We start from the raw sequence: 70959 nt of genomic DNA, 5'->3' as shown, positions 1-70959 counted from the left end.
TTGAGTCTTATACTGCTGCCAAGTTCTGATCTTCGTCTCTCATTCATTGGAGATGATGGCAATGTAGAAAGGATGTTTACCCTAACCAAAAAATCTCATTGTGCTGCTGTTGTGATCAATGAAATCCCAGAAGACAGTTCTGGTCGTTCCTTCCTTATAAGAGCTCCAGATGGGAGAACCTTTTACTTCTGGTGCTCAGAGAAATCTAAACTGTTAGGAATTGAATTAATTGGAAAGGTAATTTGGGTTGCACTTTTTCAGTCATGCATTAAATTTTTCCTCTTGGCTCTCTTCATCCGTTTTTTTTTTTTTCCGGGTTGTATCCTTTTTTTCTTTGTTTTTTTTTGGTTAAGAGATTTGGACAAATATTACCACTCTGTCCTGAAACTTTTCCCCCTCAATCTAGTTGAAGGATTTGCTCAAGACGAAACCATCAGTAGCAGACTTGAGTGGGATTAGCAAATCAAGGCTCGATTGTTTTGCTACTCAGCTTCGTGCTTTTCTTGTGGATCATCAGTGGGCAGTATTAATGAAAGTGTGGCTTGTACCTCAACGCTGACTGCTAATTCCGTGGTTCACAATGCTTCTTTGTCCGCATCGAAATATGCCAGATCTCGACACAGTGGCAGTCAAGCAGTGAAGGGAAATGCACTTTACCTTGGCAGTCTTAGTCCAAAATCAAGTTCATTCAAAGAGGGTACCCCTAGAAACTTGTCTTCTTTCAGGATTGCGAGGGAAAAGTTAAAACGTCGCTGTGATAACCAACAGATTGCACTTGATGACTTGTCAAATGATTCGTTGAATACCTCTGATACAACTTCGAGTCATATTGATCATGATAAACTTCCAGAAGTTAACAAAACATTTCCTCCTTTAAGTTTTCTTGGATCATTAGGAAATCTTACTGTCCCATCAAACCTTGGTCAGCAAGGAGAAGTCCCCCCTTTGGCTTCGCCACTTTTTGCCCCGCACTATTGCTGGTGTCCCCCTGGGGTTTCAACTCGCCCATCCCCAGCGGCACCTTCGAAATTTCCTGGCTCATCCATTGAATCACATCCTTCTCCCGTGGATGCCTCCTTGTTCCCTAACGCCATCCCAGGTAGCCTATTGGCACCAACACCGCCACTTAATCTAAGCTCGCCTATGCAGTTCCCCCAATTCCTACCTGATCCGTTGATTAGAATGCCCCTTCCAGCTTCCCAGCAGATTCCCACCTTCACACCTCTAATATGTGATCCAATCGTTCACGTCCCAGTAATTGATGTGTGCTCTTCAGGAGGTCAGGGCTATCTTGTAAGCGCTGGCCCTGCCATATCAACTGCCATTCCTCCGTTGCACCCAAATCTTGTGAAGCCGCTGATTTCTGAATCTGATTCTGTGGTAAAGGGTGCGAGAGAGACGCTACGTCTGCTGATGGGCGGTTCAAGTCAGCCTAACAAACCGGTTATGGATACTTTGCCTGCAGTTTTGACAAATGCGGATGAAAAACCAAGCATAATTGTGACCGGCAGCCGCGGTCTCTATGCCGGATCCCGAGACGTTGATGTTATTGCCAACAGCATTGCAGCCATGGGTTTAGCTTCACTCTCTGGGGCATCCAGGTCAGACAGCGATTCCGATGATTGTGGCCCCTGTGGAATTTCAGAAGAACAAATGGGAGATCACAGTGATGCGACTGGTAGCTAGCGCCTTCTCCGATGTAGTAACGCATTCTCTTTCTTGTAGTGTTGTAGGTTTTCTTCTGTTCCGGTGACATGTAGATATGTTTCTACTCCTTCCCTTTTGAAATGTAACCAACTAGTGCAAGTATTAGTACTCTTGCCTTTTTATATCCCTTGGAGAAATATTTCATTACTTTGGTCTATATGTAGTTCAGAGCTAATATTCGAATGTTGATTTGTGAAACAACACTTTGTCCCTCAACTATTATTCATTGCTTCAGACCACATGTTTAAATATCACCAACCAAATAATGTTGAAGGTTTTTTTTAGGCGTTTTTATTAGGAAGAAAAGTAAGGAGGACGAGACCATTGGTCAAATTAATAAGCCGTATGAAGATCTATTTTGTATGTTTAGACCGGAGTTTTATAATCTGAATGAATCAGTCAGTCAACTGGATGAGCAGGCGGCGGATCAATGTCGTTCAAAATTATAGTTAACCTATACCCATAAAAAGAGCAAAAATATGCATAAAAATATTTTAATAAAAAGCAATAACCCATATAAATAAAATATTCATGCATAAATTACATATCATTTTAACAAAACATACAAGAAGATGAATATTTGAAATCCTGATCTCGAGTTAATAATGAAATCTATTTAATGCGCAGAATATGTAAAATATTGAAATTCCTATTATATACGTATATTTATTTAATGGACGTATGAGTAATTTTATAATGTAGTGTGTGTGTGTATATAACAATATATTTGCTTTCAAAAATAAATAATTTTTGCTTACCACTCGTCAGATTTTGCTCCAATCGTACATGCCCAGCTGCTTGAACCCATTAAGTTGGGTTTATGGCAATGCTTCCTCCTTCTTCTTTTTTTCCCAAACCGCGGGGAAAAATTTGAGGGTTTAAGCAAATATCCAACAATTTCTGTATTGAATCACTTAATTTGAAGCTGGTCATTCTTCTCAACGTCTCTCTTCCCCTTTCACCTTTTTTTTTTTTTTCTTCTTCTTTTCCTTCTCTTCTCTCTTATGATCTCTATAATCTGTAGCTTAGTTATTCTCCTTCACTTTTTATTTAGTCGTCGTCGTCTTCTCCTTTCTTGGCAAGTATCCATCTTCCATCCCTTTCTCTATTCATCATTTATTAAATCCATTTTTCTGCGGCATTTCCCCCTCTCATTTTCTCTCTGACTTCGGTTTTCATTTTTATCTTCATGATTAACTTTCAAAACAAGAAGTGAAAGTTTTTATAAAAGGGAAATACCAACTCATTACTTGGGTTATAACCAAATTATACCAGTTCAGACAGGTCTCCACTGGATTACATTTTTCCTTATTTCGACATTTAATGACACCATACAAGTGGCTGCTTCACCAATTTTCAGTTTGAACAAGCTCGTCCGGTCCAACTGCGATAAGATCAATATCATGTATCATATGTTTAGGGGTATGAATGATATGTGTATATATACGTGTGTGTGGCCAACGATATATATAATATGAATGTTATTATTTAGTTCGGCTAATTGAGATAAAACAAAGGGCTTTAATAAAGGGTTGTTCAGTTAAAGAAATTCTATGGGAATAATGATTGTAATGTTGAATGGAATTAATGAGGCATCATAGGTATCATTGCGCAGTGATATGAACACCAATGATTGTCACACCAAATCTTGCAAACTACTACAGTTACAAGACAACTTCTTCCTCGCTTCGTCTTAATTTTTCTCTTTCAAATTGTTCTATACATGTAAATGAAATATGTTGCCCCTTCTATTTCTTTTTAATTGTTGTTTTGGCAAAAACAAAAAATGTATTTATCTATTATACATTAATTACTAATTCTTTTTTTTGAAAAAAATATACTCTTACTTTCATTCTTTGTATGTTCAAAGAACCGTTAATTACTAAAATAAATTTTAAATATATTGAGAGTTTTAAAATAAATTTTGATATATTAATTACAATTCGTAATTGGTAATTTAAACAATGAAAACCTTGGATTACATATTAGAAAACGGAGGGGATAGATAACTACTTTGAATTTTTATTTGATGAAAGTGCCTTCTGGATGAAATTGGTGGGGGTGTGGTAACTCACTGTGGTTGATGGAGCCATGGAAAGTTGATGGACTGCCATGATGAAGCATTATGATGTTGGAATGAGATTCCATGGAAATTTAAAAAAATATTCAAATTGGCAAATGAGAAAGCTTGGTTATACTGTGTGTTCAGTGAATTTGTGGAATATGACGACACGCACTTTTACTTCTTTAAGACTTTAAAAATAAAAAATAAAAAACTCAACTAATAATGGGACTATTGAAATCTCATTATTCAACCAAGATAATCAGAATTTGGGACGCAGTGACTTGGAATTCTAAAATTGGATTTTAATGTTGTGTCTTGACTCTTAAGCGTTCAAGTTGAGATGGACTCCCCAGGCGGCACACCCAGAAAAGAAATTACTAGCCTGACTTATGATATAATCTTATAATTAAGTCATTTATTTATCTTTCTTGATTTTTCCAAATAAATCAAGTATTGTATTAAGAATGGAAGGTAATAATAAAACACTACCTCTAATTCTCAATATAAGAGCTGATATTATTTAAATTAATTATTTGTTACAAATATATATTGGTATTTCTAAAATATCCTCTTCAATTATGTGCAATAAATGGTTAAAATTATCCCCTAGTGAGAACCCCTTATAATTAATAGTAATGTTTTGAAAAAAGATATGAAACAAACTAGATTATGAGGTACTGTATTTAGCATCAAATTCAATCTTTCACCTAATTCTTGTATTAAGGACTAGGAAATAGTATATTTGACAGACACCCAAAGATCTAGAAGCCAAGTGCTTTTGCAAAATTACACAAATAAAGGTTATTTATGCATACATACCAAGTCATTTATAAGCTTGCATTAAGTACATGATTATACCACTAAATTTGTCATTAAAAGTTTTATCTCCCAACCTAGGCTTCATTAATCAGAAAAATTCCCCTCCATCATAGTATTATCAAAATTTATTCGTATAGTTAAGAAACCCAATAAGGTAATAGGAACAATTATCCATCCTATCCTAAATATAAGAGTTAAATGAGTTGTTGGACTTTGTTATGAACATAAAATCTTAGTTTACTTTGTTTTCATATTTATTATTTTTTCTAAACTAATTTAATTAACTGATAAATTACTACATGATTTGATACTATATAAAGGATATTTTAGGATGATCAATTCACATGTGTTATAATTAACTAGTTTATCTGACTTTCTTAATTTATCTAAATTAATTAGGTAATTCTTATGTGGAGGATCAAAGGCAACCGTAATTTTCATTTGAAATTAATTTAATTTAAAAACAAAGAATGAAAGGGACATAATAGTGACCAGAGTTCAAATTTTTTTCTTATATGTATATAAAACAGTATAGTGTGTTGATGTATTCTGCTGTTTAATGATATAATAATTGATCAAGGTGATAATAATAAGCTTCTAAAAAACACAGAAAAAGAATAAGGGTAAATACTGTTTGTGGTGGAGGCTTGGTGAATGGTGAGCCTTGGTGAATGGCAGTGTAGGTCAAGGTTGATAATGATTTGAGATGAAAGTGCAGGAGAAATGAGACTGGCTCTCCCAACAAACAAAATTTGTGTCAGACAAAACCACTAAATTATTTATTAATTTGCATTCATTTTTGTCAGGAATATTTTGCATGAATTTCTTCTGTAACTTCCCAGTGTTCGCTGACTACAAATGTATTCTTTGCCCATGGAATCTTTTTCCGCTTAGCAGTTCAAATACAAAATAGTAGTAGTAGTAGTAATAATAATAATAATATAACAGACCATTGTCAATCTGGAGCTTCTGCCACCAGCCTTTTTAGGATCCCAAAGTACAGCTGCACATGCTATTTATTTCTCCATTAGTTCTTGTTCTTCATGTATTCTTTCCAGCTTGCAAAACCATCCTAGAATCTAGTTGAAGAATCCAACTCCTTCCACTTTAGATTTTGATTATAAGATGTGTGGATAAAATCAATTCTATAAACTTAATTAATGTTTGTAAAAAAATTAGATGAGATAAGCTAAAATAGAATTAGGAATTTGGGTTAGATGTTCAAAACAAACCAAGTCGAATTTATTTAGGCTACCTTAAATAAGTCCAAATAGGATAAATAACCTTGATAAATAGGGTTTGATTCTAAATATTAGGCTAACGATCCAACTTGAATAGGCCTTAAAAATATTGAGGACAAAAAATATGAAAAAAAAAATTCTAACATCCAAATTAAGTCTAAAAAAAAATACAGGCATGGTTTAAGAGAAAATTCCAAAAACAAAAAATACTCCTCGAATTTTAAAATTTTAAATGAGAAATTTCTATAAAAATGTGTTATCATTTGCTTTTTAAGTATAGTTAATTACTATTAAAGTGTAAGAAGTAAAATTGATTTAGGATTTTAAAATTGAAATAATGTCTTTTTGAGATTTTTTTTCCCTTGGTTTAAACACCATGAATAATTTTGTTGAAAAAAGAGGAAACTGGAAGAAAAGTGATAATATTATTTATTTACTTTGTCTGGCATGATATGGTAGTTAAAAAGTTACTATAGAATAATTAAATTTATGCCATGTAAGAATTTTTTTTCTGTTGAGTAAATTAGCAAAGGTCAGAAAAGGAAGTTTATGAGTATATTTGGGAAGTTAAAAGGTGGAAGGAGAAAGGTTATAAAGTTCAGCGAATAAAGTGAATAATTTACTGTAATTTGAAGGCAACATGAGTCTTTCATGTAATGCCATTGATTTTCTGCAACTCCCCCACCCAGCCAATTCTCATCTCTGTTTTCCAATTTAAATTCAGCTCTTGGAATCAGATTCTGTCTCTGGATACGGATCTATCAGATATGAATCTTCCATCTGAAATCGATTCAATTTGAAAGTAAAAACACAACGAACTATATGTGATAAAGACATAGAAATACATCTAATAAAAAGCAAATATAAATCATTCAGATGTTGATCTGTTAGTCATAAATAGGGAAGAGGAAGGGAGAAGATGGGAAAGCGAAGAAGAGACAATCTCCTCCCTTCTCTGCAGAGTATTCCAACTTGAAAAAGATGTGCTAAATATAAGACTCATTTTGTAGTACAGTTTACACTAGAAAATGAGTCTTATATTTAGGACATGAGGAGTATTTGGTATCAATATGTTATAAGATCTTAACTCCTAATTTATTACTTATATATACTACATGTTAATATAAGAATTATATAACTTTTTATAAAAATTTTAAAAATTAGTTAATTTAATTAATTGTAATAAATTTGTTTAATTATTTCTAAAATGTTCTATAATCATGTGCATTAAAACTACCAATTAATAAAAAATTTTAACATGTGTAAATACTATAGAGGTTACTTGGAGAGAAATATATAAATATTGAAGACAAAATGGATTAATATCTTATATTTGAAATAAAATTGAATATCTAACTAACTTTTATATTAGGGATAATGGATAGTATAAGATCTAACTTGTAATTTAAATTTCAACAAACTAAATTTTATACTAAAAAGAGCAGGTAATATGATGATCGAGGGAGCAGGGTTGAAACATAAAATTGCGGGGCTGACGCGTGAGGACAAGAGAATGGGGCAGCCCACTTTCCTCCTCTACCCAAAACTATACCGTTTTGGATGTAAAAATCGAAGGCTGATCTCTCAGTTTTTTTTCCCTCTCCAAACCAACATCCTTGAATCAGATATTTCTCATCCAGTATGCTAAACTAAGTTTTAGTGGATTCAATATCTTAAAATAATTTTTAGTACACACGGCACTCTAAAATTATTTTTCAATGGTACCCAATATTTAGAAAGTTGCACACTGAATTATTTTTTCAGTAACCCTCAGTATTCATAATTTTAAATGCATCAAGTACTCTATTATTTTCCTAGTGATAATACCCAATATCCTAAAATTAGTTCAGAATACTAAGTGCTACTGAAAAATATTTTAAAGCATTAAACGTAATAAAAACTATTTTATGATACTGAATGCTATTGAAAAAAAAAACTTCAGATGGACATTGATTTGTGGGAGGAAAAAAAAAAGTTCAAACCCATTTTTTACGCCCACCAAAGTGTAGTTTTGGGTGGAAGAGGAGAAGAGAAGGAAGGGTAGAAGAGGAAAGCCGGTTCCCAGAATGGGAAGGGGACAGCATTAAGAACATCCTGAATCTCAAAACAAGGTGACATGGAGGATGGTGTTGTACGGATGGACGAGGAGCAGCAGACAGCCTAACATGAACGAGTTTGAGTCAGAGGCCACAATGAGAAAGCCAGCCCCCTCCCTCCATCCTCCTTTGTTTCCTGTCTTCCATTACATGAGATGGCGTTTCATGTTTCCCCAACGCAAAATCGATGAGGTGTACGACAGAGACTGAGAGAGCGATGAGTGGAGGGACCAGAGCAGGCGATAAGGGTAATAATGAAGGAGGTGGGTGTCCCCACATGCATGGGCCCCCAACTTTGTTGGCCTGACCCGATCCATCGTCGTCATCTTCTGTGCCAACCTCCTCTCTGTACTATATGCATCCCAACATTCATTAAAGCAAGCTACTAATTGATCAAGTCCCTTTCAAACCGTATGCTACACCTGATACTATCTCTTATCTTAATTATAAAAACAACTTAGCTAATTTAAAAAATTAAAAAAATAAGTTAAATTAGTTATTTGTAATAATAAAATATTCTTCCTAATTAAGTTTATTAATTAGAACTACCATTATTAGAGGAACTACCTTAAAAAAATATAAATATGAGAGACAAAATAGATTCGAGTCTTATAATTAAGACAAAAATAAAAGTCAAACGAGATTTATATTAAGGATCAGAGGTAGTATAAGAATTAAATATTTTTCTGGTTCTATTTATAATTCACTTCCAACATGTTTCACATAGATCAAGAAAAACTTTAAACTTTATTAACTCTTGTTTAAAATTCAATAACTTTTCAATTTTATCCCTATTTAATATACATTATACTTCATGTAAACAAAGTCAAAATAATAATAAAGGGTAAAATTGTATAACCATACAAAACATGTATCTCAATGCCCTATAAATAGATCAAAAATATCTTCTCCCTCTATCATATAAATAGGACTAGGAGGGTATAAAAGTCCAATATATTTTATCTCTTAAATTTATAATTTTTTAAAAATATTTATATTAATTATGAGGTATTCTATCAAGAGATAATTCTATAATATATGATTAGAGAGGGTAATATAGAGAAGTCAATGCACCTTCGCTATTAATATATAATCCACTTAACTAATTTTTTAAATTTTTTTAAATTAGTTATCTAGTTTTTATATTGATAATCAAATACAGTGTATATATATTGGTGGGACAGATATTTGACACGAGTTCAAATACGTTATATATTGTTCAATTTCAAAATAACTCTAGAACACTGTTTCAGATCTTTTCTAGCAGTCCAGAAATCATATTTGGCCAAAATTCGAGTGTGAAAAAAAAAAAAACCTTTGACGTTGAAAATGCTTTGAATTTAGACAAAAGCACTCGAAAACCGTTGAGGCAAAACAAAATTCATATAATGTAAGGATATTTAAGTCTTGGCCTAACGTTTCATATCTTTGCTTTTGTTGATTTGGCTTTTTCCCCCCCAATAACATCATAGTCTTGCAAAGGAGTTTTATTAATACAAACAAAACTCAGGAAATCCAACAAACTAGATGAATGAGAAAAACAAAAAGAAAATCGCCTGATCAACTCTACCTGATATAACAAAAGAATTAAGAAAACGAGAAGAAAATTAAAAGAGAAAAAATATGAGGAAAAAATTGTGTGAGAGAAAGAATGGAATGATAAATCAGATACACATATTTAAAAATACTGAATTTAAACTAAAATATCAATAATATAAAAAATACATATGTGAAAGCAATACAGTCCCTGAATTTAATGTGTTCAATTTTTTAATCTTAATATGAAAATGAACAAGTTTTGATTCATAACATTAGATTTGAACTTTTTAAAAAAACTGACTAATTAAACTGAATTAGTTGTGCTATTGCATTTTTGGCCGATGCTTTTAACTTTCGTTTCATCGTTAAAAAAAATAAATAAATAAACGATGATCAAAACGATTTGGAACATAAATGTTATTGTTTCCAATAATAATAGTTTGAAAAAATGGATATTATGTTTAAAAATTCTTATATTAAAAACTAAATTAAAAGGCTTGCATATAATTTCCCCTTCATAATTAAGTTACTTCAAGCCCAGCCTTGAGACTTGAGTTGAGAAAGTGATGCTTTTGAAAAAGTATATGTGACTTATTCTGAATCAAATTGAACCTCCTCCCCTAATTAACCATATTAAATATACAAAATGTATTATAATTAAAGTCACCCATCACCACTTTGCTCTAATGAGGTGGATGGTGATAGGATGGGTTGTATATATAAGAGACTTATTAGATTCACTTAATATATTGCTTCTAGCTAGGTTGATTAAAAAATAAAACTTAAAGAAGATTAGGAAGGAAGCCGAAAGCCATTATCTTTTTGTTAAATAAAAGGTTTTTTTGACAAAATAAAAATAAAAATTTTTGTATTGTAAGGTTTTGAATCACGATTCGGATATATCAAATTATATGGACATGTTGGAAGTTAATGAAATACTATCTCCGGTTCTATTTATAAGACATTGTTTCAGACTATACAAACAAGGTCTTATAATTAGGACCAGAGGTAGTACTTTTTCTTTAAATGTTAGAACATTACGTATAAAAAGAAAGAAGAATCTAACATGTAAATAACAAATTGACCTTTGTGTTTTCATTAAGAAAAAACAAAATATAAATTGATATTATAAAATAAAAAATAAATCAATATTATATAAAGAATATCGTGTTTTATATTATCCTCCCTTCTCCCCTTTTCTTATTATATGCCTCACAATATAGAATTCGCTTCACACAATAATATTAGAAATGAAAAATATATCTTATAACATTAGACAAAAATGACAAAAAATGATAGTTGCCAACAATAATAAGTAAAATAAGTAATATTATACATTCATTCATTTTCATGCAATAAGAAAAAAAATAACTTTGATCTGAAGTATCATATGAGGCCACAAATTGTATAAAAATTCATTTAATCTGAGTACCTTACGCCATGGACATATATAGAAGCAAAATATTGGCCAACCAAGAACCAGAAGAAAAGGCATAAAAACAAAAGCTGGCAGACAGAAAATGAAACAAGTTGCAGTTATTTAATTAATATTAACACACAAGCCCTGGAATATTAATGATAATCTATAATATTTTAATCCTTCCCTGAGGATCTTCCTTCTGAAACTCCTACTCTGTTACACCTACTAGGAAAATAAAAATGACTTTAATACACGTATGATATAGACATATAGTGGGAGTTACTATATGTGATTTGTCAGATATACATATTTATATAGTTGATTATCGGAGGGATGCTTTGTTTAGACAAGAAATATATTCCCCATATTATATCGTATATAAGTTGGCGATTGGACGTGATGGAGTTGGAATCTCTATCGTTTTGTCTAATTAATTAATTAATAATTATTTTAATTAAAAGTGACAATCCCAAAGCTAATGCTGAATTATTCTTTCTTAATGGATGGTTTGATTAAGTGGCAAACAACGTTAATATCCCTTCATTCCCATTATATTGTATCTGTCTATGCATAATATTTTTGCTCTATGTTTGATTTTCAGAATATTTTTCCACCTTAGAATTTATTCATCCCACTACTACGCCTCTTAGAATAGTTCAGAAAAAGAAATTAGGAAAATATTAAAGCCTATAAGATGCTTGTGCACCCAATAATTAAGATTTAATCTTTAGAGTGTTATGGACAAAAAAGGCACTAATAATTGATTGTGTATAATTATTGACCAAGAAAACTTAAGGACATAAATAATATCATTTATAAAAAGCTAATATATTGTGGTTTTCAAATTATGTCATCTTCTAGATGATTGTTTGACAAAAATCGCATTTCGGCGGAATCTTACTGTGTTAACCCTTATTCCCATCCCCACTTTTGGGTTTTAATTTATTAGAAAAATATTTATGTATATGTAATTTTCTTTTCCTCAAAAAATCCACACATAAAATATGATTCGTTTTAAGATGGAATTTTGTTTTTTGGGATGAGAGCTGTAGTAACTATTTTGATGGATTTTAAATATTTTCTCCTTCTAAAATTATTTATCGTGGGTACCAACACTTTGCTTCGGTGTTACATGATTAAAGTAACTCTTTAAATAGAACTATAATTCGTCGAACTTAATTATGCTAATTTTGTTGTTTAAGTAAAAATATCCATAAAGGCACATCATTTTTACATTAAATGGAGTGAAATGGAATAGAAAAAAAATTCGAGTAAACAAATTTGTGGATATATAATATCTTTGGGAAAATTATTCTCAATAACCAAATTCACAACTTTTTATTTTAAAAAATCCCAATAATAAATACTCATAATTTCATAACATTATGCTGCTTAAATAATAGTTAAATATGATTCGTCTTGTGAATTTATGCCATTTTGTGTGAGTTGTGAATTTGAGATTCTTGAAAATAAGTAACTTCTACAATATGATCGCTGGAAATAATTTTCCCAATATCTTTTAAGCCCTTATATTAACTACAAATTGAATAGTTTTGAAAGATTATGGAAGGAAAATTAATGGTTCGTGTATAATACAAAATGTTAGACAAGGTTTGGGAGCTTTTATTCCTTTCACCCCCTCGGAAATCAGTAATTTAAACATCAGATCCTAAAAATATTCAGACATTTAAAACTCACCATGTAAACTAAATTTGCTTATGTTGTGACTTGTAGGCCTAATTTCTTGTCTCTATTTTATTCTAAGCATGACAATTTATTTTTTTTCTATTATTTGGTTGCATACTTTCCGCATTCTTTAACTTTAAACCTTTATATTTATTTTTTTAAATCTTTTTAGCTTTAGTCTCATCTCTTTATCTTTCCTTTACTTATTGTCATGACTATGTCTTAATTATCTGAAAGTTGAAATGTCAAGTTTACGCCCTCCTTTAAGGAAACCTTTTGGTTTGCTGGCTCTTACTTTTAAGTTTAAGCCTCTTACGTTATCAGAGAATTTGATGAAAAAAGGAAACATGCATGTATACTTGGTTTGCTTAAGCATTAAAAATTTATTATTTGATTTATTATCTTTTTTTTCATAAATTATGTACTCATATATTTATAAAAACTCATAACCTCACGTTAAAGAAAGATTTAAGGAGTTTACTGTCATTGGGTTACAGAGTCTTGACGTTTTTTTTTTTAATCTAAAATCAGTAAAACAAAACAAAAAACACAAGTGCTTTTATGTGAGGGACGGAGGGAGTTTCTATCACTTAAAAAGGAATAGGAGCACACACACACACACCCATGTACATAACTATGTTTAGTTACACGTGGAAGCCACATCAGACTATGATTTTAGTGAAAAAGATAAATATAATGGTTTTGATTATTTCTAATATAAAACCAAAAAAAAAAAAACTCTTATTAAATAGTTTCCCATATCGCTAAACCGTTAATGTGTTAGTCAAAAGATGTATAGAGAAGTAAAGCTTAAAATTTGTTCTCAGTGTTTGACTTTGTATTACGGGCTTGACTAGGGATTAATCAAGAACCAATCAAAGAGGATGAACACCAAAAATCTAAGCAATATGTGAGAGTGACAGCTTAAATTAATGATAACCTACCTTTCATTTCATTTTCATACTTCTTAATTTCCATCCATTGAAACATTACTATTAATACAATCAACTTGGCATTTAAGTTTGAGTTAGAGAGAGAGTATTACATCAATCAAATTATATATAATATAGATGGCGGTTTGCAGTGATCAATCACTAACTAGAAGTAGACAATACAATACGTACAATGGGTGGTCTAGCTAGCTAGGGAGGGGACCATAATAGTTAAAAATCTTAATTGATTTTCAAGCATGACTTTTGGTTCATCTACTTTACCAAAAATTATTCACAGTTAAAGGGCATACCAATAAAGCGTCAAGTGTGATGGGGAGGGGCGGGGAAAACAACTTTGTACATGCCAACAATGTGAAATTTAAAGTCTACGAATTAAAATGGTTAAACAAAGGAAAAATGGATTAGGATTAATACAAACATGATGACTTAACCAAATATGACAAGCATGGCCAGGCAACAAAGGTATATAAGGAGTTGTGTCGCGATTCATAAAATTGTAAGTTCTTCAAATCTCATAGTTAACATGAAAATCTAGTTAGTGTGCGATATGTATATATTTCTATAAATGCTTTTAGAATCTAAAAACATGTTCTAATTTTGATAAGCTCTCGAGGTTCAACTTATCTAAATTTTCTCATAGAAAAAAATATTATAAACATATTCTTCAAGAGACAATTTAGTCTCCTACCCCGGCCCATCAATCCATGAAAAGATTTTACGAGAACCGAGAGCAAGTTACATACATAATTGCTTCAAGATAATATTCTATGTGGCTTTAGTCTCTGTCTTTAGACTCATTACTAGCCAGTAGCTAGCATATATGGTTGATCGGTTCGAGCTCGTATAATATATAGACTTTACAAAATCTTCTTTAATTCTGACGAACATCAGCTGATAAACGTTAAATTATTTAGTACGAATGAAGTTCTTGATCTGATGCGATGAGAGAAACATATAAATATATAGCATATAAACTGTATCTCTCGGTTAAAGATTAACCATTTATCTGTTAATTAGAAATCAAAATTTACAACTACAAGGCTTTATATCACAAGCTATAGTAACATGATGTTATGAGTCCCACATTGGGGAATCTCACAAGTGTTGTGGGGTTTATAAGTTCAAGGGGCTCTCCCTCCCAATAGGCTAGTCTTTTGGGATGGGCTCTCCCTTTGAGTTTATGCTCATCACAAGCTATAGTAACATGATTTACGTGGTCTATAACCGACCTATACTTAAGTGTTTGTCGGACCCTTTTTCCCCAATAAAATAACTCATCGTGCTTGAAACTATAAAAGTACATGTGTATAGTTATTAATATATATTACATAATATGGTACTTAAATTAAAGTCACATTCAAAAATTATGAATCATATGCAGCTAAATTTTAGACTCCATTATTGAAAACACAGGGAAGTTAATGTGTGTTAGTTAAAAGAATATATATATATATATATATATATATATATATATAGAGTTGTATTAAGAGCCATAGTTACTGTTCACAACTCACCACTTGCTTGCCATGCCACCACCAGATAAGCTCAAATGTGGCTTAGAATTAAATATTTTGAGTACTTTTTGAAAAGAACAGTATATTGGGAATAAATGGATGCTTCTGTACATTTGACAAAAATCATGACATATAATATTCAAATTATATAGATTTTCAACATTGTGTGCTAGTGTATGTCCAATTGAGAGAGAACTCGTGATGGGAGGGAGAATAAAAATCAAATTAAGAAAAATCATATGATTTTTATAAATTTGTGTTAGCATCCATTTATTATTGTGTAACATGTAATCACAACAGTCATATCATTTATAGGTGGATGTACTTTACCTTTGAATGTCTAAAGAAGGATTTATAAACTTTGCTATAAATTATCACATGATTTTAATTTATAGCTCAGTTAACATAAAACACCTTTATGTATAAAATCTTGAGTAAACCGGTTGGGTTGAAAATTTAGAAAGAGAGAAACTTATAATCTATCACTCTATGTTAATTTACAACTTAACTAGTGTGAAAAAATACTTTCACCTGTAAATCTTAAATAATGGTTGAGTTGTAAATGTTAAGAGGGAGACCTATAAATTCTGGAGAAAAATTTATATGCATTACTACTCATTAATTTATAAGTAATAGATAAGCTCAAGTTTTAAGTTTTGAAGGCATAAATATCAAAAGTTGACTTGTAAATTGTGTGAGAAGTTTTGCGAATAACATTAATATTAAATTTATTAAATATTAAAGTATTAATATTTTGATAAGAAATTATTAAAATAAAATAATTTTTTAATTAATTACCACACGGCTGCCAATAAAACAGTTGGTCACCCCGTAGCTAGTCAAAGTGATTGATTAAAATGTTATTTTAGTCTCTTACATGAATAACAAATAACATAGTGCCATAGAATTTATTTATAATATTTTAGAATTATTTTTTAAATAATTTTATTGATATAATAATAAAAATAACGAATATTTAACGGAAAGGCGATATTGCACTCTTTTGCTTTTGAGAGAATAGTTTTTTTAAGAGTTAAAATGTCCATAAATTCTATAATTAAAACGATAAAATATATAATGTTCCTTTCAAGTTTATAACAGTATGACAAGTTGGTATATAACATGGAGCTAGAGAAAAGTAATAAAGAAGCTATACGGCATTTTTGGTATAAATATATGACCCAATATATTTTTTCTTTAATATTTATATTTTTTTAAGATAGTCCTTATAGTAATGATAATTTTAGCTAATACACTTGATTAACAAGAATATCTTAAAAAAATAATATCTATTTATTACAGTTAACTAACTTTCTTAATTTACTCAAATTAGTCAACTAGTTTTATATTAAGGACTGGAGGTAGTATATGCCTATATTTTGTTTACATCTTCTATTATCTAGAGCCTCTATATATCTGATTTCGTGAGAGAGATCTTCCTTTGTATTCTGTTATTTCTTTAAGAGACTCTCCAATTGGAGATCCTAGAGGATAATCCAATATTAAAAAATCTTGAGGGAACTGTAATTGGGATATCCAAGAAGCATTCAAAGGTGAGGTGACTCTTAGAATGTAATGTGGCTTCATAGTTACGTGATTCAAACTTGTGGGATAGTAAACAATCCCAGAAAGTTCTTGAAAACTAGAGAGAAGCCAAGAAATTGGACTGAACAGAAATAATTTACTTGGGTGCGCTTTTTTTTTTTTTTTGTTGAGTCTAAAATAGTGGTTAATCCCCTTGCACTGCTTGAGGAACTCGGTTAAGTGTCAACTATGCCAGGTCTTGGTTTGTTTTTTCATACTCTTTACCTTCTCTGTTCATTCCTGATTTGATGCTTCTTGTTAATGTTACTGGGTTTGATCATTTTTGGGCGAAAATTTCCCAACACATACATCCCTCTTAGCTGATCAACTATTCTAATAGGAATATCTTAATTAAATAATTACTCTTCGTATGTTCCTAATGCGACTAGGGAGATAAATTAAAGGCACGACTTTTTTTGGCCAAATACAATGGCACCACTTTGCAATAAGTGGAGAGGGAAGAGGCTACATGTTCGATGGCGACTTGGATTTTTACGTTTTGGACCAAGCTACAAGGGATTTACTGGAAAATGACAAAATCCCCCCTGTGGGGGCCTTCACAATTCTCAAAAGACAGAAATTTAGACGCCGTCTTTTCACAATCATGGCGTTTGCTTTTATCACTTCATCTAATCATGCCATGAAGATGCTGATCATTACGCCAAGAAAATGGAAAAACAAAACTTGACGCAAAATTAACTGTAAACTAGAATATAATGCTAATCAGTGCGTTACACAAATATAATTTACATAGCTAATTCTGAATGTTTTTTTTTACCAGTGTGAATATACGGATCTGTATAATTATCAATAGAATAAGCATTTTAAAAAAACTAATGTAAAATATATGCAGCAAGTTGTTTTATTGATCATTTTTACTATTATTTCATAAGTCAAATATTCTTAAATCTGGCGGCACACTTTTTTTTCCCTTAAAGGGAAGTTACAGATTTTTTTTTATTAAGCATAGATATATTTTTATTAGAGGCAATCACAAATTTAAATATGTGCCTCTGTATGTGGGTGTGAGCATTTGGGTATATATGTGAGTGTTTAAATTGCTAAGTTCAAAAAAAAAAATCATACAAGAATTTTGAAGGAAAAACCTGAGTTATTTTATTTATTTTTTCAGGAGAGTTAGAGCAAGTACTAGGATTTGGATGTGAAGCTTTTGCGGCAATGGAAGTTTAGAAGTGTTGGATAGGAAGTCAGAGGAAAAACGAAGAAATTGCAAAGTTTGGCCCCCACACACTCCTCACACAGTCATTCGTAGCCCTCCACGTCCATTCCGTTGGGGCTGGGGAGAAAGCCATGTGATGAAAAATTCTCTCCTTTTCTTTTTTTTTGCTGCCATTTAATGAAAATTCAAAAAGGCTAATTCTAAATTTAATTTTTGGAAAATGACTTAATTGTCCTCATATGACAAAGCTCTCTCCACTAACAGATGGTGACTGCAGGAATGCACTGGCCACCAATCTTCAGAGTCTATTGATTGAAGAAGTTTTGAGTAGAGGATGGTTCAGGTGAGATTTAATTTTACTACCTTTTAATCCACATAAGATTATATGACTATAGAACTACTAATAATTTTTTATAATATGATGCAAAATATTAGTATATCAAATAACTATTAAAATTTGCTGTCTCATCTATTCCTCTTCATATATTTTTCCTACTTAAATTTCTCAACCAAAGCTTCCTTATTTTTATAATAAAGAGTATAAGTGCTTGCCTTCCTCAAGGAACTCTGATTTCTTAGATTTTTTATTTATGTCGTATGTGAATTTTTTTAATAATAAAATTGATTTAATGATTATAACTTCCACCACTGCTCTAGTGCTTTTTATGAAGTTTCAAGCTTAGAAAAATAATACCACCTCTGTCCCTATCTTTAGTACTACCTTCATTTCTTAATATATTTCTTGATATAAAAGCTAATTAAAAATTAAATTTAATCACAAATATAAAATCTCAATCCACTTTGTCCTAAAATTTGTAATTCATTTTCTAAAAAATCTCTATTGATTATACATGTTAAGGAGTTTTTATCCAAAAATAGTCTTAATTAAAAAGAGTATTTTTAAAAAATCAATTCATATTTATTACAAATAATTAATCTAACTAATTTTTTTAATCTTTGTAAATTAGTTAAGTAGTTCTCATATTAAAAACTGAAAATACTGAAAATAGTATAAGATTTGATTTGTGATACAACTTGCGTTATGAATTAGATTTTATATTGAAGTATCAGAGATGATAATATTATGAGAAATTCCTTGAGAATATTCCGATTCCAGAGAATTTCTGTTTTCGTTGAAATTAAAAAAAAAAAGAAAAAAAGCCCCAAGGCCTTAGCTGTGCGTTGGACAAATTGTACAAATATCGCTTTCCCAACGATGACGTTTTTCATCTACTTGGCACGCACAGTGCAGATTTTGTCGTTTAGCGCTTGGTTGATACCACCTTACTCTTTTTGACCTTTGCTAGTTTATTTATTTCTTTATATTCAGAACTTATCCCTGCAATATGGACCAGAAAATTTAAGACAGTAGTAAAATAAATAGCAAGCGTATAATAAATTTACAGTTGTTATGATATATCGTTCTATTATGAATTTATTATCATATATTATTAACATAATTAATACTAGATACTACCTCCGGTCCTAATTATAAGACCCAGTTGACTAATTTGAGAAGATTAAGGAAAAAAGTTAAGTTAGTTATTTATAATAAATAAGTGTTGTCTTTCCTAAAATATCCTTACTAATCAACTATATTGGCTAGAACTACAATTATTAAAAGGACTATCTTGAAAAAAATGTATAAATATGAGAGATAAGGTGAATTGGGATATTATATTTAGAACCAAAATAAAGTCAAACAAGATCTTATATTAAGGATCGGAGGTAGTATTATTTAGATTCCAAGTCTTAAATTCACACGACAAATGGAACCAAAAATGTTTTTCTTTTTGGCCAACAACCAAAAATGTTTTCGAGTTTATATAAATTAGTTTTTTTCCCAACAATAAAAAAGGCCTGTATTACATTCTGATCATCAGAAACTTTGGATCCTATTTTAGATTGAGCAACAGAATGAGATTCTTCTGCCTCTGCCTCAATATTTTAAAATGTCTATTACATCAATAATTTTTTTTTTCTTGTAATTAATTAAGACCACTGAATCAATCAAGTTATACGTATAAAGAGGGATTGATACATACACTATGTATTTTAAAATCTGGAATTGAAATGAAGTGAAGAAAGGGACATCCAAATGCAGCCTGTGATCATTCTCCATCTCTCTCCCTAATCTTCAGTCTTCTCCACTCTGCATCCTCCACCTTCGCCTTTTTGTGTTTGTGGTTTTTGAGGCTCTTATTTTATAAAGACTCCATTAGGGTCTGATCCCCAACCCTCCTTCCCTTCCTCCAAACTGTTTCAACTGTCGCCGTCCGATTCCTGTACTCCCCTCGCAATCTCAGCCGTTCTTCTCTCTCTCTCTCTCTCTCTCTCTCTCTCTAACCATGACTTCACTCCACTCACTAGCTCCCTGCTGCTCCCCCTTTCTTCCATTGGTCGGGTCGCCGATTCGTTCCCGATCCTATTGGCTCGTCTTCCGTGCAAAAGTCGCTGCTTGATTGATTGCTTTCCAGTTTCTTCTCCTCCTCCTTCTCTGCTTTCTCGCTGCTGCCCCCCTGCCATCGTTCTGGCTGTATCTCTTACGTCATCGGTTTTGCGGCGCCAAGCTTGCTGTATGTGCCTTCCATGCTGCTCAATTCCATTCTTGTTTAGTACTTCTGGTCTTGGTTTAATTTTTTGTAATTTTAATTTTGAAGGTTTCGAACCGATCTGCATCAGGGAGTTGAGACATTCGAGTTCGGGCCTGAAATTCTGTGTCTTGAGTTCCGAGCTGTCTAAGTTATTGGCCTTCGAAGGTGTTTGGCTTCATATCACTTTTTAACTTGTCTGAACTTTTCAATGGCTATGGATGATCGAAACGTGAGGAGAATGAGCACCGGCTTAACAGATGTGGTCCTGGAACGTGTTATGGCTTGTATTCACGACCCCAAAGATCGGGATGCGGTTTCTCAAGTTTGCCGGCAGTGGTACGAGATAGACTGCTTGACCCGGAAGCACGTTACGATTGCTCTCTGCTACACGTCCACCCCGGACCGACTCCGGCGAAGATTTCCGCACCTTGAATCGCTGAAGCTGAAAGGGAAACCAAGGGCGGCGATGTTCAATTTGATTCCGGAGGATTGGGGAGGATATGTGGGGCCTTGGGTTAGAGAGATTGAAAGATATTTTGATTGTTTGAAGTCTCTTCATTTCCGTCGTATGATTGTGTGGGATTCCGATCTTGAGCTTCTTGCGCGGTCACGGGGACACGTGCTTCAAGCTCTTAAACTCGACAAGTGTTCTGGTTTTTCGACCGATGGGCTTTACCATATCGGCCGGTCTTGCAGGTAAATACTGGATTATGGTTTTGCCTGCGTTTTCTCTGGAGTCATGGTTGAGGATTTTCTTTCTCGAATTTCGTGATTTGTTCGTGTAGAATCTGAAGGCTTATCATTATTATCTACTGGATTTTCTTTCTTTTGCTTGATTTAATTCAATTTGTTTATTTGAATTGTACATGTGCGATTTTTGGGGGTGTAATACATGCATGAGTTTAATAAAAGTTGTTAGGATAAATTTGAAGGGTCGAGTAACTCAATTTCATTTCGCACTGCAAGTCATGATTGATTTACTTGCACCTGTGTTGTATTTTCTTAACGTATCGTTGAGTATATTTGCCTAAAAATATATCTGTATATCCTGCTAGAGGAAGAAAAGAAGGTATCAGTGTTGCGTCTCTGATTGAGTGAATACACTGAACTCCCACTCAGATGATTGATTGATGAAGTGGTTTTAGAGTTTGAGTTTCGATTCTTTGTAAAGGCATTTCCTTTCATGCTATTGGACGCTGTTTGAAATTCGCCCGAAGTCGGATAGCGTATTGCCTACCTCCATCTTTTGATTCAAACTCTGTGAGATGATATTTTAATTCCCATTTGATGTATTCTCAATGTTTGATTAGCAATGCCAACTCTCCTCGTTCTTTTGCAAATCAAGCCTCTGTTCTGTTACGAGTATGCGGTGGCTCAAATTATGTCTTCGGAATTCAGACGCATTCCCCCCCCCCCCCCCCCGCGGCTCAAAAAAAAAAAAAGAAGAAGAAGAAAAGAAAAGAAAACGTGCTCCTTTCGACCAAATTATCTGCTTTTAGTGAGCACCCTGCTTGTTTTTTAATGCATCCTGTGCCATGCACAATTGGCTTATTTGATACTGCAAGACTTTGCTAAGCGATGGAAGCTACTCCATCAGTCTCCGACAACAGTGCCATATCTATCTACTTAGAAGGATAATCAGTAATTGTGACACCGGTTTGGGCATAATTATGGTTTACGAATGATGGCTTGTTATTGTGGGTTGAACTTTTCAACAATTTGCAGCATGTTCTTTTATGTTGTTAGTATAAGGATTGTCAAATACCTTTTGCCTTTGATTGCGTTGGTCAAAACTTTGGTGTAGTAGAATAAGCCAAGGCAGTGCATTCTTTTCTAGGGGGAGAAAACTTAGCTTGCATTTGGAGTGATGACCATAGTTAGAAAGTCTTCAAGGAAAAGAGACAAGAGACCTGTAGGATTATCAACCAAAAGCAAAATCTGTGTTTAAAGAAGGGAAAAAAGACGTTGCTCATTGTAAATACTCTAGTTTTTATTTGATAAACTGTGGATTTGAATAAATGGGTTTGAAAAATCTGTTCCTATTCTGTATCTGCCATCCCAAACGATAAAATAAAGATATATTCTAATGCTGGAAGCTGTCCTCTAGCGGTCATATTGATCTGCAGACTGCATAATTTAAGTAAATTTCCTCTCTATGTCTTCAAATTCATATATGATCCTTTATCCAAGGCATACGTCGATTCAGTGAGAGATTTTACCCTTTTTTGTTTTTTGTTTTTTTGTTTTTTTTGTTTTTTGGGTGGGGGCACAGAGATTGCAAGGTTAGTACTGGGAATTTTGGGCCTGACATATTTCATATTGGCAATAACAATCAAAGAGGCAAAATGTTTTTCTCTTTATTTAACTTCAGACATGAATCTATCCTTTGGACATAATTGAGTAAATTAATGCTGCACATACTGTAGTTCATTCTCATTTCACTTTTTAAGATTTCACTTTGAGTAAATTAATGACGTTATAGTTCCCCTTTCAAAAAGTAGTACGCAGTTTGCTCGTTATATGTGGGCATCGAATTATTTGAATTTCTATCGATGGTCATATGCTTTTATTATGTTATTGTCGTATTGTGTGCTTTTGTTACGTTACTTTCACATTGTGTTTCTTAATTCTCAGACCTACTGCCAATCAGTTGCTCCTTCATTCCTTATTCTGTGTCCTCTTCCAAGTACAGTTCACTCATAGATGGCTGTTTTCTCTTGTCAGGAATCTAAGAGTCTTGTTTATGGAGGAGAGTCAAATTGTTGAGAACGATGGGGAATGGCTACATGAGCTTGCTTTGAATAATACTGTTCTTGAGGCTCTAAATTTTTACTTGACAGATCTTGTCAGTATCGAAATTGAGGACCTTGAACTTATAGCAAAAAACTGTCGCAACTTAGTTTCCGTGAAAATTACTGATATTGAGATCCTGAAGCTTGTAAATTTCTTTCGTTCTGCATCTGCACTGGAAGAATTTTGTGGAGGCGCCTACAATGAGGAGCCGGAAAAGTACAATGCCGTACCATTTCCCGCAAAGTTATGTCGATTGGGTTTGACCTATATTGGAAAGAATGAACTTCCAATAGTATTTCCTTTCGCATCCCTTCTAAGAAAGTTGGATCTCCTATATTCGATGTTGGATACAGAGGATCATTGTGCATTAATCCAGAAGTGCCCCAACCTGGAAGTCCTTGAGGTAAATTCCTGGAATTTTTCCTCATCAGATTTGCTTGCTTGCAATACTTTCGTTGTGTCCGTGTTGGTCTTCTCTACGCTTGTCTTTTGTTCTCCTTTAATCAAGGTTTACAAATTTTCCCGCCTACCTATCTAATGATATGCTTCCATACGTTTCTCCATAGGCAATAACGTGTTTGAACTTTGAACTACTCTATCTGGACTCTACAAGCGGGAAAACTGTTGGATGTTAGAGTCAGTTATAATGTCATATATTGATGTAGCTTACCCCACATAAGAAATAGCGCATCTCAGGCCGAGGAATCTTTAATCTATTATAAAAATAGGCAACGCAAGACTCCCTAGATTAACGCTTTCTGCAGCTTCATCTCGTATATTTTAACATTATCAGTTGTCTCCTGAGTGATATATGTAACGCAGGAATTCTAGACTAAGGCTTTTGAGATCTTATTATATTTTACATAATCGAATGTCTCACGAGGGACTTTTATCTTCCACGTAATGGATGTTGACATTTTGGATACGCTTGTTCTGATTGCCCTTTGTTGGACCAATTCTCAGTTTTAATATTTTGAATCAACTTACGTGTTTCCTTATCGACAGTCAAGGAATGTAATTGGTGATAGAGGGCTCGAAGTTCTTGCACAAAGCTGTAAGAGACTCAAGAGACTTAGGATTGAGCGAGGAGATGATGAGCAAGGAATGGAGGATGAAGAAGGTGTTGTTTCTCAGAGAGGGTTGATTGCTCTGTCACAGGGCTGTCCTGAACTTGAATATCTGGCTGTTTATGTATCTGACATTACAAATGCATCCCTGGAACATATTGGCACTCACATGAAAAACCTCACTGATTTTCGCCTCGTCTTGCTAGATCGTGAGGCAACCATAACAGATTTACCTCTTGACAATGGGGTGAGATCCTTATTAAGAGGCTGTGATAAGCTTAGAAGATTTGCTCTGTATCTTCGCTCCGGGGGCTTGACTGACGTTGGCCTTGGCTACATTGGGCAATACAGCCAAAATGTGAGATGGATGCTTCTGGGTTATGTAGGGGAATCTGATGCAGGGCTTCTGCAGTTTTCAAGGGGCTGCCCTAGCCTTCAAAAGCTTGAAATGAGAGGTTGTTCCTTCAGTGAGCTTGCTTTAGCCGTTGCCGCTACACGACTGACTTCTCTAAGGTATCTATGGGTGCAAGGGTATAGACAATCCGCATCTGGGCGTGATCTTTTTGCCATGGCAAGACCCTTCTGGAATATTGAGTTGATTCCTTCCAGGAGAGTTCTCGTAACTTATCAAAGTGAAGAATCCGTATGGGTTGAGCATCCAGCACATATTCTTGCATATTACTCTCTTGCAGGACAGAGGTCAGATTTTCCAGATACTGTTGTTCCTTTGGATCCGACACCATATGTTGAAGTTTAGAGGTGTATATACCAGCTTTTTCCCTCCTTTTTCAGCGCCCTTTTTTCCACTTGAAATCTTGTCTGCAAGTCTCTGAGGTATTTTTAGCTAGAGGGTTTCATTTTTCCCTGTTATTTCTAGACATTATCAGTCTTTGTAATAAGCTTGTGTTTTCTCTTGTGATCCGGAAACGCTTCCACTGCCTCGTGCGTGTAGTTTTCTTTTCAGTGAAGATGCTCAATTTTGTGAATAAGAAAATAAGGCGTGCTTTTGTTCTGCCGTGATTTGCTGTCTGGTTTAGAGCTGTTGGTATGTGATAATAATTGTATGGTCTGAACATAAAACCTTTTCATTGACTTATTTCGATAATTTAGTTTGAAAAAAAAAATATTTATATTAGTTGATTATAATCTTTAGGATTAAGGTGTATCCAGCATTTCGAAATATTTTTTCGAGTGAATTGAACACTGTAAAGTATCTTGTGGTTCATTCAGCACCTTATAATATTTTTCTTATGTGTGTCCAATACCCAAAAACATTTTTTTGAAGCATTTAGCAATAAGGCAAAAAAACAAAAAATTCATGGTACTAGGCGCATCATAAAATATTTGAGGGTGTTGGATGTGTTTAAAAAAATATTTCGGGATGTTGAATGCAGTTTAATACTAATTCTTATCACAAGCAATCCTTGGCAGTTGACACCGCTGTGATCCAAATAAGCGAAATTTAGCACATCAAGCCAACTGATTGAGATGGTTATTTCCACTTTGTAGGGCGTGAAATACTGAGTCTGATACAGTATAATATGGTGCCAGCAGAGATGGTAGTCTGAAGGCATTAGTTGGAAGTTTAGAATGCGAAGAAGAAACACATTTTTGACGCGTTCTGTTTCGATCCGATTTCATACCAATGAGGTTGGAATGAAATAAAAGCAATGCTCAAGGCCTCATAAATGTTTTTTTAGTCCTAAATTTACAATTTTTATTTATTCTTTCATTTTCAATTAAAGTGCGAAAATTCTAGTACTCAAGAACAAAATGTAATGTTCTTTGTTTTTGGGAAAAGACAAAAATGACATTCTTTTCATGCTTACATGAATGTCAGGAAATGTTTTGATATTCTAAAGGAGTGTTATTGAGGATGTTGCGCATGTATGATTCAAATTATGAGTATCTTTATCAATATTGTTTTAAACAGATCTTTCTTTGGATTGATGAAGGAATTCATTCTATCAATGGTCAAACAATCAGGGGGTGTTTGGCATTCTCAAAACCACCGTTTCAGAAGCGTTTTTCCGCAAAACGAGATAACCTTCTTTATATATTTACTTCGTAATCTGTAAAAACACTTTTGAAACCATGGTTTGATTTCTATCCAAACACCCCCTCAGTCATAAATTAACTAGTACATATTAGTAAATTTCAATTTTATACATTAAATAACATAGAGGCAAATTAACATTGGTAAACTTTTTTTAAATTTAATATCCAAACTCAGACGAGGTAATATTTATATATAATCTCAAATTGCATTCGAAACAAACAATAAACAATCAATCTTCATAATAGTTATTGAGATTTAATTCATTGACCCCATTCAACTTCATTAGCATCTATAAACACTACCGCCGTCATTAAAATCAAACTTATAATCACCAACACCAAATGAGTTCATACTGAAGGCGGATGGGTCCGCCACACTTATTTTCATCAATCAATTAGATGTTTGATAAAATATGCTGTTAATTAAAAGTTTTTTTCATAAGTACGTGTCTCCTTCTATTAGAGGTATTTTATATTTCTATTCAAACTATTATCAGGCATTAAAATGTTAGCATCCGGCATATGAACATTGATTTGCTATATTACGAGGAATTAACCATTTTTACTAGAGCCAAATATTAGTTTTTTAGATTTTTTTTATATCTTATATAATTAAACACACTCACATACAAACATGTTAATATTAGACTCAAGTCTGGAGCCTTATTAAAACGCGACGGATGGTATTATCACTAAAGCAACTTGCTGCTACTGACATTGAGCCTACCTAAAAAAAGTTGAAGTATTTGTATAAGGATGAAGATGTGGATTTGATGGTGAGCGTGACTGAAAAGTTGAAGCATGTATAAGGATGAGGGGGAGATATTATTGGAATGATCCATCCACTTTTCGTATCTTCAACACAATCATACGGTGCAAACACAATAATACATTATCCGTATAGAGTGGCTCCAAAGTGGATAACATAAATATCATGAATGAAATTGTTGGGCTCAAGAAAATTTATATTTATGAATAAGGATATATTTTCTTGTTGGACAAGTTTCTAGTTTTGATTAAACTTCTTATATACTACCTCTGGTCTTTAATATAAGACTTCGTTTGATTTTTATTTTGATCCTAAATATAAGACCCCAATCCACTTTGTCTATAATATTTGTGTATTTTTTTTCAAAATAGTTCTTCTAATAATGGTAGTTTTAACCAACACACTTGATTGGCAAGGATATTTTAGGAAAGACAACACCTATTTATTACAAATAACCAACTTAACTTATTTTTTTAATTTCCTCAAATTAGTTAACTAACTCTTATAATTAGAACCGGAAGTAGTATTAATCATATTAGACATCGTGGCAGTGCACTTCACAAATTACCATCACAATTATGTTTTTCATTTGTAAATTATTACATCTGATCTTAATAAAAAAAAAACCAATTAAAAGTTGAATTTAATTATAAATATAAAATTTCAGTTTATTTTATCTATTAAAGTTATGTATTTTTAAAACATTTTTATTGATTATACATGTTAAGAAGTTCTTACTAAAATGAAATTTCACTGTAAATAGTTAAAGAGAATGCACACCACATTAATTTTTTTTAATATTTATAAATTAGTTATGTAATTTTTATACGAAGGATGAGAGATAATATTACATTTGGAAGCATTCCAAAGCGCCTACCTTCTAATCTATACACATGCACGCATAGTTTTTACTAACGTGGGATTTATAATTTTGATTAATTAATTAATTATAAGATAAATCTAATATTCTAATTTCTAACTTGTATAAGACATAAAATTAATCAAAATTCTAAAATAAATATGAAAGCCGAATTTAAAATCATCGTTGGTTAAAATAAAACGTGTTAGTAGACTAATAAGCTGTTGTGATGGTAAGTAATCTTATTTCTGTAAAAAAGAAAACACAAATTAAAATCTTAAAAAACACACTTATTAAAAAAGTTTTATTTTAATATTCATGTGAAAGTTTCAAATTGTTAGACAATACTAGTAATTATACAAAAAAAAAAAAACAAAAGGGCGTTAGTGGAGGATTCCTTCGAGAGTAAAGTCCGTCAATTCAGTAGCTCGGAGACTTTATCCTAAAACCTAAACCTTAATCATTGAGGCATTAATCAAAATTGAGGCATTAAAATAGTCCCAGTAAAACGGCACATGTATAGGGTCTAGGCCATAGGAAAATCTAGCTTCCTAGCACGTACAGGTTGGGATAGGATCTTCATTATCTTCGGGGTGGATTTTCCGAAAGTGCCTTTTAAAAATACTGCAAATCAAGATATCGCATGCTTATTTTATATATTTAAAATTATAGGTTGCTTCTCATCCAAACACTCTCTTAATCAATTAGACAGTATATATTACTTTGAAAATATATTGGTAACTTGTCCAATTACTGCTGATATTATTGATTAGATACTCTCATGTACTACCTCATGTTCTTAATATAAGTTATAGTTAATTGATTTGGAGAGATTGTTATTACTTTAAAGTATTTATATTTATTGTTTTTCTCTAAACTAATTTGTCTCATTTATAAATTGATATACAATCTAATGATACACATAAATACTTTAGAGAGCTCATGTAACATATGTTATAATTAAGCAATTTAGTAACTTTCTTAATCTCTCCCAATTAACTGGGTTTTTTTTTTGCTATCTAACTAGGTCTTATATTAAGAATTGAACGTGGTATAGGTATTACCTCCAATTCTTAATATAAAAACTAGTTTAATATTTAAATTAATTCTAAATATAAGACTCAAATCTATTTTGTTTTTCATATTTATCAATTTTTTCTCAAGATAGCCTTTTAGTAGCTGTATATGTTCAATGTTTTATCAAATAATAATTCTAACTAATATACATGATTGATAAAGACATTTTAGAAAAGACAACACATATTTATTATAAATAACTAACAGAACTAATTTTTTTAATTTACTCAAATTAATCATTAATGTAGTATATAATTAAGAAGTAAATATCCGCTTAGAAATGGGAAAGGACAGCTCCTAACCCTCTAGCTAGGCAAATAAAGCAGTTTTGAAAGCTGAAAGCAACAAGCATATGTGTGTGCATCAGGCTGAAAACTTAATCCCAACTAAAGATTTGTTGTCAGCTTTGAGGATCACAAGTAGGAAAGAAGCCAAATTTGTAAGTTATATTATCTTTCTCAATCCTCTCATTACACTTGGGATCTAAATCTTGGCCTCGCTGCTTTGTTATGCAGGTATCAACCTTACCAGATTTTGAAGGGGGGGGGGTGTTACATGTTAATTTATGTGTGACTTTATAAATAACTTACCCACCTTTTTTTCTGGAAACTTGTAGTTTACCAAATATTTGATCCTTGGGCATAAATAGTAGTGCCTGCATGCACCTACATACATAAACAATTATGCTTGGATAAAAAAAAAATACTCTTCTAGTCCTAAATATAAAATTTTTATACATACTTGTAGTGTGTATAAGGATCTTATATTTAGGACCGGAGGAGTATGAGAAGAAAGAAAATAAAAAGAAAAAGAAAACGAGAAAATGTTGTCATTTCTTTATGCTTGAATTTGTAGATAAGAAAAGCTATTTTCAAATAACTTCAACACTACTTAAATTTAAATTAACAAATAGCCGTACTAGATACAAAATAATTATTATGGCAAAAAATAATTAAAGAAAAGTTGAGATCATGTCCCTCAAATTGGATTGGACCTTTTAAATTTAAATTTACGTGTAAAGTAAAAAGCATCGGCACTATAACTTCTCTTAATAAATAGTAAAAAAATTGACGTTAACGACCATGGCCGAAAAGAGTTTGTATATATCAGGCCGAAGAAAAGTTAAAACAATTTCTAGTTACAGATAAGTTTATCCACGTTAAATATGATGTTTATTGTTCATCAATATGTATTGATTTAATTTCTCAAATACAATGCTTAATTCTATAACGTACTCAATAAAATCCTTGTATAAGATGGCGTTTCCAAATGAGAGAACTACCATGAGGTTTCAAGAAAGAAATTTAATTATCAAAAAATTCTAATAACTTTAAAATAATTAAAATTTTTTATTGGGATCTGATTGTAATTTTTTCTTTTCAAATTTCTCCTCCTTTTCTTTTCAAAAGTGAAATATTGCATAATTACAAGAAAAGAGATCTGGAGGTATTCTTCTGGTCCTAAATACAAGACTCATTTTATAATATAATTTATACTACAAATTAAAATGAGTTCTATATTTAAAATCGAAAATAATATATAATTTTGTTGTTAGTGTTTCAAATCACAGTAATAAAGTGACTTAAAAATGATTTTTTTTAGGAGGTGTAGTTAAAAAAGCCACAGATTCTGGCCAGAACAACTTGCAATAACAGCTAAAAAAAGTCGATCAATAGTAATATAATCTCGAAAGATTTGATAATGACTAATCAATCTGATAAGACATTGTGGTGTTCTTGGAGTCGGCAATTTTTATTTCTATATATGTAAAGTTTTAGTGTTTTTCTTTCCTCGAGAGATAGAAATAGAAATTCACTATCGGTGCGAATATATGGCAATGGTCCACAGGAACAAATCTCACAATTTTTATGTCACTCTCTGTACTACACACACACACGCGCACAAATTGTTACAATAATTTTGGAGAAAGGTACGTGAGAGTTAAATGAGATCATTCATCACTCAACTCTTACCTTTTCTTTCTTAATTGACATGAATAATTATCAGAACGCATTAAATAGAGAATTCATTGTGATGAGAAAATCTACAGCCCAATCTCAACACTGAGAAAAATGGAAGGCAAATTGCTAGAGAGAGAATTTTAGCTTTTTGGCCGTAGATGACCTTATCTCTAATTTCTTCTCTTGAGCATCAAATGCTAGTGATTCAGTGTGAGTGCTCTGCCAATATAAGGACTATGCAGAGCTTAAAAACCACAGTTATGGCGGTGGAGATATATAGAAGCGATAATTAATCAGTCACTGACAATAACAGCATAGCAGACGACAAAAACAAAATAATCCATTGATGGGTTCTAATCACAGTCAAAATATATTGCAACAGAACAGCATCAAATCAAACCGTCTCCACAGATGATTACTTTATCTATATCTGTCTGTTCATCTATGTTTATCTCTTACGTACTACTTTCATTTCCCACACGCACAAAAGGAGAGCGATATGTTTAATTATTTGCACTGAGACGAGTTGTGCAGTGGCTGCTGTTGAAGGAACAGGCTCAGTATTATGTCTAGGATAGTTACTGTGCACTATTAGTGTTACATATTCTAAAGCAGACAGCTTTATTCCTACAAATGGTGGTTGCTAGTGTGAACAAAATCTGCATGCCGCTTCAGTGATAATAATATAGCGATTGGGTGGTGGATCATCGATCAAGTAAAATAAAGAATCAAAATAAAGCATGATGCCGTAGGAGACCAGTAAAAAAAAGGAAAGGAAGCAACAAAGCAAAGCTAAAGGCTGACGCAACAGTATATTTTGCCACCACTCACCCATAAGCATATTATATATTGGCGCATCCCAAAAATATCAACCAAAAAGGCCCATCTGGGTTGGCTCATAACATGACCCTCCCTTTCGCCTACCACATTTAGTGGAATTCACACTCAGATTCTACTATATTATCATATTAAAGTGATCCTTCCATAGATGCTCATCGCACCTGGATGGGTCAACTTGCCCTTATTGCTCTCTCACGACAAATCGTTCCCAGCCAACGCTGCTAACTATATGTAATGCTGAGCAGTAACACAGAATTGATTGTGATTAGACATGTAAGCATGTGAGAGGTAAGCTAATAAGCTTTATTATGGGGGGAAAAAAGATCTGCGTGTAAAAGCCAAATTCTCGACTGAGTCAGCTTCTTCATCAGCAAAAGAACTGGCTGCCTTCTATTTGTATCATGCAGTGACATCATATATGTAACTACTCCATTTTCGATATGGCACAACGAGTCAAAAACCTCCGATTTTGAAAATCTATTAAGCCCAATATATATATTCTAATTTAACTTGAGGCTCCCATGTGTTGTTGCACTTTGGGCCTACCACTAATTAATTAAATGAAATGCGATGAGATCTAATTTGTGGACGGGTTTGGTGTCGTTTTTCCGGTTGGATTTGCGGCTTCATAGATAAGAACGAAGGGATATATTTTGGTCTGAATAAATTAATGCACGTGTGTCATCTAAAAGCGTTCGATAATTACTGAAAATTTTCAAGTTGCTTTAATTTAGAGGCTTAGCATATAGCATACCTTAGGTGCATATCTGACTGTTGATTCACCAATTACAAACCACTTCCTTCAGACAAATTACACACATTTTTTTCAAGAATTATACCGGAGCTTTGAAAAGTGAATTGTACCATTTATGACTTTTAATTAGTGTAATCTATTCTAATATATTGTACTACATGTATTAATATATTGATGATTGTTAGGTACAGTACCATCTACTCATGTTCTGGACAGCAAAAACTAATTACAGAAGGCATTTTAGATGATGGGTCTCACTGAATTTTTATTTGATAGGAGGTGAAGAGGAAACCTTCACAAGAAAGCCCATTGAAAATGTACAGTTGAGCCACTGACACATTATTGGAATTTGCTTGTGATGTTCATAAACTAAGATGCATCATACAGGGCAATGATCTATGCAGTAGAAACTGACGGCTGTCTTTGAACATCATGAGAACTGGCATTACAATGCATGGATGCCTAACACAGCTGGGTTACCGAAGTCCCCAGAATTTGCCCTAAAACCCTGGCTTTTGAGGTTGGCATAACCAAAAGCCTCATGAAGGACACAGTCAATATCAGATGAAGATGAATGCAAGAAACCGTCGCAATTAGGGTTGAAAACCTCATCATTATTTGGCTTCTGATGTGGTGAGAACATAGGAGACTGGTCATTGAATTGAACAGGCTTGTTGTCTTGTGGGGTGGTAGATTCTGTGAGATTAACAATGGTTATGTCGTGTATGCTTGGTCTTCTTTTGTTGTTCCCTCCAGAAGAAAGCTTCTGTCTTATGTAGTATTTCTGGGCATGACTAGCCACTTGGGTTGGTGTCTTTGTCACCACGAAATTCCTTGAGATATTCCTCCAATCTCCTTTCCCGTACTTCAGAAGCCCCATCAGGAAACGCCTGTGACTCCAAAAACATAGAGATTCCAACAATGAAATGAACAATCTTGAGTTGCTTCTTGTAATCAATCAATTATGATTATATCACAAGAATTTCAGCAAAAACTTTTATGTCCAGAGATAATTAAAGATTTTACAGATTGGTGAAGCTAGAAACTGACCTGTGTTCTTCTTCAGTCCAAGGCACCCCTTTCTTTCTCTCATGATCAGAAGCCTTGAAGGCGACGGGCCTCTTTCTGTATGCATCATAATTCTGGTGGTCAACCAACTCAAAGGTGAAAGGAGACGGTAGATACCCGGGTATTGGAACCCGACCCGCTTCGATTTCGCCTATGTCTTCTTCCAGTTCTCTGTACTGCTTGATCACATCGTACACAGTTTTACCCGGGATCATGGCTGCCACCTTCAGCCACCTATCTGGGGTGTCCTTATCGTGTATGGCAAGGGCACTCTCGAACCTCTTGTTCTCCTCTCTCGTCCATTCTGTGTTGCCCAGGCTATCTTGAACGTGCCAGTCTGAATTTGGCATAAAAGAAGATGGGTACAGAGTTTCCATGTCTTCAATTCAGTAGCTCCAAAGATTTTCACCTAATTGAGTGGAACTTGAAAGGGCACGCCAAAGGAAAAAAAATACAAGTATTGAGCTTTGATTCAAACGGCAAGGAACTTAGAATCTATCACGTGTAATCAGGAATCTGCTTTGCTTAACGGCACAAACTAAAGAATCTGTAAAAGTTCCACCTTTTAGAATCGAAGAGAATCTCGGAAAAATCATGATATACCAAAATTTTGATGCTAGGGTATAAACCCAAGAGAGAGTTAAGAGGCGATCATTAATTCAAGACGAAAAACGCACCCAGAAGGTTTATGCTAATAAGATAGCAAGTCTCAGACAAATATGGGTCGAGGGGGTCAGAAAGAGAGGAAAAAGATAAATATAACGAACCAAAGAAAGGGAGAGGATTGAAGGCGATGCGGAGTGGAAAGATCCAATGGGGGAAAAAGAGAGATTCTTTACAAAGAGCAGAGAGAAAAGTGGGAAGCTGTTTGCTTTTGTCGTTTCTTCGTGGAGAAGCAAGTTCGGAAGCAAAAGGAGGAAGGAGAATGCATAAACGTAGAGAGAAACAGAGTGAAAACAGAGTGTTTGATGGGAGCGGCTGGCAAGATGGTATTGGAATGTCTTGGAAGCAGAATGCACGATTGACAATCACCCTGTCCTATTATAGGCCGCTAATTCAAGATTATGTCATTTAATTAATCATTAAATTTTATAATAGTAAAAATTAGGTGAGAAAATTAAATATAGAGAGGTCCCGAGAAATTGATATTGATATTAACAAGTAGAAATTGCTTATTTATAAATTAAATTTAACAATTTATAGTCATGACTCAACTTTTATATTTATAAGTGGAATTTACAACTATAATTTAAGCAATGGATATCGTATTTGAACTTTTTAAAAGACCAATAACAAATATTTAAGACATTTTACCTGATAGTCCAAGTTTAAATTCGATATCTGAACATGATGAAATGCTTTTTTAAAAATAGATCGACAGTGGAAGTTGGCATATACTTTCATGATTAATATAACAGCTGTATAACTAATTTAAAAATAATGAAAAAAATTATTTTAGTTAGTTCTTTTATAATGAATATGCGTTAATTTCATTATTATATCATTTCTAATCATACCCATTATATCGACTCCTTAATATCATTGTTGATTTTGTTTAGGACGAAAGATTTTTCTTTTTCTTTTTTCTTTTTAAATTTCTAGTGGCAGAGAATGAGTTAGTTTATCATGACAACTTGTGTGGGTATTTTTTTTTTCCTTGAGTAATATGTGTATGTGTGTTTTAATATAAACTATAGTTATAGTTGTCTTAACTTTGGATGGCTGCGATGAATTTAAATGGTTTTTTTTTTGGGAAAATTACACACAGGTATCACAAAAGATAATTAATTCAGAAAAAATCTCTGGAAATCCCCAAATACTTCCTAAGTCCCCAAGGACCTCTAAATAATTAATTTCAATTGTGATATTACCTACTTACCCCTGTTAATTTGAGTGTGAATAATTTGCCCGCCTTAAACCCTCGGGACCACCTTCTTTGCGTTTCCAGCTTTCCATTACAGCACAGGCGGCTTCACATCCATCGACGGCGAGCTTTACTCACACTGTTGGCGAGCTTCATACCCTATCATCGATGACCTTCGCACCCCACTACCAACGAGCCTCGTGGGTTCCATCATCGATGACCTTCGCACCCCACCGCCGGCGAGCCTCTCTCTCTTGGTATCTCATATTGATATTATCTATTACTGGCATATTTAGGTGAGGCGCTTCTCAGTTTCAAAGCAACGGTTGGCTATTATGTAAGTTGTATTATTTAAATTTCGAAGTAATGTTGGCTATTGCCAATTGTTGTGCATAAGTTGTTATTACAGTGATCGAAAGTTGTCATTAATGACCCCATGACCTGTCCTGTTATGTAGGATGGAAGACCTGTGTAAGTTGTATTATTTAAATTTCGAAGTAATCTTAGCTATTATTAATTGTTGTGCATAAGTTGTTATTACAGTGATCGAAGGTTGTCATTAACGACCCCATGACCTGTCTTGTTATGTAGGATGGAAGACTTGTTCGGAGGTTTAGATGCATTGTCCATGTCTCCACCCAATGTGTTTAGTGAAGACCCACTATCATTGCCATATGGTTCAGAAATGATGCCAACCCCAATTCCAAAAATGAATTCAATAAAGTGAAAGGGTTTGGTTATTGGAGAAGGACAAATTTTTCCTGATGCAATGGCCCTTAGGCAAGCACTATATAGGTACAGCATTGCTGATAAGTTTTCATACAAATTTGTTAGGCCCATTGCGAAGGTTGTTAGCCACTTCTCTTCAGGTTGTTAACACCCGCCGTTAAGGTTGTAAATGAATTGCTGCAGTAAAAATCTGTTGTAATCCTATTGGGTTCAATTAAAACTGTTAATAACTTCAAAATGCTCTCAATTTTTTTTAAGGTCGTTATATGTGCTGATAATACAATCTATTTAGAAGCTGTGGTATCCCACAAAGTGATTTGTCAGGGGTACTGTCCAGGTTGTTAACTACTTGTCTTCGGGTTGTCAACAAACCCCGTTGAGGTTGTAAATGGATGTGGCAGAGAGGACTGTGATCTATGCCTATCATATCATCATCGTTATCATTTGTTTATCCAGTTTTATTTAGTCTGCATTTGTGGACATGATCCGTGTGTGGAACGAAGAATTTCCTGTTTTGTCAAAACACATGAATGCCATTACCAAAACTTCATAACCAGTAAAGTATGTCAATACACATTAACATATCTTAACATCCAGTTATCATTACATGGTTAAAAAAAGAAACAAAATCTGAACTTTACATTCAGCTGTCAAATAAAAAAAACTAAATACAATCTATGCTCATTGTTTATTTCTTCCTCTTGCTTTGAGAGTTTCCTTGTAGCAAAGACAGCACTTGATCACCATGCAGGTTGTTCCGATAAGTTACAAGCCACCACAAGCATCCAACCTTCAAGTCATGGATTTCTTGAGAGAAGTACAAGCATCCAACATGCACAGCATACAGTCGCAACCTACACATCAGCCAATCACAACCTACATTTGTGTCATTCACAACATATACAGCAGCCAATGACAATCCATGCTAAACCGAATAACAACAAGAACAGCAGGCAATTACAACCTATACATAAGCAAGTGACAAACTAATAGAGGCTAATGACAACCTGCACACAAGACAATAACAACTTTCACACCAATCAATCACAACATACATATAAGCAGTTAACAGCGTACATACTAGCGAATGACAACATAGAGTAGTAAATGACAACATACAGGATAGTAAATAACAACATACAGAGCAACCAATTACAACATATACAGAATAGTATATTCCCACCGAGGGAGTTACTTGATATATCCCTAGAAATACAGGAATATGATGAATGAATGCGATTTGTCCATCCTTATAACAACATAAATTGGATGAAATAAATGAACTAGAAACTACATTAAAATACTGCACTCACGAACTTCTGAGCTGTGATAGGTTTCCTAGTTCATTTGGAATCACTCCACTTAGGTAATTGCAACTTATGCACAACAATTGACAATAACTAACATTATTTCGAAATTTAAATAATATAATTTACACAAGTCTTCCATCCTACATAACAGGACAGGTCATGGGGTCGTTAATGACAACCTTCGATCACCGTAATAACAACTTATGCACAACAATTGACAATAGCCAACATTACTTCAAAATTTAAATAATACAACTTACACAATAGCCAACTGTTGCTCTAAAACTGAGAAGCGCCTCATCTAAATATGCCAGTAATAGATAATATCAATATGACATACCAAGAGAGAGAGGCTCGCCGGCGGTGGGGTGTGAAGGTCGTCGATGATGGAACCCACGAGGCTCGCTGGCAGTGGGGTGCGAAGGTCATCGATGATGGGGTACGAAGCTTGCCAACGGTGTGAGTAAAGCTCGCCGCTAATGGATGTGAAACCGCCTATGCTGTAATGGAAAGCTGTAAACGCGAAGAAGGTGGTCCCTAGGGTTTAAGGCGGGCAAATTATTCACACTCAAATTAACAGGGGTAAGTAGGTAATATGTGTAAAGACCCTTAACCTCATAACATTATAACTCATCACAAAATCACTACTATGGTAGAAAAGGAAATCTGTTAAATGAACTACCATAGTAGGAAGAAATTTGCATAAATTTTGAATTAACATGTAAACTCGATTCCAACTCAAAGTCCGTTGCATGCAACTGAAATCATTCATTCATAATCCACTGGGCCTCCGAGCCTCCGGCCCGGGTAACAACATACATCAAAAGCAGCCCATCCAATTAGTTTTCAACCATGTAACAAAGTTTCATAACACAATAGAAATGGCCTCCGGCCAACTAAAACGAGGAGATAACATATTCTCCAATTTACAATTAGGCCGGGTAATCAAAATATTTCAAAGAACCCTAATTGTGGCAATATACAACATATTCATACATAAACAAAGGCTAGAGGCCTAAAGCTAACCAAGCTTAAGCCTCTGCGTCTCTTCCCGAAGGCGCACGCCTAGAAACTTCACCTGAAAACATTGTAAACCACGGGTGAGACAAAGTCCCAGTAACCAACCATTCCAATTCAAGGTACTACTAAATAGGTGCTTGTGAGGTGTCAAGTGGGGTAGTTCACAACTAATATGATAACGAGATAGCCATAACAAGTTATGCAAGTGCAATGATGCAATCCCATCAACCATATCCCTCACTTTGGGGGATTTTCAAGAGCCGAACCCGGCCTATCCCTCACTATGGGGGACGTAAGGAGCCATAAGAGGCCTATCCCTCACTCTGGGGACGTAGGGAGCCAAAAGGCCTATCTCTCACTATGGGGGACGTAAAGAGCCAACCATCATGCATTAATGGAAGCCTTACCACGTGGTAGTAACTATCAAAAACTCTCACCAATTCCCAATTCATGCATCATGCTCAAACCATAATCAAATAGTAATTGAACATTTCATAAATAACTTCATTTAGTGGCATATCCTTCACAATTTCAAGATTCATTCATCATTAATCAAAGCCCCACAAGACGGTTTTCCTTTTTACATATACAACATACCATTTGATTATAATTGTTACTCAGAGCACAAAACATAAATCTACTCACAATACCACAGAAGCAAGTACTAAGGATTGGAAAGTGGTTACCTCTCGCCTGAGCAAGGAATAACAACCAACAATGTGGCCCCGTGCACCAACAAGACTCACAACCGGTCTACACAAGCACACAAACACACAACCATCATATATTAGCTTTCAAACTAATAATGTGGCCAAAACAATACTTGGGAACACAAAATTCCTATCTCCCATCAAAACTCTACCCAACTCAAAGGGTATAACTATCAAGGCAACACTCCATGGTCATACCAATCCATTAAAACCTTAATTCTTTTCCAAACATCAATTAAAATTCATAACCTCAAGGACCCACTATAGGAATTCTACACCCAAACATCCCATTTGAGCAATTAAGGTTCCAACAACAAATCTAAACCGATTAAACATCCAATTTAACCCTCCTTAATATAACCCAATTCACAAAACTCAAAATCAATCTCTACATTGTCATCCTCAATCCCAAATCACCTATTTCCATAAACCCTAACTTCAAAAACTCAAGATTCTTTAAATCCAAGAAAACTACACCGATTAAACACTTAAACTAACCCAAAGTAATTAATTAAACTCAAAACAATCGGTCAAAAACCTCAGTTTCATCACAACCTAGAAAATCCTAGGGTTCCACCAAAAATCCTCAGAAATTCCAAGAAAGAAAGTAGATTAGAGGTTAAAATCACTTACTTGAGGTAATGGATCCTTAGAAATGCCCCCTCCAAGCCATAAATTCGAAACCCTAGCAGAGCTCCTCTCTCCTCCTTTAGATTTTCTAATTTTCGCACACTGAACCCCTCCCGCGACTATATAAATTTGGGACCTTTCGCCGCAGCGAACTAATCCCGAGAGGGATTACTCGCCTGAAAACCCGACTTCGCCACGGCTAACTCCAATCTTAGCCGCGGCGAAAGCTTCCCGAGAGGAAACTCTCGCTCGCCCAGAAAACTTCGCCGTGGCATGCCCTCACCTTCGCTGCGGCGAAACCTTCCTGAAAGGGAAGCCTCGCTCACCTGAACAACTTCGCCGCGGCGTCCCCAAGACTTCGCCGCAGCCAAACCTTCCCGAGAAGACACTCCCCTCTGAAACTCCCGGTGCGCCGCGGCGAACATACCCTGAGAGGGGTACGTTCACCTATTCCTCCAACATACCTTAAATCCAACCCAAACACCAAGATCAAGATTAAATCACTAATCTATCTTCAAAATCAACCAAAAGAGGCTATTAAAACCCGATAAGACTTAGGATGTTATAATATGACAGTTGAAATTAATTATCCAGAGGTCCCTGGGGACTTAGGAAGCATTTGGGGATTTCCAAAGACTTTTTCTGAATTAATTGTCTTTTGTGGGACCTATATGTAATTTTTCCTTTTTTTTGTCATAATTTAAGCGGGTTCAAAACTTGACGCATCAGGGTGAAGTCAATAATGTTTGCACTTTTCTTTAACTTGAATATGACTTTCATTGAGTCATTGTTGTTCTAAAACTAATTTTCTTTAACTTTTCTTATTGGTCGTAGTTATTTCCTCGATCTTGCTTTGAAGTTCAATTAAATAACCAATTCTCAAAAAATTTGTTTATTTTATAAAGCATCCACTCTTTTAATTATTTAAATTGAATATTATTTTTATTAAATGCACAGATTTTATATGCTATTAATAGGAATAATTTGAGGACAGAAATAATGATTCTGGACAATAAAAAGGACTGGGATATTATATTTAAAATCAAAACTAAACAAGAGGACCAACTTAGCTCTCTCCTTTGCATGCTGACCTCATTTCCAGAATTCCCGTCTCAGTTTCTGGGACTGATAATCAGATTTGCTGGGTTGATCGTATTGCTGGTTCTCATTCTGTGAAGGAAGGATTTAAATTATGCACACGGAACTTGGTCCCGGCTAATGTCAATAACCATCCTTTCTGGAAATTTTTCTGGTCTTGTCCTTCCATACACATCTAGTTCAGTTGTTCTTCTGTTGAATCTCTAGAGTACACTGCATCCCAGACTGGCTTAAAAATGCTTTTCTTCAGCTACAATGGGATGGTAACGGTTGGATTTCGGGTCGGGTTCGTACTTTGGGAAATTAGAGAAAATCCCCATTAAATAAAATAATAAGTAATATTATACTTCAGTTGACTAAGTTAATTAATTAGGATAACCACCCAATTAAATATAATATAAATTAAATAAGTGATCTAATTTATATTCGACTGGAACGATCCTCATGGAACCAGTAGTAAACATGGAACGCACTTCATATGATTTGGGGCATCATCATTCTGATAAACAATCATATGTATGGCACAAAGAGTACTATTTCTGTGCATGATCGAAAATTTTGGCCTCCCCATAAAGATAATCCAAGAAATTCTTGGCTCGTTACAGTTCCATGGCTTGGCTTTCGACTGGAACTATCCTCATAGAACCAAGAACTTGAACTCAAAAACTTGGCCTTATCCTGATCGTATTTTAAAAATGGAAATCCTCCTCCTGTTTCGCCAAATTCTGTTCATTTGGGATGGGGACAGCAGTGCAAAAGTTCGGTTGGAAACAAAAATGTTCAGATCCCAGTTATAAAAAAAAAAAAAGTTCAGATCCCGAAACTTTTATAGTTCTTTGTTTTAGATTTGCTTTGAATTCAAACTTCTGTTAAAGTTCTGTATTTAGTAGTGTCTGAAAATCAATACTACCTCCATTATTAATTATAAGAACTAGTTGGCTAATTTGAGGAGATCAAGAAAAGAAGTTAAGTTAGTTATTTGTAATAAATATATATTATCTTTCTTAAAATATCCTTACTAATCAAATGTGTTTGTTACAACTCTCTTGTTAGAAGAACTATTTTGGAAAAAAAAAACTATAAATATTAGAGACAGAATAGATTGGAATCTTATATCTAGGATCAGAATAAAAGTCAAACGAGATCCTGTATTAAAGACCAGAGGTAGTATTACCTAACAACAAGCATGTCTCCTGATATGAGATTTCACAGAAGGCATACTCAAATTGATTTTAAATAAAATAAAAATAACATCTATTGATTTTAAAGAAAATCTAATAAATAAATTTCTCTTAAGATACTGCTGGTCTAAGATATTACATTATCATTCTGTAAAGAACTTAGGATAGATAAACAAATTTTTATATCTATGATATTATTTTATTTACCTAGTGCAAATCTGACGGGAAAACAAAGAGGATCATACAAATCTATGCTCTATCTTTCTGTAGGTGAATTTTTATCTCATGATCTCATATATATGATTCATATTTATTAATTTTTATATAATCTAATTTTATATCTAATACTATATTTGTTTCTTATTACAAGACTTTTAATTTGATCCTAAATATAAGATCCCAATCTACTTTGTCTTTTATATTTATTTATTTTTTTCAAAGCAATTCTTATAATAATTGCACATATAAAAATTTTATTAAATGGTAATTTTAACTGATATACATAATTAGCAAGGATATTTTAGCAAAGATAACATCTATTTATAACAAATAACTAACTAATTTTTTTAATCTTTCTAAATTAACTAACTAAGTCTTGTAGTATCTAATAATCTAAATAATCCGAATTTTAATCAATTTTTGCCAGGGTGATTGTGCAGTTTGTGCTTGTGGACGAACCTACCTTATTTGATGATACATTCGAGTTCGAGTGAGGTTCTACTCCTTAGAACCTGTTTGGTTTGAAGGGAGGGTAAGGTAGGGGAGGGTGGGAAGGGGTTTAACTTTATCTTATTTGGTTTGATTAAAAAAGAAAGGAGAGATGGATATTTAATGATCCCTTGTTTAGTTCAAGAGAGGGAGAGGAGGGATAGTAATGATTAATTTACTATTTTACCCTTGCATATTAATTTTTGTTTTTATTTATATATTACAAAAATTAATTTACATCTTACTTCAAATTACATAATTTAATAAAAATGCAATACTGTTGGGTTAATATGTGTATTAGACAATTGGTACAGTATTTTTTTATTCTAATTAGCATAATAATATATTTTAAATAATCAAATTAACATATTTACTTTGCTTTTAAGAAAATGAAATTTTTGTTTTCTTTTGACTATGTTTTTTCTTCCTGCTTTAAAACATTTTAGTTAATAAAATAATTTTTTTCAAAATTAATTAATTTATAATAATATAATTTTTAATTGTAATAATATTTTTATTTCATATAAATTTTTATTATAATAATACATATTTTTTATTGAAATTAGTTTTATAATAATTTATTGTTTTGGTATTAATGAAATATATATAAAAAAAAAGAGGGATCTAAAATTTTGACTCCCCTCAAAAAAATCTCAATTTGAAAAGAAGTTAACATATGAGGAGGTGAGAGGAGAAGAGGAATTTTTACTCCCCTTTTTAAAATTTCTAACCAAACGAAAAGAGGAGTTTATTTTTCCTCCCCTCTCCCAATCTTCTCTTCAACCAAGCAGGCCTTTGGAAATCGCCCTCTTGCAAGCCGTTAAGGTAGGCCCCTCTTTTAGATGGTCTTTACTCTTTACCTAATGCGATGGACCGACCCGGCATTCCCACACGAACCGGACCTGCAAGCCCGACACCTCTATCCTTCTCAGTTCTCGCGAATCCGTCGCTCGCTTGACAGAGGAGGGCGAGGCAATCTGTGGCTTCTCATTCCTGTATTTTTGTTTTTCGAACAAATCATTCTTGTATTTTACTTCCTCAACCCTAGCCCTCATTCTTGTATTTTTGTTTTTCGAACAAATCATTCTTGTATTTCACTTCCTCAACCCTCGCCCTCATCGCTCCTTCACTACCCTTCAGTTCTCACTAATTCATCCATCCTTGCTGTGCAGAGGCGGCGGCACTACAGCAGAGCAGTAAGTTTGGCGTTTTCGTTTTGCCATCCCTAAATTCCAAGCATTGCTTTCATGGAGTTTGGGGCTTGTTCCAGTGTGTATAACAGTGCCCAATTCTCAAACTTCAGACACGTCAGAAGCAACTTTCAAAGACCTACATGTTATACCCAGCTTTCTAATATTTCCTTTCGTTTTCCAACCTCTGTTTCTGGCAGAGGATGCCTATGTAAAGCCATCCTCAACGAAACGGCTACACCAGCTGCAAAGGTTCCCGCTATTTTTCTTTTCATCGAACTTTGTGATTGTTATTGGAATGATGTTTCTGGGCAGTGTTTTATTTTATGGGCTAACGTTGAATTTGACGTCTCCAGGTGAAGAAGATGGTTGGAGCTCATTCGGGTGGATTTGAGCTTTCTGGTTTGACGGCTTTGTCGCCATTGGATGGTCGTTATTGGGGCAAAGTTAAGGAATTGTCTCCTTATATGAGCGAATATGGTCTAATCTACTATCGGGTTCTTGTTGAGGTATAAGTTTCAATTTAAGCTGAGTGCACGGGGTTACTTTATAGAAATCCTTGACCATTTTGTTTTAAAAAATATTTTTTAGTGGGTGTGACGGTGAAGGACGTGTAAAGAGGCAAATTCATCTCATATTTGGATTATACTTACTAATTGAGAAAGGAATTTACGACGTTGCCATGTTATATGTTTATTAAGAAAAATAATTCTGAAGCAAAAATATGTGATCGATTGTTTGATTGGGAATTTACCCTGTTTTACTTTATGATGAGCTAGAATGACTGTCATGTGCTTATGCTGGAATGAACATGTAATGATTCTTGATGGGGTGTGACTCCTTGCATAAATTTGTGAGTGCGTACTCGTGTATATATTTGTATGTATACTTCACGTTTGAGCATATATATACATAGGCCTACTTCGTCCTTGGTGAGCTAATTTTTCTGTTACTTTTGATGAATTTATTCCTCATCCTGGTCTTCATTTGATCAATATGTTATTTGTCAGATTAAATGGTTGCTGCAGCTGTCTCAAATTCCTGAAGTTACGGAGGTTCCAAGTTTCAGTGAAGAGGCTGAATCTTACTTACAAGAAGTAATTGATGAATTTAACATCAGTGACGCCATGGAGATAAAAAATATTGAGAAGGTGACAAATCATGATGTAAAAGCAGTGGAGTACTTCTTGAAGCAGAAATGCCAGTCAAATGAAGAAGTAGCTAAGGTTGCACTTCACTTCCTTTTCTCTTTTGTTCAATGAGACCGTCCACTACTTTCAGTTTGGCATAATGAATTCTGATAGTTCATAACATTTTGAAACTTTATTCTTTTTTCATTGCAGGTTCTTGAATTTTTTCACTTTGCTTGCACATCTGAGGATATAAATAATCTTGCACATGCCTTGATACTGAAAGAAGCAATGCACGAAGTCATTGTTCCTGTGATGGATGAATTAATTAAGGCTATATGTAAGATGGCTAGAGACAATGCGCATGTCCCAATGCTTTCACGCACGCATGGACAGGTAGTCTATTTTTTGCATTAGTTTAGTAATTAAGATTTAGTGTCTTCTATGGTTTTAAACTTATGCATTTCCTTGTGTATTGGATGAAATATGGAAAATAAGTTATACTATTCATAACTTGTGAATAATAGTGTGACTTATTATTCATTTTATTATATATATTGATTGATATATCGATGATGGTACATCAACTTTGATGCTATGCAACGTCATGAAAAATTCACTCAACCGTCCTTTTCACTTTCCTCTAGCCTGCTTCGCCAACTACATTGGGAAAAGAAATGGCAATATTTGCTGTGAGGTTAAGCCGAGAAAGGAAGGAGCTATCTGAGGTGGAGATACTGGGGAAATTTGCTGGTGCTGTCGGAAATTACAATGCACATTTTGTGGCATATCCTGATATTTATTGGCCTCGCATTGCAGAAGAGTTTGTAAAATCTCTCGGGTTGAGTTTTAATCCTTATGTTGCTCAGGTATGTTCCTCTCTTTTTCTTTATGCTAAGAGTGGTACAACTATATGTTATTTGATAAACCATATCTTGAAGGCTGTCAAGACTCGGGAAATTGTTAAGGATTGTGCTGTGCCTCTTGGCACTAATATAGATTATTTAAAAATTTTCATCATTTTTATCTTGTTAACATTTTCTAAAATCATAAAGAAGTTCTGCAATTTTATGACCTTGTGGATTTATAAGTTTATAGACAGCAGTTCACTTCAGTTTAAACTTGTTATCGATCACTTTACATGTCCTTTTGATTATACTACTCTGGTGTGGTAACAGATTGAAAGTCATGACTATATGGCTAAACTGTTTCATTCACTTATCCAATTCAACAATGTACTAATCGACTTTGACAGAGACATATGGGGGTACATATCTTTCGGTTACTTTAAGCAGGTGAGCTTTCTAATATAGAGGTTATCAGTAGCGTAGGGTGTTGGACTTTTAGTATAATCTCCTTAATGCAATATCTTTCTTTCAGATCACTAGGGCTGGGGAGATTGGGTCATCAACTATGCCTCACAAAGTAAATCCCATTGATTTTGAGAATAGTGAAGGTAACCTTGGAGTGGCCAATGGAGGTCTATCTCATCTAAGCATGAAGTTGCCTATTTCACGTTGGCAGGCAAGAGTTATATTAGCTTGCTTTTTCTATCCAACATTTTTTACTTCATGTCTGTATTGAAATCGATCTAAGCTATGATCCTAAGAAGCTCATGCCTATTTAATCTTCTGGATTTTGGTTTGCAGCAAGTATGAATTGTGGCATGTGTGCATATTAGAACACATGTATATGTTGCTTGACCATGATGTGGAAAACATTTTTGTCTTAGCTGCTGTAGTCTATTGATCTCTTACAATTGAGTGGTAGCGAACCATTGATAGTTTGATTTTAAGTTGCTATTGGAAGTAGTAAATTTTTTATTTTTTATTTTTTAAAAAATTTTCAGCGGGACTTGACGGATTCAACTGTCTTAAGGAACATGGGTGTAGGAATAGGCCATTCTCTACTAGCCTACAAAAGCACACTTCAAGGGATAGCAAAGCTTCAGGTACTATATATAACGTGGAATGTGCTTTGCTGGTTTCTCAGAGTGTCTTTTCTGTTACCAGTTCAAATGAAAATAAGTAAAGTGATAAGGTTTGGTTCTTTCCTCTGTTCTTTGATAGCAGTTAATCTGAGAAAGTGCTTGTATACATCTGCAGTGACTTGCTGCTTGCAAGCCCATAGATCAAAGTCCTCCTGTTTTTGTATAATCCTTGAGAAAAAATAATGTCACAATAGGCTGTTCTTCTTACAGCTAGCATTATTTTAAAGTTTTGTTTGCCATTTTAGGTCAACGAAGCTCGCTTGAGTGAAGACTTGAACCTGTGCTGGGAGGTGCTAGCTGAACCAATACAGACTGTATGTATATGCTTCTGACTTCCACTGGTTTGATAATTTGTTCATTTTCAATGTTTGAGTATACTTGGCTTGAGCTCTATTAGTGATGTGATATTCACTTAACACAGTTGACTTCACGAATTGGTGCGAGAGACAATTTTTAGTGCTATCTGAGTTATTGATTCTTGTGAATAAAATTGGATGGCTGTATTTCGTAGTGCCTGTTTGTCTATGCTGCCTGGAATAAAAGCTGTTTCCTAATCATCTGTATTTCCCCATCACAAGAAGGTGAGAACCTTTTTTTGGGAGATAAACGAGGAATTCGTGCTGTTATGAAATGAAATCAGAAGCACATATAAATAATTGTTGGACATAACTGCCCCAGTTGAATTAGAAAAATTGCTAAATTTGTCGCAAATATTAATGGTATTGCTAGAAGCACTTGTGCACCACGGCTCGACTGGCCCCAAATCCCTTCTTGAAACTTGGTTGTAGGAATATTTGTAGCCAATGGACTTCTGTAATTCCAGACATTATATGATAGAATGATTTTGATTTATTTGCTGTATTCATATGCAGATTTGCCCTGGCATTGTCTATTGTCATGGTTTTAATCTATATGTTTGCTGTCTTTGCAAATTCATATATAGGTTATGCGAAGATATGGGGTTCCAGAGCCCTATGAGAAATTAAAGGACTTGACCAGGGGGAGGTCAGTCACTAGAGAAAGCATAAGAGAGTTCATTGAAGGCTTGGACATACCGAAAGAAGTGAAGACAGATCTATCAAAGTTGACACCAGATACTTACATAGGAGCAGCCACGGCGTTGGCAAAAAATGTGGATAAGTGTGTGAATACTATGATTGGGATGAACATCGTTTGAGAAGCACCAGGTCTCAGCAATAGTATCAAGTCTGGAGACACTTTCCCAAAAATTTAATACCATGTTGGCTCTCGTTGTAACTGGGGATGCTCAATTCTTACCCTGTTTGACGCTCCATTTTCCAGTGGGGGGTATCACCAAAAATTTCCTTTGGGTCGCTTGAAATCCAGCTGACTGACATCTAGAAGGATATCATATTTTACACTCAATTTAAAAATTCAAAAATAAGAAAATCTCTTGTATTACAAGATCCATGGTTGGTGGATTAGAATTTTTTGTGGTGAGAGTTGTTATCCTGTAAATCTTGTAGTATTGAAAGGGAAAATAGTCATCTGTAGTTCCAGAATTGTATTTTAGGAGGTGTTTGGATGAAGCCAAACTATGGTTTGAAGAATAGCTTCTGGAGAGAATAGATTCTGAAAGAATAAATTTTCTGAAAAAGTGATTCTGATAAATAGATATTTATTTGAAATAAATAAATAATATTAATAAAATATACCTTACGTATATATATTAATAAAATAAATAAATATGTTTTTTGCAAAATAATTTAATAAAGTAATTAAATATGTATATATTAATAAATAATATATAGTAATAAAATAATTAAAATTAATACGTATATATATTAATAAAATAACTAAATATGTTTTTCGTAAAATAATTTGTCCCCGGTGGCGACAAATTTCAGAATGGGACTGACAGAATTATTATTTCAACAAACATATTTCTCCACAATTCACAATTGTCAGCTTATACGAAAACCATGGTTTGGCTAGCCAAAACCATGGTTTTCCAAAAAAAAAGGGGTGTTTGGCAAATTTTTTTCCAAACCATGGTTGGAAAAAAACCCAAACACCCCCTTAATGTGTTCTATTTGGAAGCATAATCTGTAAAATTCAATGAGTTTTTCATTGTCAGTCTAAAAATGGGACAAATAAAATGTTGATATTAACGGAATAATGAATTTAAGTTATTTATGGGTAGTTTAAATTTTTCCTGAGTGAGACAGGGTACGAGGTGGGAGGAGGAGTTACGAGAAGAGAATTAGGTTAGAAAGGTCTGATATGGGGTAGGGTTTGGGCCTGGGCCCTCCATCTATACCCAAAAAAAAATCCCGGAGTAACGAAAGAATGGATGAAAAACTTATAAAATTAGATTGGTTTATTGGGCATGGGGTGACAGTCCCGTCATGCGCAATTAGTCAGATAATCCAATAAGGACATAGTCGCATATATTTGGTGATTAATAAACAAGAAATAGATACAAAATTTATTTCTTTATAGAAGTTCATTTCGCAATAATTTTGCAAATAAACTAAATTTCATATTTTGTTTAAAAGAACTAATTATAAGTATGAAATGATTTAGAACTTACCAGAATATGTTAAAGTTTTTTTTTTTGGGTACAAAAAAAAAAAAGAACAAAGTTAATCATTCAAAGACTATATATGCTCCTTACATAATAATGTTCAACCTAAACGCTATGATCATTCATTCTCCAAGGACGGGACGGCATCAACTTGGCTTAGTGTATTAGATGACAGGAGATTACTGATTACTGATTGGTGAACATGGAAAGAAGTCGAACTTCGAAGGTGCAAGAACGTGATATATCAAACGTCTAGAGCGAAAGGGTTGGAATTCTGTGATGGACTTAATTCCAGTACTGCTCCTAATATCATATCTATAAATGAATTTAAATCATAACAGCATAAACCCCCATGAAGGGCCTTTGGCTCGTTCAAGGCCGTGGCTCTCTTTGCTACAGTCTTCGTCTTAGGCCACATCTATCATACACTCCGTCTACTGAGCATAAATTCGCTGAAAACAATATGATCCGTATAAAAAAGATTTTTTTGGTAAAAAATTTTATTAAGCACGAGAGACACTTTTTATTACCACTAATCCAAAATTGCAGTTTGCTTACTGTTAGAGCATCCACAGGACAAAGAGACGATAACTGTTCAATAGAGAACTTCATGAGCCGGGACGCGGGCTCAGTCCCAAAACCTGAGTAGGGAACAGTTAAGAAATGACTCTTTCGGCTGAGCTTGCAGACTAAAGTTATTAACTAAAATCAGAGTTCCAAAGACGAAACAGACACCCAAAATTGACATCTTACGGGCGACAGGGAATGGTACCAGCGCTACGTTTTTCTAGTGAGAGAGCAAGACAAGGGAAACAAATGAAACCGCTAATAAAATTTTCACCCAAGCCTCAGCTTCCCCAGCCCTAGCAGACCAAGAACCAGAGAATTGAAGAGAATACTTGTTGGTCAGATTTGGATACAAAATCCCCCAATGCCGACCTGATTCTCGTGTTCCCTCGTCTTCTTCATCAAACAGCTCGTATACGTAAACACACGCCACTCCTTCCTTCCTCAGTGGCGTGCCTTTGCCGGCCTTCAAATGCTTCACGAGACCTTTCAGGTACATCTCGGCATACCCCTCGTTTGTATCCTCCTCCTTCTCAGCAATGGCGTCGGTGCTCGGCCAACCCGTCTCTGTCACTACAATGGGTATATTCTCATACCCAGCCGCCCCCATTGCGCTCACCACCGCATCGATCATCATATCAAAAAGGTTCTGGTACCGGACCCCAGAGGCGATATCGTCTCTGAAATTGAAAGGGTGCTCTTCAAACAGAGCAAACCCAATCGGGATGGCGAAATTGAGCTTGTACATTTTGTATGGGTACAAATTGATCAAGAACGACGAGTTGGTGTGGCTCAGGAACTGGAGGAGCGGCCCCATAATATCAACCCCGGCGAAATCTTGGAATCTAGCGGCTGAGGGAGGGAACGACTTGGTAATAACGCTGACGAAAGAGAATGAGGTGGAAACGGCGACATTGTGGATTCCAAGATCGTGAAGCGACGAGTAGACGTTTCGGATAGCCGGGAAGATAAGGTCCGCAGCCTGCGGCGAGGCGACGGCGAAGTCGTTGCCGACCGAGATGGTGGTTATGTTGACGCGAGGGTAGAAGGGCACAACGTGATGGTACAGCCACTGGACGGCGTTGGAGCGGTTGGTGGCAATGGGGGAGACCAAGCTGTTAGGGATGGTGAGAAAGACGGAGACATTGGTGTACAAGAAGGGTCGAATGATGTGAGGGTCAGAATCTCGGAGAAGAAGAGAGTTGGTGTTGAGGGAATGAAGGGCGGTGGGAATGCGGTGGGGCGACGACGAACGGGAGAAATGGTGGGTGACGCCGATGCATGGAAGGGAGGAGATAGCTGGAAGGAGAGAAAGAATGAAGAGAGAGAAAGTGAGAAGGCGAAACATAGTGGTTCAAGTTGGTTGGTTGTGAGAAGGGGGATATGGTAAGGAAGAAGGGGAAGGTTTGTTACAGATTTGGCGGGCTCTCCAGTTTCTGCTGCTACCATGAGCTTCATTTCAGTCCCTTTGGATTCTCCATGCCTCGCTTCGCTTCATCATCACGGTGCTTTTGGGATGTCCTGCTGTAGGAGCCCTTATGCATTGATAGCACAAAGCCATGAACCAAAAAATTAAAAAATTAATGTATTAGTGAATAGCTAGTTCAAGTTGTTTATAATGTGTTATTTTTTTCATGAAAATTTAAAATTAGATGATATGAAAATATATATATATATGTGACAGAATGCAATAGAAAATTTTGTCATAATCCTAGTAAGAGAATTTGACCTAAGTTTTATTTATTTTTGGGAAAATTATAATCAGGTCCTAATCAAGGGATTTAATTACTCTACACTCTGTTAACAAGTAAAGAACAAGAAATAACAAGTTTCAAAGTAAGGAATGACAACAAGTTCAGACTGGTCACTTGTATTGAGATTTTTTGGTAATTAAATTTTTTTTTAGACCTCTTACTAATTCTCCTTTTATTTTTTTTTAGGCACCATCTAAGCTATTTAATTTTTATCCCTGAATAATTATCAATATAAAAAATAAAATTTACAATAAAGTTATAAAATTTACAGTGTTACTATTCGTCGGGAGAGCAATAAAGGAGAAGGCAAGGCACAATCCGTTGATTGAGGCTGAGGGTCTCCGTTGCCACATTTTAGCAAAAACCATATTTGACATTAATATAATTATTTATGATTTACGACGCCTGGTAGTAGCTAGCAAGTTGATATGAGGTCTAAGATGGGATTGGACCAAGGGAGTGTTTGTGTTAACAAAAAATTTTTTCTTAAAAAATATTTTTACGTAAATCAAGACAAAATTTTTCTTATATACTTATTTCGTATATCGTAAAATCATTTTTAAAATTATAATTTGTTTTCATCCAAATACCAAACTAAACAAAGAATGGGGTATGGCAGAAATAAACAAAAGGAACGAGGAATGATGAAAAGTCAAGTTAGTGGGAATAAAAACAAATGAAAAATTGATTAAAATTAAACTAAAAAGATATATATATATATATATATATATCTCTGTTTCAAAATACTTATTTTTAAGATCATGCATATAATTTTTAAAAAAACTCATTAAATAATTTACATTATAATAAGATTTGATTTTACTTGATTAAAATATTTTTACTTGGTATATTTAAAATATATCCTTATTTTATCATTAAAAAAGTAGAATTTCAGAAAAATCATGAATGCTCATTAAAATTATAAAATAACAATTATCTAAGAAACACCAAAACTTTGATAACCCAAAAAGGATGTGCCTTTTTCTATAATTTATTTTGCCTTAATTCAAGCTGACGTGTTTCCAATTCCAAAAACACCTTTCTTAGAAACTAAGAAGACGATGGCAATTGGCAATGGTGTTATGGATGGAGGAAGTGTTTACAAGTTGATGCAGAACATACCAATTTTCTTTATCCAAGAAAAGGATGGGAAGGTGTGAAGTTTAACTTTAATATTAAAAAAAAAGGGAAATTTGGTTAAAAAAATCCTGTTTGAAAATTTAATTAGTTAGAAGGACATGAATTTGTGCCAGTACAATTATGATACGTAAGTGTAACATATCTTCTATTGTGTGTAACATATCATTAATGATGTGTAATAATCATCAATACAGAAAGTTATTTGCACATAGCAAAAGATATGGTGCACTCATAAATCATATTTGCACATGTTCAAATCCAAGTCTTTTTCAACCAATTAAATGTTCAAACCACAATTTTTTTTTTACCAATTCTCCCCTAAAAAACTGGATTTTAATATGGGTTATATCATATGAATGCTGAGATTTCTAATTTCGCGACTTCATTTTTAAAAGTTAAAATTTAGTACGCTTCTGTTGAATGAATAATGAGAGGTTATGAGGTCAAAAAAAAAAAAACCAAGAATCATGAGAGGTTAATTTACTTTAACCTTTGAAATTGAAAAGGCCCTGGCCCACCGATGTCAAGGCCACCATTAGGCGCCTGTCTGGCTGTGTCCGGGAAAGATATATTTGTATTATTCAATATTCAATTAGATATTCCATTCGTGATAAAATTCCCTTTTCTTCTTCACCCAAAAAAAAAAATTCCCTTTTCTTTTTTCGTCTCCCCCACGTTAATACTTTTATTTTTGTTCCTTCAATATCCCTCATTGATTCGATGCACATTGACTTGCTCTTCCTTTTTTTTTTCCCTTTGGTTAATTTTGTCCAAAGATTCTTGAAACTTGGCCTTAAAAAAAAGAGCAAGTTCCAAAAAAAAAATGAGAACTTTCAAAATTGAAATCCATGGAGCAATAAACTTGGTCGAGTGATCCTGATGTAAGAGAGACGAGAGGGGTGCAATAAGAATTAACATCTGATTATATAATTGATCCGTCATCATTTTTTTCATCTTGTTCGGTCCCTTTTACCCTTCAAATCTGTAACTGACTCAATCTTCTCTTCGCTTTAAATCAGCAGTCCCCGCAGACAAACCTCACCGATCCGCCATTTCTCATTCTCTGTTTTCAAGGTAAGCATGCTCTTTTGATTCTGCCAGCTCGACAGCATTTCATTAGCTCCCGACTCCATTCTAGGGCAGCTTCTACTCGATTTTCTGTAGTTTTCTCTGGAACCAAGCGGATATTTGTCTTCTAGTTTGACCCTTTTCTGACTATTAACTCAAAACTGTTTTCTCCTGGGGACTTTTCATATCGGGGTTAGTTTATCAGCGCAGGTTGTTGCAAATACAAATCTGAAAAGACGCGCAGTCTGGGAGTCTGACTCACTGGCTTGGCCCTTGGGGATTTGGAATTGGTGATAAAGCTAGATCCAAAGGGCATAGCTATGTCTTTCATCGGTACCCAACAGAAGTGCAAGGCATGCGAGAAAACGGTCTATCCCGTGGATCAGCTAACCGCTGATGGCGTTGCTTACCACAAAGCTTGCTTCAGGTGCTCTCATTGCAAAGGAACATTAAAGGTAGTCTATTGTAATTGCTTGTTTTTTATATTGCATTGTTGATTTAAGGGGGGAATCGACTATTTTTCTTTACTCTTAGAGCTTACTTTCGTACGTTATTTTGTTTCTTTGCTTGAATCTTCACTTAGTTTGTGCTTCCGTTTGAGTAAACTCCCATAAGCTGGAATGACTTCTGAGAGAATGAATTCTTTGATCTGCGTAGATCGAAGACTGTGCATCCATCCGTGATATCAGCCAAAAGCAAACGGTGGATGTGTAAACTATGGGATGGTTTATCACAGTAGAATGTTACATATTTTGACTTTTTTACAAGAAAACGGTTCTGACTGCTAAAAAAATGAATTTTAAACATTTTTTATGATTTTGAACATATTTTAGTTAACTAGTAAAGCGCTGAATTCTTTATATTATTGATGATCTCTATTTTCAGCTAAGCAGCTATTCCTCAATGGAGGGTGTTCTCTACTGTAAGCCTCATTATGAGCAGCTCTTCAAGGAGACAGGCAGTTTCAACAAGAACTTTCAGTCACGTAGGTCTTCTTGCAAGATAGATCTCTCTTTATGATTTCTAAATCAGATACCTCTTTAATTGGCAATAATTTCATTTTGAACAGCTGCAAAGCTTGCTGATAAGACGACTCCTGAGCTGGTAATAAAAATATTAAGCTCTCTCTGTTGTTTTCTTTAGAAACTATGTTTAGATTATACGGTTCATTGATATCGTGATCTGTCTATGGCATTTGGTTTTATTGTTGAACTTTAGCATTTTTTGTTTATTTTAGACAAGGTCCCCTAGTAAGGCTGCCAGCATGTTCTCTGGGACACAAGAGAAATGCGCTACATGTGGTAAAACTGCTTATCCATTGGAGAAGGTACAGTTCTAGATTTTCCAGAAGTGAATTCTGCGATGCTATTTGATTTAGGTTATGCTTTTGTTACGAATGGATAATATTGGTGCTCAGGTCTTGACAAAGATGGATTTTTATTGCTATTCACATCCAGATTCATTATAGTAGTGGAATTCTTTTCTCTCTGGTTCAATAATATGTGAGCAACAGGAACAATGGTATTCATATGTACCTGGAAATTGTTAGGGCTATGGCAGGATATAAGGATGGTGATACAGTGTCTGTCCTATTTACTTTGATTTAATGAATTTTGGACTTAAATGTCGGCATGAAGAGACATTCAATGGTGTTTGTTACTTACTGGCATTAATTGATGAACATGTATCAACTTCCGTTCTAAATGCCTCCTATGATATCATGTTGTGCTATCAAACATAGATTCCCTTGCGTTGAGTGCCTTGGATCTGAATTCCTTGTCTTATTGAGAAACTTTTTATAAAATGTCATATGTATGACAAGGAACTTGTTGATTCACAGTGAAATAGAATGTACCTATATTTCATTCTTTGCTGCCTAGCAGATTGTCAATATCAACTTTATTTATTATACCAGTGTCCATTTTCCCTGCTTGATGTTTGAAAGATATAAGTAGTTAGCTAGTCAGTGTTACTTATTTATCATGATCACCACGAACATGTTTAAACTGAAGGGCTAGGGTGCTGATGTGATATGTTAATTTTGAATATATATATATATATATAAGAAAGCCATGACATTAGAGTTCAACTCAGTCAGGAAGGGCACAACCAACTCTTTCTCCACTGAAAGTCAGTAACTAAACCTATTTGGTAATGTAATTTACACTACGAAATGGGTTCTATATTTAAAACTAAAGAGAGTATATTTTATGCTTTACCTATATGAGCAAACCCAGTGTCTCCATAGTCATGCTGAAAATGCTTTAGTTTGTTTGTCATCATCTATAAAAGGCAATTATTTTGAGTGTAGGTAACAGTGGAGGGTCAAGCCTATCACAAATCATGTTTCAAGTGTTCACATGGTGGCTGTCCCATATCACCGTCAAATTATGCAGCTCTTGAGGGCATTTTGTATTGCAAACACCACTTCTCTCAGCTTTTTAAGGAGAAAGGAAGTTATAGTCATCTAATCAAGTCTGCATCAATGAAACGAGCAACCACCCCTGTTCCAGAATCCTAAATCTTGCTGCCTGATATTTTATTTTTTGTCCATTGCAAGTGTTTGTATGCGTGCTTTTTTCCTGTTCTGGTTCTATAATGATGGCCTTATACTCGGCCTTTTACATCTTTCTATGTGTGGTGTGCAAATGATTATCAATTGTGCATTCAGTTAAATAGTGTGGCTTGCAAGATGTGTCTTTCAGAGGGGTGGCATGGCCTCTCGTCCATTTTGTACTTGAATTGATAGTGAAGGAATCTTTATTGGTTCCGTTTTTAATGGCTTCACTCATGCAACGTTATAATCTCTTGCAAATCCATTCTCATTCCATATGATCATTCGTTACCAGATCTCCCTTGTATCTCGTGCTGGAAAACCCAGCAGGCAAGCTCACTTGAAAACACTAAGGGGAATTTGAAATAAGTGTAATTCAAACTGAACATATCATAATCATAATTATGTACAAATCACTGAATGGAATTAATCTATGATGGCATTATGCGTTACAGCAAAAACATGAATGTAAAGACCTCAACAAAAGAATTAATGCTAGATATTCCTCGATGACCCCAGTATCATGGGTCTAACAATATAAATAGAGAAGGAATGAGAGAGTATTAGTAACTTATTGAAAATATCTACTGTAGGCTGACTCTGCACAGCTGCCAATACAATGTCAACCCGTTGAATGAGGCTTTCCGAATGGGAAAAAAACAAATGTTCAGTCAAAGATTTCATGACTCCGGATTCTGACAATTACCATCCTTCAACACTTTTGCCTCGTGGAATCTTGAGGTCGTCTGTGCAGTAATGAAAACAAAATACAGGGACATCACTTGGGACTTCCCTAAGAATGTTGTGGCTTGCTTCGCTTCTTGGCTTCACTGTAAAGTATAACTCCACACACTGTGAGCGTGTAGCCTAGCATTCCAGTGACAGACACTGGGTTCCTAAATATAAGAATTGAAACCACTACAGCTACAGCCCCTTTAGCATTCCCGAGTACCTGCATGAGCCAACTCTTATGTTAGACGGTGCATAAATCACATATGCCAAATGCAGAGAGCATCTAATAAAGCAAAAATAACGACTGTGTTGAAAAGGCTGGGGGCTTGAGGTGGATAGAGTAGAGGAAGCCATAAGCAGTCAAGCAACCAAAACATTTGCCCAATCATTTCGTTTAATATATCAATGCAGCCACAGTTCATGATTACTATGAAGAGAATTAAAACTAGACTTCGTTAAGAGACCGCATTCGACTCCAATCAGATTCCTTTCTCCTATCAACTTAAACTTCAAAACATGGTGCCACTACTGCATAATCTTACAATTCTCTGAATCATAAGGTGACATAAAAAGGAGAAGAGAGAGAGAGAGCCGACATAAGCAGAAGTTAATTTTGAACCTTCCTCTTCGAAAAATACACAAAACCACTCAGGAAAATCATCCTCAGTTTAAGTTTCAGCTATGCGGCCTATGGCCATAAATCAATTCACTGCAATTAACAAGACCCTCAGGATTTGTTTTCACTCAGTTGAGAAACAATCAGGTTGTTCAGCTGTGACCAGAGAACCAACTGAACCATGTTTCAACTGGAAATATCTTAAACAAGCCTCCCAGTCCCTATGCTCGTCTTGGAGGTGCAGCATGTGCTGCTAGGAAATATAGATGATCCAAGATCTGAACAATTCTCTTAGATGGCAGCACCATCAGGAGGAGCAGTGGTTCCATATGCATGGAAAAGGGAAATTAGAGGAGGATTTCGTACCACATAGGTGGAAGTGGTTGGAAGAGAATTTGAGTACGGTGATCAGCCTCAGACGAGGGAGAACATTTTGGTAGAAGTACTAGGAAGAATACTGACAATGATTCTCTCAATTTCTTTCTGACTCTTATAGAGAAAATTTTGGGTGCGGGGAGGTAGAAGATGTCACAAGCCCACTTCAGTAGTGAGTCACACTTGAATGCGTGGGATCCCCTCAAGTGATACACCCCATGCACTCAGTGTTTGTCTTTTTCTCCAAAATTGATGCTGTCAACTTCAGGGAAAAATTGAAAGGATCCATTCTCTGAGTATTTTCATATCCTGAGCCATTTTCAGTGTTGCACCTTGTCTCTTCTCTTACTATGTTGGTTTAAGCATTGTCTTTAAGCGCTGTATGCTGGCTCGTAGCAACTTATGAGACATGTTACAGGCATTATAGTACCCTTACTCCGTCATGTCTAACTCATAATCTAAGTTTCCACCGCAGTGTCATACTCCATTTATGTTCTCTGTGCTGTTGGTGTATTGTGTTGTATTCGGTGTTGTTGGAACCTGTCTAAAGGTTATGTAGTGTGATTTGAAGAGTGCTGAATTCCATTGCATAACAAGATCCCCTATGATGAAATACAATATCACTTCCTTTTGCTTTTTGTGCTCTCTTATGGTATTTTTAGCAGGGGATCCCATCGCAAGCATCAAGAGTGAATCTGATGAATTAAACAGATTATGCGACAATTTGACTCCATTGATAACAACCCCATCCTAAATATTTGAACCCATGTACCTTACATGTAAAATTTCATTAAAGAATTCATCTTTAGATCTAATTTATCTTGACCTGTCAGTAAAAGGGTTGGGCAATGCTAAGGTCTAAGCTAGCTTTAAAATTCTCACTGATCCTCTGAATTGTTCTTGGAACAGGCTGGTGTTATTATTTTGTAGTCTCTGATTCTCTGGTAATCATAAGAGATTCTACCTTTCACTAAAACAAGATAAACCCAACGACAGACATAGGAATGCGCCCAAATATGTAGTCAAAATGAGTTACAAAGAAACAAACCACTGGAATGACGAAGACTATGGCAAAACACACATATACTTTAATTTAAATACTGGATTTGTTTGTAACAATTGCAAGTATTTGACCTTTTATTTACAGAAAAGTCTATTAGGTTGAAAATTTTGGAGGGGAAACGCATAGTCCTATCTGAAGAAGTGGGACATACCTGAAGGGTAAGAGCACTGGTGTGCTTTGTGACCAAAAAGTTGGTCAAGTTGACAAAATATGCAAGTGCTGAGTTAAATAGCAGATACCAGATGATCTTGATATCATCTCTGGCAAGAGCTAGTGTGATGCCAACTACATTTTCTTCCATTACAAGTGTGGCTGGAAGAAGGAAAACAACTGCCATTGGAGCCATGTAAAGTAGAAGGTTCATAGAATTCAGCTTCTCCCTGATATAAAATAACTATGATGTGAGTTGTTGTTCCTTAGTAGCACAAAGTGCAGACACGGATCAATGAGTTACTTGAAAATAGCTTACCCTTCGGAAGAAAGTAAAATTCCCTGTAACACCGTTTTGAGGGCCCTTGCAGCTGTAGCTGCAACACATATTATGAACCCAAATAAATGGAAGCTTGGTTCACCCTATAATCACATAAAGACCAATAGAAGTAATAAATTAGAAGTCCGAATATTGGGTGTATAACATAATTTGAACATTACATAAGAAATGAGATCCACAGTTTTTTTCATTTAGAAATTCAACATTTGTGAAGCACCAATCCCAGCGTAGGATTTGTAACAGAAATAACTAAAACATAAAATTACATTTAAAGATTCCCATCTTTAAATGATAAGGAATCAAGTGCCAGCAACAAATTTTCCACAAATGAAAACACCGTCCGTAACATGTACTTCATCCAATTCTAAATGGCATAGAAAAACAAAAGGCAAAATAGAATTGCACATGCAGAATCAAATTATAAATTGAAAAGAAAAATAGGATAACTCACGTACCCCGCTTGCAATGATGACTCCAGTAACAACAGGAATAAGGGTAACATAAGTAAGCCAGGCCTCCCTCTTGAAAGTCATGAGGTAAGCAAAAACTGCAGTGAAGAATGGAGTCGTGGCACCAACTGCCTGGTTGAAGGACACGGGCAAGTACCTAAGCGAAATGTTGCCAAAGACGACGGAGATGCAGAAGACGAAACTGAGGGCGGAGATCTTGAAGAACTGGACCCGGGATCGAATTGTCTGCATAGGCACAACCTTCAACCAAGCTATAGCAACATAGCTGAGCAAGGAGCAAGCGGTCATGTGGCACATGGTGAGGAAGATCGGGTACTTGAAGCCATAGTTGCTGAGCAAGTACTTGTTGAGCAAGAGGACCCCAATGTTGGAGGAGTACCAGGAAGCGATAAGCCCGAATGTGAATAGACGACTCTGAGCCTTCATTTTGGGAGGCCGGCCTTGATCGGCGTCCTGAAATTGGGAAACAGAGGAGAAGGGGGTCAGCGTGGAGGGGTTAATTGTATAACGAGAAGAAGGGGACGGATCTCGTAGGGTTTAAGCCAGGAGGGATCTGAGCAATGGAGGAGCTATGGAGAAAAAGAAATTATGCATGAAGAGAATGAAGAGTGCGCAAGCCTTCTCCCATGGATCTGAGAATCTGATGTCATGGGAGATAAAGGAGCAACACCCGAGAAACAGAGAAATTAAGAAGAAAGTCACAGAATGAGACAGAGGGGCAGAGAAAGAAAGAGAATGGTTCGAATTAAGAAGAAAGCTGGAGGCTTGAGAATTACCGACAAGAAACGTGCCTCTGCAAATGAATGGAAGGGACAGTGGGAAAGAGAAGGAGCATTTAAAGCAGAGGAGGGAAACGCGTACAGCAGAGGCAGAGGCTCATTTTCCTGCACTTCGTTTCGGTTATTTTCCCCCTTTAAAATTGAATTAAAATTTAAAAATATTACTCATCCGATCTTTAATATAAGACCCATTTAACTAATTTGGTTAGATTAAGGAAGTTAGGTAAGTTAGTTAATTATAAGAAAAGTGACACATTTTTTCCAAAATACCATAATCATCTTTCTTAATACCCCCTCTCCCTCTTCTACTTGTATGGGTGAGAAAATTGATAAATATGAGAAATGGGTCTTATATTTAGGACCAAAAACAACTCAAGAATTGGGTCCTATATTAAAGACCAGAGGAGTACATTAATATCTAAATCACTAATAATTACTTATTAGCAACCCAACCCTTTATTTATGCATGTAGGGACGAAGAAAACAAAATCATACCATATATATATTTTTTCTCGTTTTCTCGATGCTTGGGGCTATTATCATTATTATTTTCTGCTAACAATTAAAATTGAATTTATCTAATTAAATTAGTGTTTGGGGAATGAATATGTTAGGTGGGCTAGAATTGAGGTTTGGAAATAAAAACGTCAAAGTGGAGGACGCATCTACCAAGAAATAGGGGGGGCTCAAAAACCATGCTCATTATACGATACAAGTTAAATTGAAAGTATGAGCATTATAATAAAAGGATGAAATGAAATGTTTCTAAAAATTGGAGAATGGTGTGGCGATGAAGCAAACTGAATATCCTAAAATAAATGGGAAAAGATTCCAAGGCGTTAGCATAAATATGGTAAATAAAACGCAAACACAGTTACGGAACCTGAGAAGAGAAGCATTGTTCTCTCTTGAGCACATGCTTCGTCTTTGAGAAGTTAAAATAAGTGGGTTTGAAAGAAACAAGAGAACCGTGTTTGGGAACTTTAAGAAATGACAGAAGATTACTCCAGGGCATTGCGCAAATCAAATAAAAGGTGGCATGATATCAACAAGGAATTGGTTCAGATGATAAGTATCTTAACTCCTTAATCAGACGTATTAGGTTTTAGTCCGGAGCATGAAAAAAATCCTAATCAATTGAGAGACTCCTACTCCTTTCAAGTGACTTCAGTTATGTTGAACCGGATTAGTCGGATTCCTGATAATAAAATCTGATCTTACCAGTAGTTTCATTGTAACCCCAAAAAAAAAAGAATAGAGAGAGGGGTGGCGTGATAGGTGGAAGAGCATTACTGGAGAGGAGACTGGTCCAAACGCCGCCTTCCTTCCTTCGTTGCTTAATCTACTTGCCTAAAACCTATGACTTTTCTTCAACTATTAAGGCCCAAAAATCTGAGTCGTGCAGAAATTAGGTCCTTCCCTTGACCCGTTCCAATTTTGTGTTTCTTGGGTATTTCTCCAAGCAAATTTTGACTGCACAATATCGCAATATTAAGAGGTACTTGTATTATTGTAACAAATAGTCCATTCACAAAGCGGTAGCTGTACTGTGCATGTATTAAAGAAAGAAGCGTGCTAATAACCTGCCTCTGATAATGCCTAAGCATCGCATGGATAAAATAATAGTAGCATAGCATATAATAAGTGGGATTATTATTAAATTTGAAAGGCCGACTAGTACGTTGATTCCCTGATTTGGAGGGTTTTGAGGAGGAAGGACGCAAAGGAAAGCAAAGCAAAAGGGAATTCACATCACATGAAAGTTTTATTACAAAGTGCGTTTCGTTTTGCAGATCACATGACAAATGGAATTGAAGCGTTTCAAGTCACTTTCTCCGTAAGTTTAGGCACAGAAAAATCAACCAAACCCATTACGGCATGAGAAAAGTAATTAATTAATTAATTAAATTGTGTTGAAGTGATCAAACTCATTAAGATGATTAAAGAGGTGAAGTCAAAATTTGGGAGTGGATTTTCAACGAGCGAAGATGGGGTCAGCCCAGAATTGTTCATGCAAGGGATACGCATTCCCCTTGGAATTATAATAAAGTATATATAACCAACACGCGTTAGGCTCAAGATATTTTATTTTTCTAACCTATAACTAAAATAAGAATGATCTATACCTGTTCATGCAACTGTTTTAAAATCTTAGCTCAAACAAGTACTAATTTTCTCACAAGTGAACGACTTTTACTTTGGGGTGTTTGGCATAGACAAAAATATTTTTAAAAAAATACTTTTACTCAAATTGGTATAAATTACTTCTAAAAAGCTAATTCAAGCATCTTATCTTTCAAACAAGTTTGAATTGTGAACTTTTTGTTTATGTTACTATATTTTAAGTTATCCTCAGTAAGTAAGCCTTAAGCTTATAGCTTCTTCTTCTTTTTTTTTTTTTTTTTGCCAAGCAGGATCTATTATTGGATGATTTGAGTTTATCAGTTCTCTCAATTTTTTTCTTTATTTCCCTCAAATTTTTAATACATTAAAGACGTCATGAGCGGCCCCACTTATTGTCATGTACTTGCACTCTCGTTCTTTCACTTCTGTTATTAAAATATTTTATTCATCATATTTTTGAACTAGTTCTAATTCTTCCCTGGCATGCAGCGTGTATAATTTCTCAGTAAGGTACACCTAATCACGTATTAATATAACTGTTATTATGCGTGAGAGTCCAAATTATTAAATAATTGATTGTCCTCTCCGATCCAAAAATAAAGAAATTGTTTGGTATAACAAAACGATTTCCATAAAGAATAGTTTGTGGCACCCATTTAGTGAATTAATGGGCAACATGTCATCCAAGACTACCATATATGATGAAAGAAGCCATGATATGAGACATGTTGTTCAGCTCATCGGCTTCCCCTTCTTTATTCTTCACCAAAAAAAAAAGTCATACTAAGTCAATAAAGGCCACATGAGTCGCAAGTAAATAAGTTAATAGTAAGAATGTGGGATGGGTTTTGTTTTTCTTTATATAAAAGTACTCCTCTAGTCTTTAATGTTGGATCTAATCAAGCAGTTAATATTGGTCCTATATGTAAAACCTATTTCACATGTTTATCAATTTTTTTTAAGATTAACAATAATCAAGTAGGGAAGGGATGAAGAGAATTGAGAAAATTGCTTAAGGTGTAATATTAGCTAATTTAATTAACATTCTTAATCTTCTCAAATTAGTTAATTAGATCTTACATTAAGAATTAGAAAATAATTTTTAAATGCTTATGGCGTTTTTCATACAGCCGAGATTGTGAATGTGTGTAACTGTGCATATTGATTCTAGCTTTTTAAAAAATATAACTCAAAGTTGCTTTATTTATTTTTCATCCGACTGAATAAGTTGATGTGTTTGACTTTTTATCAGGTCTTTTGTTTGTTGTAAAGCTCAAATTATCATCGTGCAAAGTTGTGAGTTGGGACTCTTACAATTATACTCATTAATAATACTCCGTCCTAATTATAAGACCAATTGACTTATTTGAGGAGATTAAGGTAAGTTAAATTGGTTTTTATAATAAATAAGTGTTGTCATTCCTAAAATATCCTTGTTAATTAAGTACATTGGCTAAAACTATCATTATTAGAAGGATTATCTTGGAATGCATAAATATAAGAGAAAATGGATTGGGTCTTATAATTAAGACCAAATAAAAAGTCAAATTGGGTCTTATAATAAGACCGGAGGAGTAGTAACATTTTCATTCCTTTAATCCATGAGAAGTAACGTCATGATCACATTTGTTATTAGGAAGGCATTGACCGTTGACCCTTTTTTTGGGGGATCTCAGATTGCCTTTTTTTTTTTTTTTGCAACTTTGGGTAAACATGTGGAAGTGCACATGGTTCAGGAATATGCACGCATACAAAACCAATTAAAAAACATGTCGTAGGATTATTTCTTGGTCTCAAACTATCATTTCTCCAATGAGAATCTGAAGATCACTGTATAGATTTAGGAAGAACGATCAAACAATTAACCACATAAATTTGATGTTACTTGGGATACGTTGCTCGAGTCTTTATTATTATTATTATTATTATTATTATTATTATTATTATTATTATTTATGCTACAAGTTTATTTATTTATTTATTTTGGTGAAGAGTCTTTATTTATTATTGCCTCCAATGATATAGACATCGCAACTGACTTCTTTATTTTTTAACAAATCGGGCCAAAACACATATCCTTCCAAATATTTATTGGTTAGGTGCGGAGATCGTAGAGGGATGAGCAAATAGTAATAAATGTTTTGGCAATACTATATAGGAACGGATTTGATTCCAAATTCCAAAATGATCCCCCCTGCGCTGGACCATTTGATTAACATTAGGTTATATGCATATATTTCCCAAGTCTCACATCAGCAATTTGATGATATTATAAACATGGATCAAGCAACCAGTACTCTTAAATCAAATACACCATCCAAAATTTGGGATCCAATTCTCTGCATCTTCAGTGTCAAATGATAAGTCGGCTCCATATATTGCTCGAGATCTCTCGTAGAAAAAATCTTTTTGTTCAAAGCTTGTAAACTTCATCATCTTGTAAATTTGTTAGCCACAGTTATATAATCGTTCAATATTTACGCAGAAACACACAGCTTGATCCAGATCTAAGAAATTACACAACAAATATCATCTTTGCCGTCAAATAAAAACATGATCTGGAAGAATTTTACTGAAATGAGTCAATAATGCGATGCTAATCTGAAAAATTATACTCTTGCCATGATTTTATCAAAAATCAGACAACAAAGAACATAATATATATACCTAGTCTTCTTTTAAACCAAGGGTTGTCGCAACGCTGATTGACACTCATGGGAAATAATGCAGATCTTTCCACATCATGAACAAGCAATCTATTGTGCTCAACAGAACAAAAGGTCATAAATTAAACTAAAAGAAAACAGCCTCCTCCTAGTTATGAATAAACGCTCTTCAGACTACACGATGCGCCCTGAGAATCTGCAACAAGGAAAATCAAAATGCAAAATAAGAACAAGACAACATAAATTATTGATGAAGTAATTAAGATAAAATGGCACGCAACCACGTCACTAGCCATGCGGTTTAAGAGCGAACACTGAAAGTAACTACCAACAGTAAACCGAACAGCAATATAAAGGTGCACGCCAGACAAAAAGATGACATTGACCATGGTACCTAGTGGGCATATGAATAAAATACTATCTCCAGTCCTCAATATAAGAGCTTGTTTGACTTTTATTCTGGTCTCAAATATAAGATCTCAATCTACTTTGTCTCTTATACTACCTCCGGTCCTTAATATAAGACCCTGTTTGACTTTTATTTGGTCCTAAATATAAGACCCCAATCCACTTTGTCTCTCATATTTATGCATTTTTTCCAAGATAATCCTTCTAATAATTGCAGTCCTAGCTAATATAGTTGATTAGTAAGGATATTTTAGGAACGGCAACACCTATTTATTACAAATAACTAACTTAACTTCTTTCCTTAATCTCCTCAAATTAGTCAACTGGGTCTTATAATTAGGACCGGAGGTAGTATTTATCTATTTTTCCCCAAGATAATCCTTGTAATAATAATAATTCTAGCTAATACACTTGATTAGTAAGACTATTTTAGAAAAAATAATACTAATTTATTACAAATAACTAATTTACTAATTTTTTTAATTTACTCAAATTAGTCAACTAGTTCTTATATTAAAGACTGGAGGTAGTATATTACAAAATTTATAACTTATAATAAGCTGCATTAATCACCAAGTGTTTCTGGTTTAAAAGAAATATTTGTGCAAAAAAGAAAGAGAGCTCAAAATGAAGATCTATGGCAGAAATTCACAACCCTACCATCGTCTTGGCTTGAAGAGAAGCCATGCATGCGTATTGCAAATATCTTATTATTGGGGGGGAAAAAAGCTTATGATTGAGCAGTAACAATGATTAGAACTTCCCATAGTGAAACTTCCAGACCATGGGAAACAAACAAATGGCAGAGCGTATGAAAATAAGTTACCCATAAGTATGAAAGTCATGGCAATGAACAACTCAATTTGAAGTGTCAAAGTTATAGAAGCAACCTACAACATGAGGTCAAGTTCTACCGACGCAATCTCACAACACCATCTTCACATAAGGAAGATTGCTATGATTTGACTTTACATTCAACACTTAGCAGCAGTTGATCTAGTCAGCATCTCTCAACGCAAATGTAAAGATTATGCTATATTACCAATCATTTCCATAAGTGTAAAAAGAACAAAAAGAACTGAACATGTCAAAGAAGAACACAAGAGTATCAATAAAACGGAATAATTACCTCAAATGTTGCTTGGATACATGAAGACTCTTACCCTTGCTCCCTGCACATAGATTAATTTTCAATTTTCAAATGACTCAGAAAGCCTCAGCCAAAGCTATGTAAAAGTGTTCATCAATTCTATTTCACAACAATCACCATAGATTTGGGCGGCAAATTTGACTTGAATTTGGCACGGACAATCCCACTGTTACCATGAGGGCGGGTAACCTTCCCCCAAATGCAGCGGTAGTGGCTTCCGTTCTTCTTCACCTTGGCCTTGTAAATGTATGCCATGCGCTTGCCACTGTACCATGCAACCTCTTCCTTGGAGTTCACTCCCTCAATCTGGATAAGTGATGTATTTGGGTATTGGTTTGACTTGGACCTGGACAACATTATCAAATTATCAGCTTAAAAACAAAAATCCAAACTAATCAATATCCACTGAACCAAATCTTTCACTGGATACTCTTAAGGAAATCTTCAATGTAATAAAACGCATTATACGAGGGGGGAAAAATGACAATTTAGTTTGAGAAGAGTAAAATACCTCTTGTATCCAAGGATTGACCCTCGAACATAGAGTCTGGTATAAAAGGAAAAACAATCAAAACATTAGCATCAGGAAAAATGAAAACAAATAAGAAAGTTCAGACCAAGAACATAATATGCATAAATAAATCTGTGAAATAGTCAAGCTCCTATGTATACCCAGAAATAATCAAACACGCAATTATGCAACCTTATAAGCTGCAAACTTGCAATATATACCACGAAAGCTTGTTCTTTCCAGTTATTGTTAATATAATACCAAGGTCTAAATAAATGTGTGTATATTTTTATTCCACTTTATTTAAACAAATGGATACCAAATTGTAAACATATATGCAATTTTATATACCAAATGATGCATTTCCCATAAGAATAATCCAACAGATCAAATTTCTGTAAACATCATCAAATGGTTCTATCATCAGCTGCTAATTTCTGTAAAAAGGCCTAATTAAAGTTAATCGACTTCTATACTTGGCCACAATGATGCAAGAGCTTACAAACCAATGCAAAATAAGTACATAACGTTCAAAGCAATATCTGTGAATCATCTGTAATGATGTCTCCACGTAACGGAAAAACAGAACCCGAGAACTGCACAGGCAACGTACTACTATAATCAACATAAGGTAAAACCAAGTGGAGAGCTCACGGCCGCAGCTCAAAAGACCAAATTCACTCAAAAATGAATCTTTATGAGCAACCCGTAGAACTGAGCTGCAGCAGCTATGGTTTAAGACTCAGGTAAAAGGAGATTAGTAATTAGATCACAGACCTAACTCGCTCTCCTTGGCGTCCCTTCACCATCTTCGGCTGGTTGGCTACGCTCCCCAGTTGATGTAGAAGCGGAGATCGGCGGAGAGCTGGGGATCGAGGGTTTTTATCAAACGGAGAGTTTAAAGCACAGGTTGTTTTCATAACTGGGCTCTCGTCTATTTGGGCTTCGGTCCACTTCGCTGTTTTAGGGCCCATTAATCCAGCTTGGTAATGCAATTTGGATTAACTTTAATTAGGCCTTTTTATATCTTCCCCCCCTCCCCCAAAAGCTAACGTGTTTAAACGGATCAAATGAAGTTTGATGAATGACTCGTGCTTTAAGATTTTTATTTCATTCACGTATCAATATATAAATTGGTGACAATTTCCCCTCTTTGATGCTTTACCATGTTCTTAATGGCACATTTGGCTTACGCGATTTCAAAAAAGAAAGGTACATAAAAAGTAAACTAATGTAATTATTCAGGGCAAAAAAAAGGCAATGTAATATTAAAAATCTTATAACAAATAAGTATCATAAACCTTTTTTTTTTAAATATTAAAACTGCTTGCTTGGTTGTGAGATTTTTTTTTTAATTATTTTTTTCAAGACAGTGGTCTTCTACTAAAAAGAGAAATTAGTATTCCTCCACTCATCCCCATCCCGCACATCCTCCCAGACGTGGTTCATGCAATGATGTGCTTATTTGGAGACATTTATATAAGCATTTATAAACACATTTTACGTAAATCAAAATAAAAAATTTTTTTATACGTTTATATTTGGTAAATCACAACTAAAATACAGTTTATAAGTTATTTCACAGATGATCGATTGTGTGAAAATTTGAAATGGCGCGATAACAAAATTAACAAGAAAGAAAATATTTGCCCCGTTCAGGCTGCCAAAAATAGGAAACGGTGAGGAAATGAATCAGACTGTGCTCTTCGCTCCGCGCTGTCGTTTCTCTGTTTTTCTAATTTCCTCTGTCCTTCCCGCCGTTTGGTCCAACAGAAGTGAAGCGCATCAGCACCATTTTCTTTATCAGCTTATCTCTCCCGTTATCTTGCCTCTCAATCTTCTGACCTGATCTACCTTTCTATTACGGTTTATATTTGGGTTTCCACATTTTAGCTTTCTCTTCGTAAGTTTTTTTTCTTTTTCGCTTTCCCATTTGTTCCTGCTCTAAAGTAGACTTCTTGTTCGACGTCTGCATTGTTGGGTATTGATTTTTTTGGGTTAGATCTGGGAATCCTACTTATATATACTAAAGTTTTCTTTCGATTCATTGCTGTATTTCAAAGTTTGGCATTAATACCTTCCTTATTCTATTGGAAATCCTTTTTGATCGTATTCTGTTCTGTTGTAAGGTTTGGCTGCATCAATATCCAAAATTTTAGCACCTGAATCTTCGATTGGCTTCATTGTGGTTCTCACAAGCAACTTAGATTATAGACGCCCATTAAGGGCGGGCATAAGGGTGGATGTCTGTTTGTCGATAGTTTTAGTACTTCAAACTTAATTAGATCGTGCATTAGTGTGTACAGATTCTCGAAAGTTTATCCATGTGAACTTTCAGAAATCATGCTTTCTTGCTCTATTGTCATGGGTCCAACAGATGGTGGATCAAATATATGATTTTACCAACCTTGGGTTGACCCTTATCCTTCTTAGTTTTACAGCTGCCTGCCATGCTACATTACCATGACAAGCGAACGTATTGATTAACTGGTGCTTGAAAAGCCATGGTTTGGTTCTGTTTCGACATTTTAATGCCGTGACAATGTCTTGTTTCCAATTCTTATGATGTCCCACAATCAGCAAGGTTCTTTAAAATGCTGCTGCAGACCGGTGTTAGAACGGTGATGTGATATATTGGTAACATTGGAATTAGAAGCACAGCTCAGATTTAGGAAATGGTGTTTGATTTTATGAACTAAAGCAGGGCCTCCCAAGGCATAAGGCATCAAGAGTTAAAACC

At 34.6% G+C, this 70959-nt stretch overlaps 7 protein-coding genes and 1 pseudogene across 11 annotated transcripts; 4 read left to right on the top strand and 4 right to left on the bottom strand.

The window, feature by feature from the left end:
* Positions 1–1935, top strand: part of LOC114736154 (uncharacterized) — a 5084-nt pseudogene extending 3149 nt beyond the window's left edge.
* Positions 1936–19894: 17959 nt separating this feature from the next.
* Positions 19895–25278, top strand: LOC114736153 (coronatine-insensitive protein 1-like). The gene is made up of 4 exons (XM_028923931.1): positions 19895–20380; positions 20465–21094; positions 23123–23594; positions 24197–25278. Exons 2-4 carry the CDS (start codon positions 20607–20609, stop codon positions 25013–25015), a joined length of 1779 nt encoding a protein of 592 aa, XP_028779764.1. The 5' UTR covers positions 19895–20380; positions 20465–20606; the 3' UTR covers positions 25016–25278.
* A 7536-nt stretch (positions 25279–32814) lies between these two features.
* On the bottom strand, positions 32815–34643 carry LOC114736148 (transcription factor DIVARICATA-like). The gene is made up of 2 exons (XM_028923922.1): positions 33627–34643; positions 32815–33466 (listed from the first exon to the last, which is right to left on the bottom strand). The coding sequence occupies exons 1-2, from the start codon at positions 34019–34021 to the stop codon at positions 33022–33024; spliced, it is 840 nt and encodes a 279-aa protein (XP_028779755.1). The 5' UTR covers positions 34022–34643; the 3' UTR covers positions 32815–33021.
* A 9145-nt stretch (positions 34644–43788) lies between these two features.
* Positions 43789–48468, top strand: LOC114736150 (adenylosuccinate lyase). 3 transcript variants are annotated; one of them, XM_028923926.1, is made up of 11 exons: positions 43789–43889; positions 44067–44336; positions 44441–44593; positions 45095–45310; positions 45428–45610; positions 45862–46083; positions 46393–46509; positions 46595–46738; positions 47064–47165; positions 47450–47518; positions 48148–48468. In XM_028923926.1, the coding sequence occupies exons 2-11, from the start codon at positions 44142–44144 to the stop codon at positions 48379–48381; spliced, it is 1635 nt and encodes a 544-aa protein (XP_028779759.1). In that variant the 5' UTR covers positions 43789–43889; positions 44067–44141; the 3' UTR covers positions 48382–48468. The 3 variants fall into 3 exon arrangements, with proteins under 3 accessions (XP_028779759.1, XP_028779760.1, XP_028779761.1); XM_028923927.1 differs by having other exon boundaries at positions 43850–43919; XM_028923928.1 differs by lacking the exon at positions 43789–43889 and having other exon boundaries at positions 43999–44336.
* A 2071-nt stretch (positions 48469–50539) lies between these two features.
* LOC114736152 (glucan endo-1,3-beta-glucosidase 12-like) lies at positions 50540–51667 on the bottom strand. The gene has a single exon (XM_028923929.1). It carries the CDS (start codon positions 51665–51667, stop codon positions 50540–50542), a length of 1128 nt encoding a protein of 375 aa, XP_028779762.1.
* A 2362-nt stretch (positions 51668–54029) lies between these two features.
* Positions 54030–57096, top strand: LOC114736149 (LIM domain-containing protein WLIM2b-like). Of its 3 annotated transcripts, none has more exons than XM_028923925.1 (6): positions 54030–54287; positions 54492–54736; positions 55167–55266; positions 55351–55385; positions 55519–55608; positions 56593–57096. In XM_028923925.1, exons 2-6 carry the CDS (start codon positions 54602–54604, stop codon positions 56800–56802), a joined length of 570 nt encoding a protein of 189 aa, XP_028779758.1. In that variant the 5' UTR covers positions 54030–54287; positions 54492–54601; the 3' UTR covers positions 56803–57096. The 3 variants fall into 3 exon arrangements, with proteins under 3 accessions (XP_028779758.1, XP_028779757.1, XP_028779756.1); XM_028923924.1 differs by having other exon boundaries at positions 54487–54736; XM_028923923.1 differs by having other exon boundaries at positions 54479–54736.
* A 138-nt stretch (positions 57097–57234) lies between these two features.
* LOC114736155 (probable sugar phosphate/phosphate translocator At3g11320) lies at positions 57235–61377 on the bottom strand. The gene is made up of 5 exons (XM_028923932.1): positions 61358–61377; positions 60567–61034; positions 60091–60194; positions 59773–60001; positions 57235–57787 (listed from the first exon to the last, which is right to left on the bottom strand). Exons 2-5 carry the CDS (start codon positions 61005–61007, stop codon positions 57629–57631), a joined length of 933 nt encoding a protein of 310 aa, XP_028779765.1. The 5' UTR covers positions 61008–61034; positions 61358–61377; the 3' UTR covers positions 57235–57628.
* Positions 61378–66013: 4636 nt separating this feature from the next.
* Positions 66014–69085, bottom strand: LOC114736156 (60S ribosomal protein L35a-1). The gene is made up of 5 exons (XM_028923933.1): positions 68997–69085; positions 68220–68255; positions 67826–68054; positions 67688–67730; positions 66014–66346 (listed from the first exon to the last, which is right to left on the bottom strand). The coding sequence occupies exons 1-4, from the start codon at positions 69026–69028 to the stop codon at positions 67689–67691; spliced, it is 339 nt and encodes a 112-aa protein (XP_028779766.1). The 5' UTR covers positions 69029–69085; the 3' UTR covers positions 66014–66346; position 67688.
* Between the last annotated feature and the right edge of the window lie 1874 nt (positions 69086–70959).

Source organism: Neltuma alba, unplaced genomic scaffold (genome assembly GCF_004799145.2).
Source record: "Neltuma alba isolate B1F8T4 unplaced genomic scaffold, ASM479914v2 tig00013314_pilon, whole genome shotgun sequence".
Lineage (NCBI taxonomy): Eukaryota > Viridiplantae > Streptophyta > Magnoliopsida > Fabales > Fabaceae > Neltuma > Neltuma alba.
Note: the sequence above shows the minus strand (reverse complement) of the source record. Positions and strands in the feature narration are given on the sequence as shown.

Coding starts and splice junctions, on each gene's coding strand:
- LOC114736153 (XM_028923931.1), top strand. CDS start 20,607: ATGGCTATGGATGATCGAAACGTGAGGAGAATGAGCACCGGCTTAACA. Junction 21,095..23,122: donor CATATCGGCCGGTCTTGCAG/GTAAATACTGGA, acceptor TTCTCTTGTCAG/GAATCTAAGAGTCTTGTTTA. Junction 23,595..24,196: donor CCAACCTGGAAGTCCTTGAG/GTAAATTCCTGG, acceptor CCTTATCGACAG/TCAAGGAATGTAATTGGTGA.
- LOC114736148 (XM_028923922.1), bottom strand. CDS start 34,021: ATGGAAACTCTGTACCCATCTTCTTTTATGCCAAATTCAGACTGGCAC. Junction 33,467..33,626: donor TGGACTGAAGAAGAACACAG/GTCAGTTTCTAG, acceptor TTGGAGTCACAG/GCGTTTCCTGATGGGGCTTC.
- LOC114736150 (XM_028923926.1), top strand. CDS start 44,142: ATGGAGTTTGGGGCTTGTTCCAGTGTGTATAACAGTGCCCAATTCTCA. Junction 46,739..47,063: donor TGCCTATTTCACGTTGGCAG/GCAAGAGTTATA, acceptor AAAAATTTTCAG/CGGGACTTGACGGATTCAAC. Junction 47,166..47,449: donor AAGGGATAGCAAAGCTTCAG/GTACTATATATA, acceptor TTGCCATTTTAG/GTCAACGAAGCTCGCTTGAG.
- LOC114736152 (XM_028923929.1), bottom strand. CDS start 51,667: ATGTTTCGCCTTCTCACTTTCTCTCTCTTCATTCTTTCTCTCCTTCCA.
- LOC114736149 (XM_028923925.1), top strand. CDS start 54,602: ATGTCTTTCATCGGTACCCAACAGAAGTGCAAGGCATGCGAGAAAACG. Junction 54,737..55,166: donor ATTGCAAAGGAACATTAAAG/GTAGTCTATTGT, acceptor CTCTATTTTCAG/CTAAGCAGCTATTCCTCAAT. Junction 55,267..55,350: donor CAACAAGAACTTTCAGTCAC/GTAGGTCTTCTT, acceptor CATTTTGAACAG/CTGCAAAGCTTGCTGATAAG.
- LOC114736155 (XM_028923932.1), bottom strand. CDS start 61,007: ATGAAGGCTCAGAGTCGTCTATTCACATTCGGGCTTATCGCTTCCTGG. Junction 60,195..60,566: donor GAGTCATCATTGCAAGCGGG/GTACGTGAGTTA, acceptor ATGTGATTATAG/GGTGAACCAAGCTTCCATTT. Junction 57,788..59,772: donor CCAGTGCTCTTACCCTTCAG/GTATGTCCCACT, acceptor TGGCTCATGCAG/GTACTCGGGAATGCTAAAGG.
- LOC114736156 (XM_028923933.1), bottom strand. CDS start 69,028: ATGGTGAAGGGACGCCAAGGAGAGCGAGTTAG. Junction 68,055..68,219: donor TCAATCCTTGGATACAAGAG/GTATTTTACTCT, acceptor AATGTTGTCCAG/GTCCAAGTCAAACCAATACC. Junction 67,731..67,825: donor ATTTGCCGCCCAAATCTATG/GTGATTGTTGTG, acceptor ATCTATGTGCAG/GGAGCAAGGGTAAGAGTCTT.